General features: G+C 47.7%; 2 protein-coding genes, 2 long non-coding RNA genes and 1 pseudogene across 4 annotated transcripts; all 5 read right to left on the bottom strand.

Moving 5' to 3' along the window:
* Positions 1-7,771: 7,771 nt before the first annotated feature.
* LOC121844415 lies at positions 7,772-13,454 on the bottom strand. Its single transcript, XR_006081979.1, has 3 exons — positions 13,215-13,454; positions 9,627-9,682; positions 7,772-7,850 (listed from the first exon to the last, which is right to left on the bottom strand). It is a non-coding gene; the product is annotated as an uncharacterized LOC121844415 (long non-coding RNA).
* Positions 13,455-16,839: 3,385 nt separating this feature from the next.
* On the bottom strand, positions 16,840-21,478 carry LOC121844412 (myelin regulatory factor-like protein). The gene is made up of 5 exons (XM_042314442.1): positions 21,469-21,478; positions 21,295-21,369; positions 20,528-20,639; positions 20,304-20,378; positions 16,840-17,463 (listed from the first exon to the last, which is right to left on the bottom strand). The coding sequence occupies exons 2-5, from the start codon at positions 21,315-21,317 to the stop codon at positions 17,377-17,379; spliced, it is 297 nt and encodes a 98-aa protein (XP_042170376.1). The 5' UTR covers positions 21,318-21,369; positions 21,469-21,478; the 3' UTR covers positions 16,840-17,376.
* Positions 21,479-30,777: 9,299 nt separating this feature from the next.
* On the bottom strand, positions 30,778-46,003 carry LOC121844411 (annotated as a pseudogene).
* Positions 45,783-49,490, bottom strand: LOC121844410 (bromodomain-containing protein 4-like). Its single transcript, XM_042314441.1, has 4 exons — positions 49,471-49,490; positions 47,933-47,994; positions 47,288-47,759; positions 45,783-46,649 (listed from the first exon to the last, which is right to left on the bottom strand). Exons 1-4 carry the CDS (start codon positions 49,482-49,484, stop codon positions 46,409-46,411), a joined length of 789 nt encoding a protein of 262 aa, XP_042170375.1. The 5' UTR covers positions 49,485-49,490; the 3' UTR covers positions 45,783-46,408.
* Positions 49,491-52,387: 2,897 nt separating this feature from the next.
* On the bottom strand, positions 52,388-61,044 carry LOC121844413. Its single transcript, XR_006081978.1, has 3 exons — positions 60,470-61,044; positions 55,653-55,740; positions 52,388-52,516 (listed from the first exon to the last, which is right to left on the bottom strand). It is a non-coding gene; the product is annotated as an uncharacterized LOC121844413 (long non-coding RNA).
* Between the last annotated feature and the right edge of the window lie 10,789 nt (positions 61,045-71,833).

Genomic DNA, 71,833 nt, shown 5'->3' with positions numbered 1-71,833 from the left:
AGAGGGAGGGAAATGGAGAGAGGGAGGGAGGGAGGAATGGAGAGAGGGAGGGAGGGAGGAATGGAGAGAGGGAGGGAGGGAGGAATGGAGAGAGGGAGGGAGGGAGGGAGGAATGGAGAGAGGGAGGGAGGGAGGGAGGAATGGAGAGAGGGGAGGGAGGGAGGAATGGAGAGAGGGAGGGAGGGAGGAATGGAGAGAGGGAGGGAGGGAGGAATGGAGAGAGGAGGGAGGGAGGAATGGAGGAGCGAGAGAGAGAGAATGGAGAGGGAGGAATGGAGAGAGGGAGGGAGGAATGGAGAGAGGGAGGGAGGGAGGAATGGAGAGAGGGAGGGAGGGAGGAATGGAGAGAGGAGGAGGGAGGAATGGAGATAATGGAGAGAGGAGGGAGGGGAGGAATGGAGAGAGCGAGAGAGAGAGAGGGAGGAGGGAGGAATGGAGAGAGGGAGGGAGGGAGGAATGGAGAGAGGGAGGGAGGGAGGAATGGAGAGAGGGAGGGAGGGAGGAATGGAGAGAGCGAGAGAGAGAGAGAGGAATGGAGAGGGGAGGGAGGAATGGAGAGAGGGAGGGAGGGAGGAATGGAGAGAGGGAGGGAGGGAGGAATGGAGAGAGGAGGGAGGGAGGAATGGGTGGGTGTTGGGTGGAAGGTAGAGCAGCCGAGCTATCTGTCTGATTAGCGAACTGTCAGTCACAAGCTTGCCCTGTGCCATGTTTCCAAACCTATCACATTGAACGCAGCTTAGAGAGAGACAGCAACCAATGTGAGAAAATAAACCCACGCTAATTGTCTTGAAGTTAAGATGAGGTGCAGCAAATTCATCCATAATGGAGGAAATGTAGTTGACACAAGACTACGAGCTTGGGGTTTTCTTTAAAAATCTACTTTTCTTTGGTTCTGTATAAGAGCCAGTTTATAAGGTAATGGGTCCCAAAACAGGGACATTTGTCACAACAAACACTTTACAAAAAGATAAAACTGTATCAGACCCTTTGACTTCTTCCACATTTTGTTAGGTTACAGCCTTATTTTAAAATTGATTAAATAGTTTATCCCCCTAATCAATCTACACACATTACCCCATATTTACAAAGCAAAAAAAAAAAAAAAAAATGTTTTTTGCAAATTTCTTTAAATTAAAAAGAAGAAAGAAACGGAAACACTCCATTTTATTAAAAAAAATCAAACCTGAAATATTTCATTTCCGTAAGTGTTCAGACCCTTTACTCAGTACTTTGTTGAAAAACCTTTGGCAGCAATTGCAGCCTCAAGTCTTCTTGGGTATGACGCTACAAGCTTGGTACACCTGTATTTGGGGAGTTCTTCCCATTCTTCTCTGCAGATCCTCTCAAGCTCTGTCAGGTTGGATGGGGAGCGTCGCTGCACAGCTATTTTCAGGTCTCTCCAGAGATGTTCAATCGGGTTCAAGTCTGGGCTCTGGCTGGGCCATTCAAGGACATTCAGAGACTTGTCCCAAAGCCACTCCTGCGCTGTCTTGGCTGTGGGCTTAGGGTCGTTGTCCTGTTGGAAGGTGAACCTTCGCCCCAGTCTGAGGTCCTGGGCGCTTTGGAGCAGGTTTTCATCAAGGATCTCTCTGTACTTTGCTCCGTTCATCTTTGCCTCGATCCTGACTAGTCTCTCAGTCCCTGCCGCAGAAAAACATCCCCACAGCGTGATGCTGCCACCACCATGCTTCACCGTAGGGATGGTGCCAGGTTTCCTCCTGACGTGACGCTTGGCATTCAGGCCAAAGAGTTCAATCTTGGTTTCATCAGACCAGAGAATCTTATTTATTTTACAGAGGAGTGCCTTCTGTCTGGCCTCTCTACCATAAAGGCCTGATTGGTGGAGTGCTGCAGAGATGGTTGTCCTTCTGGAAGGTTCTCCCATCTCCACAGAGGAACTCTAGATCTCTGTCAGAGTGACCATCGGGTCCTTGGTCACCTCCTTGACCAAGGCCCTTCTCCCCCATTTGCGGCCAGCTTTAGGAAGAGTCTAGGTGGTTCCAAACGTCCTCCATTTAAGAATGATGGAGGCCACTGTGTTCTCTGGGACCTTCAATGCTGCAGAAATGTTTTGGTACCCTTCCCCAGATCTGTGCCTACGACACAATCCTGTCTCAGAGCTCTACGGACAATTCCATCAAATCAAATCGATCTCATTGCTTTTTTTCTCTGACATGCACTGTCAACTGTGGGACCTTATATAGACAGGTGTGTACCTTTCCAAATCAAGTCCAATCAGTTGAATTTACCACAGGTGGACTCCAATCGAGTTGTAGAAACATCTCAAGGATGATCAATGGAAACAGGATGCACCTGAGCTCAATTTAGAGTCTCATAGCAAAGAGTCTGAATACATATGTAAATAAGGTGTTTTATTTATTTTTATACATTTGCAACAAACAAAAAAATAACAACCTGTTTTCTCTATGTCATTATGGTGTATTGTGATGTCATTATGGTGTATTGTGATGTCATTATGGTGTATTGTGATGTCATTATGGTGTATTGTGATGTCATTATGGTGTATTGTGATGTCATTAGGGTGTATTGTGATGTCATTATGGTGTATTGTGATGTCATTATGGTGTATTGTGATGTCATTATGGTGTATTGTGATGTCATTATGGTGTATTGTGATGTCATTAGGGTGTATTGTGATGTCATTAGGGTGTATTGTGATGTCATTATGGTGTATTGTGATGTCATTATGGTGTATTGTGATGTCATTAGGGTGTATTGTGATGTCATTATGGTGTATTGTGATGTCATTATGGTGTATTGTGATGTCATTATGGTGTATTGTGTGTACATTACTGAGGATGTTTTATTTTATTTAATCCATTTTAGAATAAGACTGTAACGTAACAAAATGTGGAAAAAGGGAAGGGGTCTGAATGCTTTCCGAAGGCAGTGTATATCAGTATAGTGGCAAAGTAAGAAATACCGGAGAGAGCATATAGATATCCAAAATATTCTTTGTGACTTTCTTTTTTTTTCCAATGCAGTAGAATGTTAAAAGAAGCAGCGTTCAGCAGGACTTGTGAGTTACATAGTCCTGTGTCCCACAGTGGTACATGGAAGTGGAACCGATGAACTGTCCCACGCATCCTCCCAGACTGCACTCCTATTCTACTTCCTCTTCTTCTCATCTCTGCCACTTCTTCTTATTCTTCTTCTTCCTGTTGCCTTTTCCAACAGTCTGAATAGGGAGACAGTAGATGTGCATCGGGATGTTCTTGTAATAGCTGGTTACAACGGGCCTGGCAAAACAGAGAGAGTCAGCATGGTGTAAATACAGAGACACAGCATCTGTAGAATAAACTGTACTACCAGGCATCAACCGGTTATCTCCTTTGGGAGGAGACTGTACTACCAGGTATCAACAGGTTACCAGTAGGTTATCTCCTTTGGGAGGATAAATGTAGTATACAGTGCCTTGCGAAAGTATTCGGCCCCCTTGAACTTTGCGACCTTTTGCCACATTTCAGGCTTCAAACATAAAGATATAAAACTGTATTTTTTTGTGAAGAATCAACAACAAGTGGGACACAATCATGAAGTGGAACGACATTTATTGGATATTTCAAACTTTTTTAACAAATCAAAAACGGAAAAATTGGGCGTGCAAAATTATTCAGCCCCCTTAAGTTAATACTTTGTAGCGCCACCTTTTGCTGCGATTACAGCTGTAAGTCGCTTGGGGTATGTCTATATCAGTTTTGCACATCGTGAGACTGACATTTTTTCCCATTCCTCCTTGCAAAACAGCTCGAGCTCAGTGAGGTTGGATGGAGAGCATTTGTGAACAGCAGTTTTCAGTTCTTTCCACAGATTCTCGATTGGATTCAGGTCTGGACTTTGACTTGGCCATTCTAACACCTGGATATGTTTATTTTTGAACCATTCCATTGTAGATTTTGCTTTATGTTTTGGATCATTGTCTTGTTGGAAGACAAATCTCCGTCCTAGTCTCAGGTCTTTTGCAGACTCCATCAGGTTTTCTTCCAGAATGGTCCTGTAAAAAGTTCAATTTTGGTTTCATCTGACCAGAGCACCTTCTTCCGCATGTTTGGTGTGTCTCCCAGGTGGCTTGTGGCAAACTTTAAACAACACTTTTTATGGATATCTTTAAGAAATGGCTTTCTTCTTGCCACTCTTCCATAAAGGCCAGATTTGTGCAATATACGACTGATGGTTGTCCTATGGACAGAGTCTCCCACCTCAGCTGTAGATCTCTGCAGTTCATCCAGAGTGATCATGGGCCTCTTGGCTGCATCTCTGATCAGTCTTCTCCTTGTATGAGCTGAAAGTTTAGAGGGACGGCCAGGGCTTGGTAGATTTGCAGTGGTCTGATACTCCTTCCATTTCAATAGTATCGCTTGCACAGTGCTCCTTGGGATGTTTAAAGCTTGGGAAATCTTTTTGTATCCAAATCCTGCTTTAAACTTCTTCACAACAGTATCTCGGACCTGCCTGGTGTGTTCCTTGTTCTTCATGATGCTCTCTGCGCTTGTAACGGACCTCTGAGACTATCACAGTGCAGGCGCATTTATACAGAGACTTGATTACACACAGGTGGATTGTATTTATCATCATTAGTCATTTAGGTCAACATTGGATCATTCAGAGATCCTCACTGAACTTCTGGAGAGAGTTTGCTGCACTGAAAGTAAAGGGGCTGAATCATTTTACACGCCCAATTTTTCAGTTTTTGATTTGTTAAAAAAGTTTGAAATATCCTATAAATGTCGTTCCACTTCATGATTGTGTCCCACTTGTTGTTGATTCTTCACAAAAAAATACAGTTTTATATCTTTATGTTTGAAGCCTGAAATGTGGCAAAAGGTCGCAAAGTTCAAGGGGGCCGAATACTTTCGCAAGGCACTGTATGTCCTTGATAGTGAAAGGCTATCTCATAAATTCATACTACAGTATCATATGTGGAGAAAAAAAAATGATATTGTAAAGTCTGTGGTACGTACTTTTTGAGGCGCTGGTTGAGCTGGAGGAAGCACAGTGTCCTCCAGCGTAGCCTGTTGTCCTCCTGTCGCAGAACGTTCAGCTCTCTCTGTCTCGCCACCTCCCTGCGAACACGGTCTATCAGCTCCTCCTCCATACGCGCCAGCTGCACAGCAGAAAGCCCAGGGAGACTTGTTTTAGTATCCACATCACTGCTTTAGTTAACCACAGGGAGTTGTAGCTGTGGCTCTTCTGTGTGTTGACTGCAAGGTGACTCTGCATAGATAAATCGACCAAGACGGATTTTGCCAAAAGGGTACATTACAAACTGAATGGACTTGTACCATTCAGAAGCACTATCCTCACGTATCCCACCCAAACACACAGAAGCACTATCCTCATTATCCCACCCAAACACACAGAAGCACATATCCCACCCAAACACACAGAAGCACTATCCTCACCCACCCAAACACACAGTATCCCACCCAAACACACAGAAGCACTATCCTCATATCCCACCCAAACACACAAGAAGCACTATCCTCACGTATCCCACCCAAACACACCAGAAGAAGCACTGTCCTCACATATCCCACCCAAACACACAAGAAGCACTATCCTCACGTATCCCACCCAAACACACAAGAAGCACTATCCTCACGTATCCCACCCAAACACACCAGAAGCACTATCCTCATGTATCCCACCCAAACACACAGAAGCACTATCCTCACGTATCCCACCCAAACACACCAGAAGCACTATCCTCATGTATCCCACCCAAACACACAGGTGACAACCCTCGCTGCTCACTCACACAAAAAGCCATCTGTTCCAGCTTGAGGACGACTTATCAACACCGTAAAGGACTCATTATCCATCTCCGGTGGGCTGCGGTCCAGACACCATTTCAGACAGAACATCTTAATGGGATTCTGGCTCAGGCCTTGAGTTTCCAATCTGCTTCATTCTCACCTAACAACCCTCCAACTGGGCAACAACATCATGGTCATTTCAGCCAGCAGAGAGCCCATCATTTCAGCCAGCACAGAGCCCATCATTTCAGCCAGCAAAAAGCTGGGGCGGCAGGGTAGCCTAGTTGTTAGAGCGTTGGACTAGTAACCGAAAGGTTGCAAGTTCGAATCCCCGAGCTGACAAGGTACAAATCTGTCGTTCTGCCCCTGAACAGGCAGTTAACCCACTGTTCCTAGGCCCTCATTGAAAATAAGAATTTGTTCTTAACTGACTTGCCTGGTTAAATAAAGGTAAAATAAAAAAAAATTAATTAAAAAAAGCCCATCATTTCAGCCAGCACGAAGCCCATCATTTCAGCCAGCACGAAGCCCAGAGGCTTTATGACTGCAGTTGTGAATGAACAGAGACAAACTCTCTGAAACAAGACGTTATGATTATCTTCTAACACAAACAATACTGTATGTTGGAGACATCGTATTGCATTGGTAAAGGATTCCCAACCACGGTCCAATGAGGCAGATTGAATCTAATGATGTATTTTAGTGTATTTATTTACCTCTTCTCTCTGTCGCTATCAACCAGATAACAACCCTGTAAGATGGCTGAGATAAGATATGATGATGACAGTCAGCACAGCCTCTATAGCGTTATCCCCTCTCAGTCAGTACAACCTCTATAGCGTTATCCCCCCTCACAGTCAGTACAGCCTCTATAGAGTTATCCTCTCTCACAGTCAGTACAGCCTCTATAGCGATATCCCCTCTCACAGTCAGTACAGTCTCTATAGCGTTATCCCCTCTCACAGTCAGTACATCCTCTATAGCGTTATCTCCTCTCTCACAGTCAGTACAGCCTCTATAGCGTTATCTCCTCTCTCACAGTCAGTACAGCCTCTATAGCGTTATCTCCTCTCACAGTCAGTACATCCTCTATAGCGTTATCTCCTCTCTCACAGTCAGTACAGCCTCTATTGCGTTATCTCCTCTCACAGTCAGTACAGCCTCTATAGCGTTATCTCCTCTCACAGTCAGTACAGCATCTATAGCGTTATCTCCTCTCTCATAGTCACACTCTGCTGTGAAGATGTCACCACCGCTGTCAAGACAGCTAACCGACTGCTGATCCCATCTCATCTCTCTCACACACACACACACACACACACAGCCTGCTGATCCCATCTCATCTCTCACACACACACACACTGCTGGCCCCATCTCATCTCTCTTTGTCACACACACACTGCTGGCCCCATCTCATCTCTCTATCTCTCTCACACACACACACACCGCTGATCTCATCTCTCTCTCACACACACACACTCTGCTGGACCCATCTCATCTCTCTCTCTCTCTCTCTCTCTCACACACACACTGCTGGCCCCATCTCATCTCTCTATCTCTCTCTCTCTCACACACACTGCTGGCCCCATCTCATCTCTCTCTCTCACACAGACTCACACACACTGCTGATCCCATCTCATCTCTATCTCTCTCACACACACACACACACACACACACACTGCTGGCCCCATCTCATCTCACACATCAGTCAACTGTGTGATATTCACTATGAGTGTCTCTCTCTCTCCACCCACCGGGGGGCAAGCAGCTTCTGAGGTAGACTCCTTGACTACCTTTCCCACAAGTCCTAGAGGCAAAATAGAAGACGTTGTAGTTCCTACCACATGTACCGTACCTCCTCAAGTAGATGCTTGTTGTCCTCCACTTTCCTCTGGTGCTCCTGGAGGGGAGCTCCTGGATGGGGAGCTCCTGGAGGGGGAGCTCCTGGAGGGCTCCCGGAGGGGGAGCTCCTGGAGGGGAGCTCCCGGAGGGGGCTCCCGGAGGGGGAGCTTGGCTGGGTCTCCCCTCTCTTTGCTTTGAGTAGCAGGGTTGATGGGAGGGAAAATACATGGCCTGTAAAAGGAGAACGGGGGGGACACACATTAGATGATGCTCCTTTTTCTAACACATTCTTAAATATATTACTTTATTTTCAAACACATTTCCAGAACATTTAAACCTCCAGACATGGTTTTCATAAGCGTTTCTTTCCACTGACAGCAGGTTTTCTAAGTGAGCAAACGGCACGTTGACAAAGGGATTGATGGCGCAGCAGCAGTCCACATACAGTGTAACCTTGAAGTCTCCCATTTACCCATGTCTTCCTCTCTCGTTGCTTCCTTCCCTGCCTGCTGTTAACCAATCAGATGTCTTTACTGTACATTGAGCCTTGCCACTGTAACGTATCCCTGCTCCTGAAAGAGAGGTTGTGTTTCGGTCCTGCATCGCCGTGGAAAATCTGAGTAATCATCATTATTCAGGTCAGTAGCCAAGAGCCCTTCAGTTAAGAGAGGAGAGGCCTGATGAGGTGTTGGCTTGCCTGGGTCTGTATCACAGCAAATACACACACACACACACACACACACACACACATACACACACACAGAGCGCAGGGAGAAGTGAGCTCACGTTGAGGTTGTCTTCAAATTATTTTACAGGTTTGCCTCAATGTGATCATGATGGAACACTAAGTGTTGGGTTACTGGATGGAAACGACACCAAGACATGAGATCGATAGCACCTTGACGTGGCCCACCCCTGTCTCTCTCTCACTAGAGCCCACCCTGTCTCTCTCTCTCACTAGAGCCCACCCTGTCTCTCTCTCTCTCACTAGAGCCCACCCTCTCTCTCTCTCTCTCTCTCTCTCTCTCTCTCACTGAGCCCACCCTGTCTCTCTCTCACTAGAGCCCACCCTGTCTCTCTCTCTCACTAGAGCCCACCCTGTCACTCTCTCTCTCACTAGAGCCCACCCTGTCTCTCTCTCACTAGAGCCCACCCTGTCTCTCTCTCTCACTAGAGCCCACCCTGTCTCTCTCTCTCACTAGAGCCCACCCTGTCTCTCTCTCTCTCACTAGAGCCCACCCTGTCTCTCTCTCTCACTAGAGCCCACCCTGTCTCTCTCTCTCACTAGAGCCCACCCTCTCTCTCTCTCTCTCTCTCTCTCTCTCTCTGATCTCTCTCTCACTAGAGCCCACCCTGTCTCTCTCTCACTAGAGCCCACCCTGTCTCTCTCTCTCACTAGAGCCCACCCTGTCTCTCTCTCTCACTAGAGCCCACCCTGTCTCTCTCTCTCACTAGAGCCCACCCTGTCTCTCTCTCTCTCACTAGAGCCCACCCTGTCTCTCTCTCTCACTAGAGCCCACCCTGTCTCTCTCTCTCACTAGAGCCCACCCTGTCTCTCTCTCTCACTAGAGCCCACCCTGTCTCTCTCTCACTAGAGCCCACCCTGTCTCTCTCTCTCACTAGAGCCCACCCTGTCTCTCTCTCTCACTAGAGCCCACCCTGTCTCTCTCTCTCTCTCACTAGAGCCCACCCTGTCTCTCTCTCTCACAAGAGCCCACCCTGTCTCTCTCTCTCACTAGAGCCCACCCTGTCTCTCTCTCTCACTAGAGCCCACCCTGTCTCTCTCTCTCTCACTAGAGCCCTCCCAGAGAGAGCGACAGAGAGAGAGAAAGAGAGCGAGAGAAGGAATAAAAGAGAGCCAGAGAGAATGAGCGAGAGCAAGAGAGAGAGAGCGAAAGAAAGAAAGAGCGCGAGAGAAGGAAAAGAGAGAGGGAGATAATGAGAGAGAGAGAATGAGAGAGAGAGGGAAAAAGAAAGAGTGAGAGAGGAGTCACCTGAAACCCTCACCTTTCTGCTGCTGAATGTGAGAGGTAAAGACGTCTTAATGTCCGGTCCACTAGCGCCTGTCAAATAAAAGACAGAAGGGGATTATCCCTAAGTAACATCACAGTTTACTGCAGCAGAACAAGAGCCAGACACCTAAAAGCAATACTTCATTATTACTTTCACGCTTTCATTGAGTGAGGTGTCTTTACAGTTTGAGCTGAGTGAGAGGTGGGACCGTGGGAGCTAGGGATGGACGGACTTGTTTTACGACTCTGGTCAACATTGCTGTAATCAAATCGTGTCTCTGTTCATTATACCTATGTGAGACAATGTGTGTATGTCTGTGTGTGTGTGTGTGTGTGTGTGTGTGTGTGTGTGTGTGTGTGTTGTCACTAAGGAACCGGACACCTCTCCCACTGCAGCTGAGTTGAGTTTATTTACCTCAGTAGAACTGAACTAGGTAGAGTGGACTGACATCTGAGCCCTCAGTAGAACTGAACTAGGTAGAGTGGACTAACATCTGAGCCCTCAGTAGAACTGAACTAGGTAGAGTGGACTAACATCTGAGCCCTCAGTAGAACTGAACTAGGTAGAGTGGACTAACATCTGAGCCCTCAGTAGAACTGAACTAGGTAGAGTGGACTAACATCTGAGCCCTCAGTAGAACTGAACTAGGTAGAGTGGACTAACATCTGAGCCCTCAGTAGAACTGAACTAGGTAGAGTGGACTAACATCTGAGCCCTCAGTAGAACTGAACTAGGTAGAGTGGACTAACATCTGAGCCCTCAGTAGAACTGAACTAGGTAGAGTGGACTAACATCTGAGCCCTCAGTAGAACTGAACTAGGTAGAGTGGACTAACATCTGAGCCCTCAGTAGAACTGAACTAGGTAGAGTGGACTAACATCTGAGCCCTCAGTAGAACTGAACTAGGTAGAGTGGACTAACATCTGAGCCCTCAGTAGAACTGAACTAGGTAGAGTGGACTAATGTCTGAGCCCTCAGTAGAACTGAACTAGGTAGAGTGGACTGACATCTGAGCCCTCAGTAGAACTGAACTAGGTAGAGTGGACTGACATCTGCCATGGAAGACATTCAATAGTATCATACTGTTTGTTTCATGTGGGTACATTCATGAGTTACAAATCCCACATTTCTGTAGACATCTGAGTCAAGTTCTTTGCAAATTGTCCAATACTAATCCTCCATTAAAACGTTGAGAGAACATCACAAAAACGGCTTTTTAAAACACATCCAACAGCCTGTCACTTGGTCATTGTTATGTAGTTCATGTCACTGCAGAAGGCAGGGTTGATGACTTCATTCACTATGCACTGTTATTACTGAGTGGACAAAACATTAAGAACACCTGCTCTTTCCAATAACAGACTGACCAGGTGAAATCTATGATCCCTTATTGATGTCACTGTTAAATTCACTTCAATCATTGTAGATGAAGGGGAGGAGACAGGTTAAAGATGAAGGGGAGGAGACAGGTTAAAGATGAAGGGGAGGAGACAGGTTAAAGATGAAGGGGGAGGAGACATGTTAAAGATGAAGGGGAGGAGACAGGTTAAAGATGAAGGGGAGGAGACAGGTTAAAGATGAAGGGGGAGGAGACATGTTAAAGATGAAGAGGAGGAGACATGTTAAAGATGAAGGGGAGGAGACAGGTTAAAGATGAAGGGGAGGAGACAGGTTAAAGATGAAGGAGAGGAGTCAGGTTAAAGATGAAGGGGAGGAGTCAGGTTAAAGATGAAGGGAAGGAGTCAGGTTAAAGATGAAGGGGAGGAGACAGGTTAAAGATGAAGGAGAGGAGACAGGTTAAAGATGAAGGGGAGGAGACAGGTTAAAGATGAAGGGGAGGAGTCAGGTTAAAGATGAAGGGGAGGAGACAGGTTAAAGATGAAGGGGAGGAGACAGGTTAAAGATGAAGGGGAGGAGACAGGTTAAAGATGAAGGGGGAGGAGACAGGTTAAAGATGAAGGGGGAGGAGACAGGTTAAAGATGAAGGGGAGGAGACAGGTTAAAGATGAAGGGGGAGGAGACATGTTAAAGATGAAGGGGAGGAGACAGGTTAAAGATGAAGGGGGAGGAGACATGTTAAAGATGAAGGGGAGGAGACATGTTAAAGATGAAGGGGAGGAGACATGTTAAAGATGAAGGGGAGGAGACAGGTTAAAGATGAAGGGGAGGAGACAGGTTAAAGATGAAGGGGAGGAGACAGGTTAAAGATGAAGGGGGAGGAGACAGGTTAAAGATGAAGGGGAGGGAGACAGGTTAAAGATGAAGGGGAGGAGACAGGTTAAAGATGAAGGGGAGGAGTCAGGTTAAAGATGAAGGGGAGGAGTCAGGTTAAAGATGAAGGGGAGGAGTCAGGTTAAAGATGAAGGGGAGGAGACAGGTTAAAGATGAAGGGGAGGAGACAGGTTAAAGATGAAGGGAAGGAGACAGGTTAAAGATGAAGGGGAGGAGTCAGGTTAAAGATGAAGGGGAGGAGACAGGTTAAAGGAGGAGTTCTCAGCCTTGAGACCATTGAGACATGGATTGTGTTTGTGTCAGAGGGTGAACGGCCAAGACAGAATATTGAAGTGTCTTTGAACAGAGTCTGGTAGTATTCAACCTTTACTTAACTAGGCAAGTCAGTTAATTAAGAACTAATTATTATTTACAATGACGACCTACACCGGCCAAATGACGCTGGGCAAATTGTGCGCCACCCTATGGGAGTCCCAATCACGGCCGGTTGTGATACAACCTGGATTCGAACCAGGGACTGTAGTGACGCCTCTTGCACTGAGATGCAGTGTCTTAGACCGCTGCCCCACTCGGGAGCCAAGAAGGTGCCAGGCTCACAGGTTTGTGTTAAGAACTGCAACGCTGCTGGGTTTTTCTCACTCAACAGTTTCCTGTGTGTATCAAGAATGGTCCACCACCCAAAGGACACCCAGACAACTTGACACAACTGTGGGAAGCATTGGAGTCAACATGGACCAGCATCTCTGTGGAATACTTTCAACACCTTGTAGAGTCCCATGACCTGACGAGTTGAGGCTGTTCTGAGGGCAATAGAAGCATTGGAGTCAACATGGACCAGCATCTCTGTGGAATACTTTCAACACCTTGTAGAGTCCCATGACCTGACGAGTTGAGGCTGTTCTGAGGGCAATAGGGGGGTGGAGTGAATTAGTACGAATGTTTTGTCCACTCAGTGTAGAGTCCCTTTCTCTTCTGAACTTCTCTCTTCTATAATAAATAAATCCACGTAGCCTATGCACACAAATTCAATGAAAATGTCTAAACATAATTTGCTATACATCTTTCATCGATTTGACATCACGCGAATGTTATTAATACTCAAGTGTTAGCAGGCTGTGTAGCCCAACTCACACGTACATACCTATAACATGCATTATGTTCACCCAGTGATTAAACAGGCTGTTTGTGCTTTAGTGCTTACATTGTAGACACAGAAGAACATATTAAAAGTAACTGAATCAATACTTTGTGTACTAATAAATAATACATTCTACAGAGCCTCTGTGTACTAATAAATAATACATTCTACATGCAGATATTTATAAAATGTTTTCTGTGGCAGTAACTCACCTCTACGTCCATCTCTGTTGCAGAGGCTTGTGGGAATGCTGCTGATGTGTGGTCTGGGCTGTGTGCCTCTGTTCCCTCCACCCCCTGTCCCAGCCTAGTCTACCCTCTCTGACCCTCTCTGCCTCCACCCCTGTCAGCCACAGCCTAGTCTACCCTCTCTGACTCTCTCTGCCTCCACCCCTGTCAGCCACAGCCTATTCCTCACCGCCTGTCACAGCCTAGTCTACCCTCTCTGACTCTCTCTGCTTCCACCCCTGTCAGCCACAGCCTATTCCTCACCGCCTGTCACAGCCTAGTCTACCCTCTCTGACTCTCTCTGCCTCCACCCCTGTCAGCCACAGCCTAGTCTACCCTCTCCGACTCTCTCTGCCTCCACCCCTGTCAGCCACAGCCTAGTCTACCCTCTCCGACTCTCTCTGCCTCCACCCCTGTCAGCCACAGCCTAGTCTACCCTCTCTGACTCTCTCTGCCTCCACCCGTCAGCCACAGCCTAGTCTACCCTCTCTGACTCTCTCTGCCTCCACCCCTGTCAGCCACAGTCTACTCCTCACCGCCTGCCACAGCCTAGTCTACCCTCTCTGCCTCCACCCCTGTCAGCCACAGCCTAGTCTACCCTCTCTGACTCTCTCTGCCTCCACCCCTGTCAGCCACAGTCTACTCCTCACCGCCTGCCACAGCCTAGTCTACCCTCTCTGCCTCCACCCCTGTCAGCCACAGCCTAGTCTACCCTCTCCGACTCTCTCTGCCTCCACCCCTGTCAGCCACAGCCTAGTCTACCCTCTCCGACTCTCTCTGCCTCCACCCCTGTCAGCCACAGCCTAGTCTACCCTCTCTGACTCTCTCTGCCTCCACCCCTGTCAGCCACAGCCTAGTCTACCCTCTCCGACTCTCTCTGCCTCCACCCCTGTCAGCCACAGCCTAGTCTACCCTCTCTGACTCTCTCTGCCTCCACCCCTGTCAGCCACAGCCTAGTCTACCCTCTCTGACTCTCTCTGCCTCCACCCCTGTCAGCCACAGCCTAGTCTACCCTCTCCGACTCTCTCTGCCTCCACCCTGTCAGCCACAGCCTAGTCTACCCTCTCTGACTCTCTCTGCCTCCACCCCTGTCAGCCACAGCCTAGTCTACCCTCTCTGACTCTCTCTGCCTCCACCCCTGTCAGCCACAGTCTACTCCTCACCGCCTGCCACAGCCAGGTCTACTCTCTCTGCCTCCACCCCTGTCAGCCACAGCCTAGTCTACTCTCTCTGCCTCCACCCGTCAGCCACAGCCTAGTCTACCTTCTCTGCCTCTCTCTGACTACACCCCTGTCACAGCCTACTCCTCACCGCCTGGCTAACCAGTGTCTTCACTGTTCGTCAATAATGCAGCAGAATCTTCTCCAGTTTCTCCCATCCCTCCAGGTAGAGCAGAAGGATGTGTCTTCTGACTCTTCCAGCCGTCATTCTCCACGCCGTCTACTGCCACCTAATTAGTCTTTCAGAGTGCTGCTTGGGTTGCGCTTGAATAAGTCATAAAACACACAGAGATGGGTTGTGTGTCAACGTGTTCCTCTGTGTTTCTGGTTGTAAGGACCACGTCATGTCTGTTGACGGATATTTTGTTCTTTAGTTTTAATGAAGGAATTAGTTGATGACTAAATGAGTGACGGTGTGGTCCTGTGACGGTGTGGTCCTGTGACGGTGGGGTCCTGTGACGGTGTGGCCCTGTGACGGTGTGGTCCTGTGACGGTGTGGTCCTGTGAGGGTGGGGTCCTGTGACGGTGGGGTCCTGTGAGGGTGGGGTCCTGTGACGGTGGGGTCCTGTGAGGGTGGGGTCCTGTGAGGGTGGGGTCCTGTGACGGTGGGGTCCTGTGGGGTCCTGTGACGGTGGGGTCCTGTGGGGTCCTGTGACGGTGTGGTCCTGTGACGGTGGGGTCCTGTGACGGTGGGGTCCTGTGAGGGTGGGGTCCTGTGGCGGTGGGGTCCTGTGAGGGTGGGGTCCTGTGACGGTGGGGTCCTGTGAGGGTGGGGTCCTGTGACGGTGGGGTCCTGTGACGGTGGGGTCCTGTGGGGTCCTGTGACGGTGGGGTCCTGTGGGGTCCTGTGGGGTCCTGTGACGGTGGGGTCCTGTGACGGTGGGGTCCTGTGCTTGATCAGGATAATATTGGGAGCATCCTTCTCCGTAACACACAGCTAATTCATTCAGACCTACAGCGTCCACTTACCATCTGTCCTAACATCTCTAATCCACTCCAACCAACTTTTATCCCTCTACCCCTCTCTCTCCCTCCATCCATCACCCCCATTTCTCCCTCCATTCCCCATCCATCCCTCCATCCCCATTTATCCCTCCATCCCCATTTATCCCTCCATTCCCCATCTATCCCCAATCTATTCCCCCATCCCTCCCTCCATCTCCCCACTCCATTCCCCATCTCTCCCTCTATGCCTCCCTCCACCCCCATCTCCCCATCTATCCCTCCATCCCCCTCCATCCCCCACTCCATTTCTTTCTCCATCCCCCATTTCTCCCTCTATCCCTCCCTCCACCCCCCCCATCTCCCCATCTATCCCTCCATCCCCCTCCGTCCCTCACTCCATCCCCCACTCCCCCATTTCTTCCTCCATCCCCCATTTCTTCCTCCATCCCCCATTTCTCCCTCATCTCTCCCTAAATACCCACTCCTCCCTCCATCCCCCAACTCTCCCTCCATCCATCCCCCATTTCTTCCTCCATCCCACTTCTCTCCCCCATCCCCCATCTCTTCCCCAATCCCTCCCTCCATCCCCCAATCCCCCATTTCTCCCTCATCTCTCTCCCCATCCCCCATTTCTCCCTCCATCCCCCTTTCTCCCTCCATCCCCCTTTCTCCCTCCATCCTATTTCTCCCTCCATCCCCCATTTCTTCCTCATCTCTCCCTCCATCCCCCACTTTTCCCCCTCCATCCCCCATTTCTTCCTCATCTCTCCCCGTCTCTTCCTCCACCCCCCTTCCATCAGACAGACACATACACACTGCACTCATATAGGTCATAGACTGCACAAAGATATCTCTTGTCTCCTGTTGGAATGGATTTCAGATTAATTAAAATGTGAATGATTTATACGGATGTCAGAACAGATTATGGGCCGTTGGTTGTGTTCTTTACATTCTAGTGTGTGTGTGTGTGTGTGTGTGTGTGTGTGTGTGTGTGTGTGTGTGTGTGTGTGTGTGTGTGTTACTTTCTATTCCAGATTCCTCCAATCCCTCTCTCATGGTGTGTGGATGATGTCAAAGGTTTAAAGAGGAGAGAGAGAAGGAGACATCTCTATTGGTTAGAATAGAGGAGACATCTACATTGGTTAGAATAGAGAGGAGAGGAGACATTTCCATTGGCCAGAATAGAGGAGAAGGAGACATTTCTATTGGTTAGAATAGAGGACAGGAGACATCTCTATTGGTTAGAATAGAGGGGAGGACACAGAGACATATCTATTGGTTAGAATAGAGGAGAGGATCCCTTGTAGCCGTTGGTTTAAAAGTTGTGTTGGCGGTGGTGTGTGTTGTTGGCAACTGACGTCATTCTAAATTTGCGTCTGAATGATAAAGTTGACCCTGGATGGGAAGTAGCTGCTTCAGAACAGAGAATTTAGTACTTTATTTTACAGTTTCCAATGGTATCTACCTGGTAATTACAGGGAATGATGCAGTAACACAGAATTCAACACAAGTACTTTCTGAAATAAATGTAATAGCTACCTACACAGTCAAGTATGAGATAGAAGTACTATTTTACTTTGGGACTCATCCTGTCCTCCTGTGTTCCAACAGTGTGACATGATCAATGTATAGTTTAATGAACAATCAATAACCTGTTATACTGCATTTACATTCCACTGAAAACAAAATGATCCTGTTCAGGTCTGTTCCAATTCAATCTCTTTTCACATAGTGCAAGAACTGTCACAAGGCAAAGTGACTCATATGACTCTTATCTACTGTAATTCTGTATCAATAAATATTCTCTTATTACAGTCCTTGTAAAAGAGATTATATACAACGATCTCATCAACAATCAGGACATTTCATAGAAAAACAATACAAAGTGGATGAATTATTCCGGTTGCCATACATCACGAAGAGAAGCATCGACACCCATGTCATTGGCCTGCCAGAGGAACTACAGTACGAGGTCTTCTTCCTCACTCACACCTCCGGTAGAAGTTGAAGTGGTAGTCTGTGAACAGCGCCCCCATGAAGCCACGGTCGGTATTGCAGTCTGCCTGTCCCTGGATGGAGATAGACCAAGATTGTCTATTACATTGACAAGTGATGCCTCTAACAGTGGAGATACTGTACAAGTCCTCAAAGATGGAAGGCAAGCGTGAGGAGGCGAGATCAGGTGGAACCATTCTAGCCAATGACAGGGTAGATAGGCGTGTGCACAACAGGCCTTAGAGATAGAGTTCTCATCTTTGTTTCTGTGCATTACGGGAGACGAGAGCATTACGGGGAGACGAGAGCATTACGGAGAGCATTACGGGGAGCATTACGGTGAGACGAGAGCATTACGGGGAGCATTACGGGGAGCATTACGGGGAGCATTACGGGAGACGAGAGCATTACGGGAGACGAGAGCATTACGGGGAGATGGGGAGACGAGAGCATTACGATGAGATGGGGAGACGAGAGCATTACGGGAAGACGAGAGCATTACGGGAGACGAGAGCATTACGGAGAGCATTACGGGGGCATTACGGGGGGCATTACGGTGAGACGAGAGCATTACGGGGAGCATTACGGGGAGCATTACGGGAGCATTGCGGGAGACGAGAGAATTACGGGAGACGAGAGCATTACGGGGAGATGGGGAGACGAGAGCATTACGGGAGATGGGGAGACGAGAGCATTACGGGAAGACGAGAGCATTACGGGGGGACGAGAGCATTACGGGGAGAGAGAGCATTACGGGGAGACGAGAGCATTACGGGAGACGAGAGCATTACGGGAGACGAGCATTACGGGGAGACGAGAGCATTACGGGAGACGAGAGCATTGCGGGGAGACGAGAGCATTACGGGGAGATGGGGAGACGAGAGCATTACGGGGAGATGGGGAGACGAGAGCACTACGGGGAGACGAGAGCATTACGGGAGACGAGAGCATTACGATGAGATGGGGAGACGAGAGCATTACGGGAGACGAGAGCATTGCGGGAGACGAAAGCATTACGGGGAGATGAGAGCATTACGATGAGATGAGAGCATTACGATGAGATGAGAGCATTACGATGAGATGAGAGCATTACGATGAGATGAGAGCATTACGATGAGATGGGGAGACGAGAGCATTACGGGAGACGAGAGCATTACGGGAGACGAGCATTACGGGGAGACGAGAGCATTACGGGGAGACGAGGCATTACGGGGAGACGAGGCATTACGGGAGACGAGGCATTACGGGAGACGAGAGCATTACGGGAGACGGGAGACGAGAGCATTACGGGGAGACGGCGAGCACTGGGGAGACGAGAGCATTACGGGAGACGAGGCATTACGGGAGACGAGAGCATTACGATGAGATGGGGAGACGAGAGCATTACGGGAGACGAGAGCATTACGGGAGACGAGAGCATTACGGGAGACGAGAGCATTACGGGAGACGGGAGCATTACGATGAGATGAGAGCATTACGATGAGATGAGAGCATTACGATGAGATGGGGAGACGAGAGCATTACGGGGAGACGAGAGCATTACGACGAGAGCATTACGATGAGATGGGAGACGAGAGCATTACGGGAGACGAGAGCATTACGGGAGACGAGAGCATTACGGGGAGACGAGAGCATTACGGGAGACGAGAGCATTGCGGGAGACTAGAGCATTACGGGAGACGAGAGCATTACGGGGGCATTACGGGAGACGAGAGCATTACGGGGAGCATTACGGGAGACGAGAGCATTACGGGGAGCATTACGGTGAGACGAGAGCATTACGGTGAGACGAGAGCATTACGGTGAGACGAGAGCATTACGGTGAGACGAGAGCATTACGGGAGACGAGAGCATTACGGGGAGGCGAGAGCATTACGGGAGACGAGAGCATTACGGGGAGACGAGAGCATTACGATGAGATGGGGAGACGAGAGCATTACGGGAAGACGAGAGCATTACGGGAGACGAGAGCATTACGATGAGATGGGGAGACGAGAGCATTACGGGAAGACGAGAGCATTACGGGGAGACGAGAGCATTACGATGAGATGGGGAGACGAGAGCATTACGGGGAGAGCATTACGGGAGACGAGAGCATTACGATGAGACGAGAGCATTACGATGAGACGAGAGCATGACGATGAGACGAGCATGACGATGAGACGAGAGCATTACGATGAGACGAGAGCATTACGGGAGACGAGAGCATTACGGGGAGACGAGAGCATTACGATGAGACGAGAGCATTACGATGAGACGAGAGCATTACGATGAGACGAGAGCATTACGATGAGACGAGAGCATTACGATGAGACGAGAGCATTACGATGAGACGAGAGCATTACGATGAGACGAGAGCATTACGATGAGACGAGAGCATTACGATGAGACGAGAGCATTACGGGAGACGGGGAGACGAGAGCATTACGATGAGACGAGAGCATTACGGGAGACGAGAGCATTACGGGGAGACGAGAGCATTACGGGAGACGAGAGCATTATGGGGAGACGAGAGCATTACGGGAGACGAGAGCATTACGGGGAGACGAGAGCATTACGGGGAGCGAGAGCATTACGGGGAGCGAGAGCATTACGGGAGCGAGAGCATTACGATGAGACGAGAGCATTACGGGAGACGAGAGAGCATTACGGGAGATGGGGAGACGAGGCATTACGGGAGACGAGAGCATTACGGGAGACGAGAGCATTACGGTGGGTTGAGTAAAGGGAGGGGTGGTTATCATACTAATGTTATCATACTAATGTTTAACAACTCTGTTAGATTGTGGTTATCAGATCGGGTCGTTTTCCCCCACAACATACAACACGTAGTAGTTGTGAGGCTACCGGAACAGTGTCGTTTGACATTGATATTTTAGGAAAGGACACATTGGAGAAATCTTTTAGTTCTTACAGCCACTGCTGAGCGGAAGTGGTAGGAGCTCCTGTAGAATCGAGACACTGGCAGAGGCCATTCATGGACGTAGCCCTGGAGAGAACAAGAGAAACACTTTCAACCTTTATACTCTCTTTCTTTTCTTACCTTCTTTGTCCACTTTTTATCATACAAAGACCAGAGAGTTTGTAATTATCAAACAGAGAGCAACCACAGTATAGTGTTGTCTGTGGATGCCATACCTGTGTATTCATGAAATTGTATTCTTCGTTGGTTTGATCATGGTCCATCAAGGCAGAGCATTTAAACGTCTCATCATTATGACACAGGTGGACAACCAGCAGCTCTGTAGTACTGCGTCAGAGGAGAGGAGACACCTAGTGGTCATTTATGGTACTTACAACAAACCCACGGTGCCAAGTACCAAGTACCCTGTGACCATTTGTAATTAGTGTGAACAACAATGAGAGAATGTGCCTCATGCAGCTCTGTCTTAGAGGCCTTCATCTCCTCGTACAGAACAGGAAGTCCTGCCAGACTGGGGTCCAATGTCTGATTCAGACAAAGCTTCAAGTCTCGATTCAATCCGTAGTGCTGAAGATCTGAGGTAGTATAGTGTGATTGACATTTAAAGGTAATTTCCCATTGAGACGACATACGCAGCAACTACGTGACTGCAGTCTCTGCAAATGCCCGGAAACATTGCCTTTAAATTCCAAATCGCACCCTACTGCACTAAGGATTAAATGGAGCCCTTTGACTCACAAGCTCCCACAAGTTCCCCCGTGCTCCCCGTGCTCCCCTGTGCATGGACTCAATGTCTGGGAGGATTCAGACCATCATCAGCCCCGGAGGTAAAACAACCTCTTAGAAACTATCCCCTGCTCCTTCCAGAGTCCACAGTCGATGCCAACCTGTCACCACCGCAGTGGGAAGACAAGTCCTATTGAATTATTCAAATGGAAAACTAAGTGGAGACCAGAGGAAGTCTCATGTCCTGGTCACTCACTTCATCTGGACAGTGACACGCATGTTGGTGGGGACGAACTTGCTGATAGGGATTTGGAAGGAGTAGTTTCCTGACCTAAATGGAAACAGATCAACATAGAGATGAAGTATACCATCGGTTTGGCAGTCTGAATCTACATCTATCAAATGAGTTCAAACTGACTGAATGACGTACCCGCAGCTTTCCCTCTCACAGTACCGAGAGTCAATGATCTGTTCGTTTTCTTTGATGACAAAAGACTTTATTGTTGTGTTTGTCCCTGAAAATAGAACAACAATCTGATGTCATACTCTAAAGTATTGTGAAATAAAGTCAGAAAATAACACATTTGGATGAGCATTAAAATGTGTGTTCAAACGTGTGTGATAGAATTTGACTTACAATCTCCGGCACCTCTGATTTCTTCATTAAATTTGTCTTTCCCTTTATCTGAGAAGGCAGAATTGGAACCAAAAGAAAAGTGGGATTACCGCCTGTCACAAGCAGAATGCCAACACTTTATAGAGCATCAGAATGACGTCTCATTCAAGGTCAGCAACATGTCGGTTTTACGGCAAGATAAGCTAGCATGAAGAAAGAGATACAGTGGAGAATGCTGTTGATAAATGAAGACAGGGAGTAGTCAGCTCACCTGCTAGAGAGGGCCAGGTAGTGGGAGATACAGGGAGTAGCCAGCTCACCTGCTAGAGAGGGCCCGGTAGTGGGAGATACAGGGAGTAGCCAGCTCACCTGCTAGAGAGGTCCAGGTAGTGGGAGATACAGGGAGTAGCCAGCTCACCTGCTAGAGAGGGCCCGGTAGTGGGAGATACAGGGAGTAGTCAGCTCACCTGCTAGAGAGGGCCCGGTAGTGGGAGGACAACTCACCTGCTAGAGAGGGCCCGGTAGTGGGAGGACAACTCACCTGCTAGAGAGGGCCCGGTAGTGGGAGGACAACTCACCTGCTAGAGAGGGCCAGGTAGTGGGAGATACAGGGAGTAGCCAGCTCACCTGCTAGAGAGGGCCAGGTAGTGGGAGATACAGGGAGTAGCCAGCTCACCTGCTAGAGAGGGCCAGGTAGTGGGAGGTACAGGGAGTAGTCAGCTCACCTGCTAGAGAGGGCCAGGTAGTGGGAGATACAGGGAGTAGTCAGCTCACCTGCTAGAGAGGGCCAGGTAGTGGGAGGACAACTCACCTGCTAGAGAGGGCCAGGTAGTGGGAGGTACAGGGAGTAGCCAGCTCACCTGCTAGAGAGGGCCAGGTAGTGGGAGATACAGGGAGTAGTCAGCTCACCTGCTAGAGAGGGCCAGGTAGTGGGAGATACAGGGAGTAGTCAGCTCACCTGCTAGAGAGGGCCAGGTAGTGGGAGATACAGGGAGTAGTCAGCTCACCTGCTAGAGAGGGCCAGGTAGTGGGAGATACAGGGAGTAGTCAGCTCACCTGCTAGAGAGGTCCAGGTAGTGGGAGATACAGGGAGTAGTCAGCTGACCTGCTAGAGAGGGCCAGGTAGTGGGAGGACAACTCACCTGCTAGAGAGGGCCCGGTAGTGGGAGGACAACTCACCTGCTAGAGAGGGCCCGGTAGTGGGAGGACAACTCACCTGCTAGAGAGGGCCCGGTAGTGGGAGATACAGGGAGTAGCCAGCTCACCTGCTAGAGAGGGCCAGGTAGTGGGAGATACAGGGAGTAGTCAGCTCACCTGCTAGAGAGGGCCAGGTAGTGGGAGGACAACTCACCTGCTAGAGAGGGCCAGGTAGTGGGAGATACAGGGAGTAGTCAGCTCACCTGCTAGAGAGGGCCAGGTAGTGGGAGGACAACTCACCTGCTAGAGAGGGCCCGGTAGTGGGAGGACAACTCACCTGCTAGAGAGGGCCCGGTAGTGGGAGGACAACTCACCTGCTAGAGAGGGCCCGGTAGTGGAAGGACAACTCACCTGCTAGAGAGGGCCAGGTAGTGGGAGGACAACTCACCTGCTAGAGAGGGCCAGGTAGTGGGAGGACAACTCACCTGCTAGAGAGGGCCAGGTAGTGGGAGGACAACTCACCTGCTAGAGAGGGCCCGGTAGTGGGAGGACAACTCACCTGCTAGAGAGGGCCAGGTAGTGGGAGGACAACTCACCTGCTAGAGAGGGCCAGGTAGTGGGAGATACAGGGAGTAGCCAGCTCACCTGCTAGAGAGGGCCAGGTAGTGGGAGGACAGCTCACCTGCTAGAGAGGGCCAGGTAGTGGGAGGACAACTCACCTGCTAGAGAGGGCCAGGTAGTGGGAGGACAACTCACCTGCTAGAGAGGGCCAGGTAGTGGGAGGACAACTCACCTGCTAGAGAGGGCCAGGTAGTGGGAGGACAACTCACCTGCTAGAGAGGGCCAGGTAGTGGGAGGACAACTCACCTGCTAGAGAGGGCCAGGTAGTGGGAGATACAGGGAGTAGCCAGCTCACCTGCTAGAGAGGGCCAGGTAGTGGGAGGACAACTCACCTGCTAGAGAGGGCCAGGTAGTGGGAGATACAGGGAGTAGCCAGCTCACCTGCTAGAGAGGGCCAGGTAGTGGGAGGACAACTCACCTGCTAGAGAGGGCCAGGTAGTGGGAGATACAGGGAGTAGCCAGCTCACCTGCTAGAGAGGGCCAGGTAGTGGGAGGACAACTCACCTGCTAGAGAGGGCCAGGTAGTGGGAGGACAACTCACCTGCTAGAGAGGGCCAGGTAGTGGGAGATACAGGGAGTAGTCAGCTCACCTGCTAGAGAGGGCCAGGTAGTGGGAGATACAGGGAGTAGCCAGCTCACCTGCTAGAGAGGGCCAGGTAGTGGGAGGACAACTCACCTGCTAGAGAGGGCCAGGTAGTGGGAGATACAGGGAGTAGCCAGCTCACCTGCTAGAGAGGGCCAGGTAGTGGGAGGACAACTCACCTGCTAGAGAGGGCCAGGTAGTGGGAGGACAACTCACCTGCTAGAGAGGGCCAGGTAGTGGGAGGACAACTCACCTGCTAGAGAGGGCCAGGTAGTGGGAGGACAGCTCACCTGCTAGAGAGGGCCAGGTAGTGGGAGGACAACTCACCTGCTAGAGAGGGCCAGGTAGTGGGAGATACAGGGAGTAGCCAGCTCACCTGCTAGAGAGGGCCAGGTAGTGGGAGATACAGGGAGTAGCCAGCTCACCTGCTAGAGAGGGCCCGGTAGTGGGAGATACAGGGAGTAGTCAGCTCACCTGCTAGAGAGGGCCAGGTAGTGGGAGGACAACTCACCTGCTAGAGAGGGCCAGGTAGTGGGAGGACAACTCACCTGCTAGAGAGGGCCCAGTAGTGGGAGGACAACTCACCTGCTAGAGAGGGCCCGGTAGTGGGAGGACAACTCACCTGCTAGAGAGGGCCCGGTAGTGGGAGGACAACTCACCTGCTAGAGAGGGCCCGGTAGTGGGAGGACAACTCACCTGCTAGAGAGGGCCAGGTAGTGGGAGGACAACTCACCTGCTAGAGAGGGCCAGGTAGTGGGAGGACAACTCACCTGCTAGAGAGGGCCAGGTAGTGGGAGATACAGGGAGTAGCCAGCTCACCTGCTAGAGAGGGCCAGGTAGTGGGAGATACAGGGAGTAGTCAGCTCACCTGCTAGAGAGGGCCAGGTAGTGGGAGGACAACTCACCTGCTAGAGAGGGCCAGGTAGTGGGAGGACAACTCACCTGCTAGAGAGGGCCAGGTAGTGGGAGGACAACTCACCTGCTAGAGAGGGCCAGGTAGTGGGAGGACAACTCACCTGCTAGAGAGGGCCAGGTAGTGGGAGGACAACTCACCTGCTAGAGAGGGCCAGGTAGTGGGAGGACAACTCACCTGCTAGAGAGGGCCAGGTAGTGGGAGGACAACTCACCTGCTAGAGAGGGCCAGGTAGTGGGAGGACAACTCACCTGCTAGAGGGCCAGGTAGTGGGAGGACAACTCACCTGCTAGAGAGGGCCAGGTAGTGGGAGGACAACTCACCTGCTAGAGAGGGCCCGGTAGTGGGAGGACAACTCACCTGCTAGAGAGGGCCAGGTAGTGGGAGGACAACTCACCTGCTAGAGAGGGCCAGGTAGTGGGAGATACAGGGAGTAGCCAGCTCACCTGCTAGAGAGGGCCAGGTAGTGGGAGGACAGCTCACCTGCTAGAGAGGGCCAGGTAGTGGGAGGACAACTCACCTGCTAGAGAGGGCCAGGTAGTGGGAGGACAACTCACCTGCTAGAGAGGGCCAGGTAGTGGGAGGACAACTCACCTGCTAGAGAGGGCCAGGTAGTGGGAGGACAACTCACCTGCTAGAGAGGGCCAGGTAGTGGGAGGACAACTCACCTGCTAGAGAGGGCCAGGTAGTGGGAGATACAGGGAGTAGCCAGCTCACCTGCTAGAGAGGGCCAGGTAGTGGGAGGACAACTCACCTGCTAGAGAGGGCCAGGTAGTGGGAGATACAGGGAGTAGCCAGCTCACCTGCTAGAGAGGGCCAGGTAGTGGGAGGACAACTCACCTGCTAGAGAGGGCCAGGTAGTGGGAGATACAGGGAGTAGCCAGCTCACCTGCTAGAGAGGGCCAGGTAGTGGGAGGACAACTCACCTGCTAGAGAGGGCCAGGTAGTGGGAGGACAACTCACCTGCTAGAGAGGGCCAGGTAGTGGGAGATACAGGGAGTAGTCAGCTCACCTGCTAGAGAGGGCCAGGTAGTGGGAGATACAGGGAGTAGCCAGCTCACCTGCTAGAGAGGGCCAGGTAGTGGGAGGACAACTCACCTGCTAGAGAGGGCCAGGTAGTGGGAGATACAGGGAGTAGCCAGCTCACCTGCTAGAGAGGGCCAGGTAGTGGGAGGACAACTCACCTGCTAGAGAGGGCCAGGTAGTGGGAGGACAACTCACCTGCTAGAGAGGGCCAGGTAGTGGGAGGACAACTCACCTGCTAGAGAGGGCCAGGTAGTGGGAGGACAGCTCACCTGCTAGAGAGGGCCAGGTAGTGGGAGGACAACTCACCTGCTAGAGAGGGCCAGGTAGTGGGAGATACAGGGAGTAGCCAGCTCACCTGCTAGAGAGGGCCAGGTAGTGGGAGATACAGGGAGTAGCCAGCTCACCTGCTAGAGAGGGCCCGGTAGTGGGAGATACAGGGAGTAGTCAGCTCACCTGCTAGAGAGGGCCAGGTAGTGGGAGGACAACTCACCTGCTAGAGAGGGCCAGGTAGTGGGAGGACAACTCACCTGCTAGAGAGGGCCCAGTAGTGGGAGGACAACTCACCTGCTAGAGAGGGCCCGGTAGTGGGAGGACAACTCACCTGCTAGAGAGGGCCCGGTAGTGGGAGGACAACTCACCTGCTAGAGAGGGCCCGGTAGTGGGAGGACAACTCACCTGCTAGAGAGGGCCAGGTAGTGGGAGGACAACTCACCTGCTAGAGAGGGCCAGGTAGTGGGAGGACAACTCACCTGCTAGAGAGGGCCAGGTAGTGGGAGATACAGGGAGTAGCCAGCTCACCTGCTAGAGAGGGCCAGGTAGTGGGAGATACAGGGAGTAGTCAGCTCACCTGCTAGAGAGGGCCAGGTAGTGGGAGGACAACTCACCTGCTAGAGAGGGCCAGGTAGTGGGAGGACAACTCACCTGCTAGAGAGGGCCAGGTAGTGGGAGGACAACTCACCTGCTAGAGAGGGCCAGGTAGTGGGAGGACAACTCACCTGCTAGAGAGGGCCAGGTAGTGGGAGGACAACTCACCTGCTAGAGAGGGCCAGGTAGTGGGAGGACAACTCACCTGCTAGAGAGGGCCAGGTAGTGGGAGGACAACTCACCTGCTAGAGAGGGCCAGGTAGTGGGAGGACAACTCACCTGCTAGAGAGGGCCAGGTAGTGGGAGGACAACTCACCTGCTAGAGAGGGCCAGGTAGTGGGAGGACAACTCACCTGCTAGAGAGGGCCAGGTAGTGGGAGATACAGGGAGTAGCCAGCTCACCTGCTAGAGAGGGCCAGGTAGTGGGAGGACAACTCACCTGCTAGAGAGGGCCAGGTAGTGGGAGGACAACTCACCTGCTAGAGAGGGCCAGGTAGTGGGAGATACAGGGAGTAGCCAGCTCACCTGCTAGAGAGGGCCAGGTAGTGGGAGGACAACTCACCTGCTAGAGAGGGCCCGGTAGTGGGAGGACAACTCACCTGCTAGAGAGGGCCAGGTAGTGGGAGATACAGGGAGTAGCCAGCTCACCTGCTAGAGAGGGCCAGGTAGTGGGAGGACAACTCACCTGCTAGAGAGGGCCAGGTAGTGGGAGGACAACTCACCTGCTAGAGAGGGCCAGGTAGTGGGAGGACAACTCACCTGCTAGAGAGGGCCCGGTAGTGGGAGGACAACTCACCTGCTAGAGAGGGCCCGGTAGTGGGAGGACAACTCACCTGCTAGAGAGGGCCCGGTAGTGGGAGGACAACTCACCTGCTAGAGAGGGCCCGGTAGTGGGAGGACAACTCACCTGCTAGAGAGGGCCCGGTAGTGGGAGGACAACTCACCTGCTAGAGAGGGCCCGGTAGTGGGAGGACAACTCACCTGCTAGAGAGGGCCAGGTAGTGGGAGATACAGGGAGTAGCCAGCTCACCTGCTAGAGAGGGCCAGGTAGTGGGAGATACAGGGAGTAGCCAGCTCACCTGCTAGAGAGGGCCCGGTAGTGGGAGATACAGGGAGTAGTCAGCTCACCTGCTAGAGAGGGCCAGGTAGTGGGAGGACAACTCACCTGCTAGAGAGGGCCAGGTAGTGGGAGGACAACTCACCTGCTAGAGAGGGCCCAGTAGTGGGAGGACAACTCACCTGCTAGAGAGGGCCCGGTAGTGGGAGGACAACTCACCTGCTAGAGAGGGCCCGGTAGTGGGAGGACAACTCACCTGCTAGAGAGGGCCCGGTAGTGGGAGGACAACTCACCTGCTAGAGAGGGCCAGGTAGTGGGAGGACAACTCACCTGCTAGAGAGGGCCAGGTAGTGGGAGGACAACTCACCTGCTAGAGAGGGCCAGGTAGTGGGAGATACAGGGAGTAGCCAGCTCACCTGCTAGAGAGGGCCAGGTAGTGGGAGATACAGGGAGTAGTCAGCTCACCTGCTAGAGAGGGCCAGGTAGTGGGAGGACAACTCACCTGCTAGAGAGGGCCAGGTAGTGGGAGGACAACTCACCTGCTAGAGAGGGCCAGGTAGTGGGAGGACAACTCACCTGCTAGAGAGGGCCAGGTAGTGGGAGGACAACTCACCTGCTAGAGAGGGCCAGGTAGTGGGAGGACAACTCACCTGCTAGAGAGGGCCAGGTAGTGGGAGGACAACTCACCTGCTAGAGAGGGCCAGGTAGTGGGAGGACAACTCACCTGCTAGAGAGGGCCAGGTAGTGGGAGATACAGGGAGTAGCCAGCTCACCTGCTAGAGAGGGCCAGGTAGTGGGAGGACAACTCACCTGCTAGAGAGGGCCAGGTAGTGGGAGGACAACTCACCTGCTAGAGAGGGCCAGGTAGTGGGAGATACAGGGAGTAGCCAGCTCACCTGCTAGAGAGGGCCAGGTAGTGGGAGGACAACTCACCTGCTAGAGAGGGCCCGGTAGTGGGAGGACAACTCACCTGCTAGAGAGGGCCAGGTAGTGGGAGATACAGGGAGTAGCCAGCTCACCTGCTAGAGAGGGCCAGGTAGTGGGAGGACAACTCACCTGCTAGAGAGGGCCAGGTAGTGGGAGGACAACTCACCTGCTAGAGAGGGCCAGGTAGTGGGAGGACAACTCACCTGCTAGAGAGGGCCCGGTAGTGGGAGGACAACTCACCTGCTAGAGAGGGCCCGGTAGTGGGAGGACAACTCACCTGCTAGAGAGGGCCCGGTAGTGGGAGGACAACTCACCTGCTAGAGAGGGCCCGGTAGTGGGAGGACAACTCACCTGCTAGAGAGGGCCCGGTAGTGGGAGGACAACTCACCTGCTAGAGAGGGCCCGGTAGTGGGAGGACAACTCACCTGCTAGAGAGGGCCCGGTAGTGGGAGGACAACTCACCTGCTAGAGAGGGCCCGGTAGTGGGAGGACAAATCACCTGCTAGAGAGGGCCAGGTAGTGGGAGGACAACTCACCTGCTAGAGAGGGCCCGGTAGTGGGAGGACAACTCACCTGCTAGAGAGGGCCAGGTAGTGGGAGGACAACTCACCTGCTAGAGAGGGCCCGGTAGTGGGAGGACAACTCACCTGCTAGAGAGGGCCCGGTAGTGGGAGGACAACTCACCTGCTAGAGAGGGCCAGGTAGTGGGAGGACAACTCACCTGCTAGAGAGGGCCAGGTAGTGGGAGGACAACTCACCTGCTAGAGAGGGCCCGGTAGTGGGAGGACAACTCACCTGCTAGAGAGGGCCCGGTAGTGGGAGGACAACTCACCTGCTAGAGAGGGCCAGGTAGTGGGAGGACAACTCACCTGCTAGAGAGGGCCAGGTAGTGGGAGGACAACTCACCTGCTAGAGAGGGCCAGGTAGTGGGAGGACAACTCACCTGCTAGAGAGGGCCCGGTAGTGGGAGATACAGGGAGTAGTCAGCTCACCTGCTAGAGAGGGCCAGGTAGTGGGAGGACAACTCACCTGCTAGAGAGGGCCAGGTAGTGGGAGATACAGGGAGTAGTCAGCTCACCTGCTAGAGAGGGCCCGGTAGTGGGAGATACAGGGAGTAGCCAGCTCACCTGCTAGAGAGGGCCCGGTAGTGGGAGATACAGGGAGTAGTCAGCTCACCTGCTAGAGAGGGCCCGGTAGTGGGAGATACAGGGAGTAGCCAGCTCACCTGCTAGAGAGGGCCCGGTAGTGGGAGATACAGGGAGTAGCCAGCTCACCTGCTAGAGAGGGCCAGGTAGTGGGAGGACAACTCACCTGCTAGAGAGGGCCCGGTAGTGGGAGATACAGGGAGTAGTCAGCTCACCTGCTAGAGAGGGCCAGGTAGTGGGAGATACAGGGAGTAGTCAGCTCACCTGCTAGAGAGGGCCCGGTAGTGGGAGATACAGGGAGTAGTCAGCTCACCTGCTAGAGAGGGCCAGGTAGTGGGAGGACAACTCACCTGCTAGAGAGGGCCCGGTAGTGGGAGATACAGGGAGTAGTCAGCTCACCTGCTAGAGAGGGCCAGGTAGTGGGAGGACAACTCACCTGCTAGAGAGGGCCCGGTAGTGGGAGATACAGGGAGTAGTCAGCTCACCTGCTAGATAGGGCCAGGTAGTGGGAGGACAACTCACCTGCTAGAGAGGGCCCGGTAGTGGGAGATACAGGGAGTAGTCAGCTCACCTGCTAGAGAGGGCCCGGTAGTGGGAGATACAGGGAGTAGTCAGCTCACCTGCTAGAGAGGGCCCGGTAGTGGGAGATACAGGGAGTAGACAGCTCACCTGCTAGAGAGGGCCCGGTAGTGGGAGATACAGGGAGTAGACAGCTCACCTGCTAGAGAGGGCCCGGTAGTGGGAGATACAGGGAGTAGACAGCTCACCTGCTAGAGAGGGCCCGGTAGTGGGAGCTCCAGGGAGTAGACAGCTCACCTGCTAGAGAGGGCCCGGTAGTGGGAGATACAGTGAAGGAGAGGAGGGCAGGAGAGATGGTGCTGGTATTATCCATGGAGGCTGTAGTGGGACAGCAGAACACTTCTTCACAGTAGATCAGGCTACAGAAGTCCACATCAGGGGTCCACGGGACAGGGGTGGTTGTTGGGTTGACTAATAAACAAACAAACAAACGTCAATTTCCACATAAAGGACTACTCATGACAGACAGCAACACTTTTACCACCTCTTTGTACAATAGAATTGAATGAGACACCACAACGTTACCACGATGAGACACCACAACGTTACCACGATGAGACACCACAACGTTACCACGATGAGACACCACAACGTTACCACGATGAGACACCACAACGTTACCACGATGAGACACCACAACGTTACCACGATGAGACACCACAACGTTACCACGATGAGACACCACAACATTACTACGATGAGACACCACAACGTTACCACGATGAGACACCACAACGTTACCACAATGAGACACCACAACGTTACTACTATGAGACATCACAACGTTACCACGATGAGACATCACAACGTTACTACGATGAGACACCACAACGTTACTACGATGAGACACCACAACGTTACTACGATGAGACACCACAACGTTACTACGATGAGACACCACAACGTTACTACGATGAGACACCACAACGTTACTACGATGAGACACCACAACGTTACTACGATGAGACACCACAACGTTACTACGATGAGACACCACAACGTTACTACGATGAGACATCACAACGTTACTACGATGAGACACCACAACGTTACTACGATGAGACACCACAACGTTACTACGATGAGACACCACAACGTTACTACGATGAGACACCACAACGTTACTACGATGAGACACCACAACATTACTACGATGGGACACCACAACGTTACTACGATGAGACACCACAGCGTTACTACGATGAGACACCACAGCGTTACTACGATGGGACACCACAGCGTTACTACGATGGGACACCACAGCGTTACTACGATGGGACACCACAACGTTACTACGATGGGACACCACAACGTTACTACGATGGGACACCACAACGTTACTACGATGAGCACAACGTTACTATGATGTGACATCACAACGTTACTGTGATGAAAGTAGAACTATATAAAGAGCATTTATGGGTTGTCTACCTAAGGTAGTACTGACTGTTGTGGTGTAGAGAGGTTGTTTACCTAAGGTAGTACTGACTGTTGTGGTGTAGAGAGGTTGTTTACCTAAGGTAGTCCTGACTGTTGTGGTGTAGAGGTTGTTTACCTAAGGTAGTCCTGACTGTTGTGGTGTAGAGAGGTTGTTTACCTAAGGTAGTCCTGACTGTTGTGGTGTAGAGAGGATGCACAGTAGTCTCGTTGCTGCAAATAAAAAAACATATGACCTTTGAAATGAATTTCACATTCCATTCTGGATAGCATTTGGCACAGATGATAAAGTTTGAGTCTCAGTAGTATTCTTGGCAAAGTAGACTTGGCAGATAAACGCTGGCGGCATCTGTAGTTTGTGAAGCCAGTTCAGTGGTGTGTCTTACGTGTTTCCAGGAAGCAGCATGCCGGCGTCGTCTCTCAGAGTCAGCATGTAGAGACCTGTGATGGCAATAGAACTGTGGAAGAGACATAGGGATGTCATAACACTTCATAACACATTCATAACACATTACATAAGAAAAGAAAACAACATTGTCAGGCCCAGACCAGGGACTTACAATGCAGGTACATCAACAACAAAACAATTCAAGAGTCGATTTATGAAAAGGAATAGTAAACTTCTATATTCTAACCTCTCCAATGCTTTTATACAGTCACGTCCCACCCCATCCCATCTGATAGTCTACCTTTTCTCACATTTTCATTTCTCTGATACAGTTATCAGAATAGATCAAGCTTTATGCATTCAATATTATATTATATTCAGGTAGAGGTAACTGCCAAAATAATGGAAACACTTGAGTAAATGAGGGATGCAAAGTATATGGAAAGCAGTCGCTTCCACACAGTTGTGGTTCCTGAGTTAATTAAGCAAGTAACATCCTGGCATGCTTAAGGGTTATTATTTATATTATCATGCTTAAGGGTTATTATTTATATTATCACGCTTAAGGGCTATTATTTATATTACCATGCTTAAGGGTTATTATTTATATTATCACGCTTAAGGGTTATTATTTATATTATCACGCTTAAGGGTTATTATTTATATTATCATATTTAAGGGTTATTATTTATATTACCATGCTTAAGGGTTATTATTTATATTACCATGCTTAAGGGTTATTATTTATATTATCATGCTTAAGGGTTATTATTTATATTATATTATCACGCTTAAGGGTTATTATTTATATTATCATGCTAAAGGGTTATTATTTATATTATCATGCTTAAGGGTTATTATTTATATTACCATGCTAAAGGGTTATTATTTATATTATCATGCTTAAGGGTTATTATTTATATTACCATGCTTAAGGGTTATTATTTATATTATCATGCTTAAGGGTTATTATTTATATTATCGTGCTTAAGGGTTATTATTTATATTATCACGCTTAAGGGTTATTATTTATATTATCATGCTAAAGAGTTATTATTTATATTACCATGCTTAAGGGTTATTATTTATATTATCATGCTAAAGGGTTATTATTTATATTATCATGCTTAGGTACATTATTTTGGCCATTATTTAGGTTACCATGGCTATACCCCGTTGATGACAATGCCCAGATCCACAGGGGTCGAGTGGTCACAGAATGGTTTGATGTGCATGAAAACGATGTAAACCATATGCCATGGCCGTCTCAGTCACCAGATCTCAACCCAATTGAACATTTATAGATTCTGAAGCGGCGCCTGAAACCACCATCAACAAAACACCAAATTATGAATTGTCTGGTGGAATAATGGGGTCACATCCCTCCAATAGGGTTCCAGACACTTGTAGAATCGATGTCAAGGTGCATTGATGCTGTTCTGGCTGGTGGAGCCCCAACGCCCTAGTAAGACACTTGTAGAATCGATGTCAAGGTGCATTGATGCTGTTCTGGCTGGTGGAGACCCAACGCCCTAGTAAGACACTTGTAGAATCGATGTCAAGGTGCATTGATGCTGTTCTGGCTGGTGGAGACCCAACGCCCTAGTAAGACACTTCATGTTTCCTTTACTTTGGCAGTTACCTGTATATTGCAGTGCTTCAATATCCAGAGGTATTTTCTAACAAAGCAGTCATACTTTTTGTTTCAATATGAAAGTAACATGAACATCTGCTCCTCAGTTGTAACAGGAAGTCTTACCAGAAAGCCATTGTTGCTACCAGAATGATCATGCTGACTTGGACAAACTTGTGTTTTAAGCAGTGGTGGAACTTCACCTACAAGAGAATAAATATGAATATTAATGGTTTTAGTTTCGTTTGATTCAGACTTGCTGTACACCTGTTCTTATACAAGTATACAGTCTTTCTGCAGTTCTACCTCACCTTGACAGATTTGAGAGGTGTTGGCTTCTGTGGTGGTGGAACACTGCTGTGTCTGTTTATTTCCCTGTGTGACACAACACATATATTATCAACACAACACATTAAATAATGACAGTTGAAACACAACATGTTAAATAATGACAGTTGAAACACGTTAAATAATGACAGTTGAAACACGTTAAATAATGACAGTTGAAACACGTTAAATAATGACAGTTGAAACACGTTAAATAATGACAGTTGAAAATGACAGTTGAAACACGTTAAATAATGACAGTTGAAACACGTTAAATAATGACAGTTGAAACACGTTAAATAATGACAGTTGAAACACGTTAAATAATGACAGTTGAAACACGTTAAATAATGACAGTTGAAACACGTTAAATAATGACAGTTGAAACACGTTAAATAATGACAGTTGAAACACGTTAAATAATGACAGTTGAAACATGTTAAATAATGACAGTTGAAACACATGTTAAATAATGACAGTTGAAACACGTTAAATAATGACAGTTGAAACACGTTAAATAATGACAGTTGAAACACATGTTAAATAATGACAGTTGAAACACATGTTAAATAATGACAGTTGAAACACATGTTAAATAATGACAGTTGAAACACATGTTAAATAATGACAGTTGAAACAAATAATGAGTTGAAACACAATACATTAAATAATGACAGTTGAAACACATGTTAAATAATGACAGTTGAAACACGTTAAATAATGACAGTTGAAACACGTTAAATAATGACAGTTGAAACACGTTAAATAATGAGTTGAAACACAATACGTTAAATAATGACAGTTGAAACACGTGTTAAATAATGACAGTTGAAACACGTGTTAAATAATGACAGTTGAAACACGTTAAATAATGACAGTTGAAACACGTTAAATAATGAGTTGAAACACAATACGTTAAATAATGACAGTTGAAACACATGTTAAATAATGACAGTTGAAACACGTGTTAAATAATGACAGTTGAAACACGTGTTAAATAATGACAGTTGAAACACGTTAAATAATGACAGTTGAAACACACGTTAAATAATGACAGTTGAAACACGTTAAATAATGACAGTTGAAACACGTTAAATAATGACAGTTGAAACACGTTAAATAATGACAGTTGAAACACGTTAAATAATGACAGTTGAAACACGTGTTAAATAATGACAGTTGAAACGTGTTAAATAATGACAGTTGAAACACGTGTTAAATAATGACAGTTGAAACACGTTAAATAATGACAGTTGAAACACGTTAAATAATGACAGTTGAAACACGTTAAATAATGACAGTTGAAACACGTTAAATAATGACAGTTGAAACACGTTAAATAATGACAGTTGAAACACGTTAAATAATGACAGTTGAAACACATGTTAAATAATGACAGTTGAAACACGTTAAATAATGACAGTTGAAACACGTTAAATAATGACAGTTGAAACACATGTTAAATAATGACAGTTGAAACACATGTTAAATAATGACAGTTGAAACACATGTTAAATAATGACAGTTGAAACACGTTAAATAATGACAGTTGAAACACAATACATTAAATAATGACAGTTGAAACACATGTTAAATAATGACAGTTGAAACACGTTAAATAATGACAGTTGAAACACGTTAAATAATGACAGTTGAAACACGTTAAATAATGAGTTGAAACACGTGTTAAATAATGACAGTTGAAACACGTTAAATAATGACAGTTGAAACACGTTAAATAATGACAGTTGAAACACGTTAAATAATGAGTTGAAACACAATACGTTAAATAATGACAGTTGAAACACAATACGTTAAATAATGACAGTTGAAACACGTTTAAATAATGACAGTTGAAACACGTTTAAATAATGACAGTTGAAACACGTTAAATAATGACAGTTGAAACACGTTAAATAATGACAGTTGAAACACGTTAAATAATGACAGTTGAAACACGTTAAATAATGACAGTTGAAACACATGTTAAATAATGACAGTTGAAACACGTTAAATAATGACAGTTGAAACACGTTAAATAATGACAGTTGAAACACGTTAAATAATGACAGTTGAAACACGTTAAATAATGACAGTTGAAACACGTGTTAAATAATGACAGTTGAAACACATGTTAAATAATGACAGTTGAAACACGTGTTAAATAATGACAGTTGAAACACATGTTAAATAATGACAGTTGAAACACATGTTAAATAATGACAGTTGAAACAAATAATGACAGTTGTTAAATAATGACAGTTGAAACACATGTTAAATAATGACAGTTGAAACACGTTAAATAATGACAGTTGAAACACGTTAAATAATGACAGTTGAAACACGTTAAATAATGACAGTTGAAACACGTTAAATAATGACAGTTGAAACACAAATAATGACAGTTGAAATTAAATAATGACAGTTGAAACACAAATGTTAAATAATGACAGTTGAAACACGTTAAATAATGACAGTTGAAACACGTTAAATAATGACAGTTGAAACACGTTAAATAATGACAGTTGAAACACGTTAAATAATGACAGTTGAAACACACATGAAACGTTAAATAATGACAGTTGAAACACGTTAAATAATGACAGTTGAAACACGTTAAATAATGACAGTTGAAACACGTTAAATAATGACAGTTGAAACACGTTAAATAATGACAGTTGAAACACAAATAATGACATTAAATAATGACAGTTGAAACACATGTTAAATAATGACAGTTGAAACACGTTTAAATAATGACAGTTGAAACACATGTTAAATAATGACAGTTGAAACACATGTTAAATAATGACAGTTGAAACACATGTTAAATAATGACAGTTGAAACACAGTTGAAACACGTTAAATAATGACAGTTGAAACACATGTTAAATAATGACAGTTGAAACACGTGTTAAATAATGACAGTTGAAACACGTTAAATAATGACAGTTGAAACACGTTAAATAATGACATAAATAATGACAGTTGAAACAGTTAAATAATGACAGTTGAAACACGTTAAATAATGACAGTTGAAACACGTTAAATAATGACAGTTGAAACACGTTAAATAATGACAGTTGAAACACGTTAAATAATGACAGTTGAAACAGTTGAAACGTTAAATAATGACAGTTGAAACACGTTAAATAATGACAGTTGAAACACGTTAAATAATGACAGTTGAAACACGTTGAAACACGTTAAATAATGACAGTTGAAACACGTTAAATAATGACAGTTGAAACACGTTAAATAATGACAGTTGAAACACGTGTTAAATAATGACAGTTGAAACACGTTAAATAATGACAGTTGAAACACATGTTAAATAATGACAGTTGAAACACATAAATAATGACAGTTGAAACACAAATAATGACAGTTAAATAATGACAGTTGAAACACGTTAAATAATGACAGTTGAAACACGTTAAATAATGACAGTTGAAACACATGTTAAATAATGACAGTTGAAACACGTTAAATAATGACAGTTGAAACACGTTAAATAATGACAGTTGAAACACGTTAAATAATGACAGTTGAAACACGTTAAATAATGACAGTTGAAACACGTTAAATAATGACAGTTGAAACACATGTTAAATAATGACAGTTGAAAATGTATTAGAAACCAAAGAACGCTGAGCATTCAGTCCATTACAAGTACAAACTCAGTCCTTCCAAAAGGCGAGATTCCTAAGCTACAATAAAGTGGAGATATTTGACAGTACAGGAGGCGTAATGCAGAAGGCTGTTGTGGTTGAGCTGAGGAAGTGTTGATGGTCCCCATGAGAGTGACCCTGGTCATAAAGACAGACACACAACAAATCCAGAGGTCAACCATCCTCAGTACAACCCCACTGTCTTATACACACCAGTCTGTATCACAACCGGCCGTGATTGGGAGTCCCATAGGGCGGTGCACACTTGGCCCAGCGTCGTCTGGGTTTGGCCGGTGTCGGCTGTCATTGTAAAAAGAATTTGTTCTTAACTGACTTGCCTAGTTATATAAAGGTTAAATAAAATGTGAAAATGGTTGAAACACAGCAGGGATCTGAAAAGAGTCCCTGAGTACCTGACTAAACCGACTGACTGAATGTACTAAAACAAATGTTTTTATGTTGGGTGAAAATCTCTCAGTGTCTCCAAATTATTTTGAAAACTGAAAGAGAACTTGTAGGCAATAGGCCATAGAGAAATAGCACCCCCTGGTGGCACTGTGACATTACCCTTTAGTGCTGCTGTTAGCAGGGTTGCTGCTGTTAGCAGGGCTGCCCATGTCCTTTAGCTTGGCTGACCGTGTGTTCCACACCTCCAGCTCCTGAATCCTGTTCTCCAGGTTGTCAGTCACCTTGCACAGCTGCTTCACAGCCCCTACATTCTCCATGAAGATCTGCTCCTATGGGGGACAAATAGCATAGAAATGGTACAGAGTTTTGTTCTTCAAAGTAAAACTTGATTTTATTCTTTATTTTACCTTTATTTAACTTGGCAAGTCAGTTAAGAAAACATTCTTATTCACAATGAGAGCCTACCCGGGAACAGTGGGTTAACTGCCTTGTTCAGGGGCACAGTGGGTTAACTGCCTTGTTCAGGGGCACAGTGGGTTAACTGCCTTGCTCAGGGGAACAGTGGGTTAACTGCCTTGTTCAGGGGAACAGTGGGTTAAGTGCCTTGTTCAGGGGCACAGTGGGTTAACTGCCTTGTTCAGGGGTGGGTTAACTGCCTTGTTCACAGTGGGTTAACTGCCTTGTTCAGGGGCACAGTGGGTTAACTGCCTTGTTCAGGGGAACAGTGGGTTAACTGCCTTGTTCAGGGGCAACAGTGGGTTAACTGCCTTGTTCAGGGGGGTTAACAGTGGGTTAACTGCCTTGTTCAGGGGCAACAGTGGGTTAACTGCCTTGTTAACTGCCTTGTTCAGGGGGGTTAACAGTGGGTTAACTGCCTTGTTCAGGGGCACAGTGGGTTAACTGCCTTGCTCAGGGGCAGTGGGTTAACTGCCTTGTTCAGGGGCACAGTGGGTTAACTGCCTTGTTCAGGGGCACAGTGGGTTAACTGCCTTGTTCAGGGGAACAGTGGGTTAACTGGTTAACCTTGTTCCTTGCCTTGTTCAGGGGCACAGTGGGTTAACCAGGGGAACAGTGGGTTAACTGCCTTGTTCAGGGGCACAGTGGGTTAACCACAGGGGAACAGTGGGTTAACTGCCTGCCTTGTTCAGGGGAACAGTGGGTTAACTGCCTTGTTCAGGGGCACAGTGGGTTAACTGCCTTGTTCAGGGGCACAGTGGGTTAACTGCCTTGCTCAGGGGAACAGGGGTTAACACAGGGGCACAGTGGGTTAACTGCCTTGTTCAGGGGCACAGTGGGTTAACTGCCTTGCTCACAGTGGGTTAACTGCCTTGCTAACAGTGGGTTAACTGCCTTGCTCAGTTCAGGGGAACAGTGGGTTAACTGCCTTGTTCAGGGGCACAGTGGGTTAACTGCCTTGTTCAGGGGTTAACACAGTGGGCTTTAACTGCCTTGTTCAGGGGACAGTGGGTTAACTGCCTTGCTCAGGGGAACAGTGGGTTAACTGCCTTGTTCAGGGGAACAGTGGGTTAACTGCCTTGCTCAGGGGAACAGTGGGTTAACTGCCTTGTTCAGGGGAACAGTGGGTTAACTGCCTTGCTAGGGGAACAGTGGGTTAACTGCCTTGTTCAGTGCCTAAGGGGCCAGTGGGTTAACTGCCTTGTTCAGGGGAACAGTGGGTTAACTGCCTTGTTCAGGGCACAGTGGGTTAACTGGTTTGTTCAGGGGAACAGTGGGTTAACTGCCTTGTTCAGGGGAACAGTGGGTTAACTGCCTTGTTCAGGGGAACAGTGGGTTAACTGCCTTGTTCAGGGGAACAGTGGGTTAACTGCCTTGTTCAGGGGCTAACTGCCTTGTTCAGGGAACAGTGGGTTAACTGCCTTGTTCAGGGGGAACAGTGGGTTAACTGCCTTGTTCAGGGGAACTGGGTTAACTGCCTTGTTCAGGGGAACAGTGGGTTAACTGCCTTGTTCAGGGGCACAGTGGGTTAACTGCCTTGTTCAGGGGAACAGTGGGTTAACTGCCTTGTTCAGCCTCCTTGTTCAGGGGCACAGGGAACTGGGTTAACTGCCTTGTTCAGGGGAACAGTGGGTTAACTGCCTTGTTCAGGGGACCACTGCCTTGTTCAGGGGCACAGTGGGTTAACTGCCTCAGGGGAACAGTGGGTTAACTGCCTTGTTCAGGGAACAGTGGGTTAACTGCCTTGTTCAGGGGCAACAGTGGGTTAACTGCCTTGTTCAGGGAACTGGGGTTAACTGCCTTGTTCAGGGGAACCTGCCTTGTTCACACAGTGGGTTAACTGCCTTGTTCAGGGGAACCCCTGCCTTGTTCAGGGACCACTGGGCTGCCTTGTTCCAGTGGGTTAACCACTTCAGGGCCTCTAACCACTAGGCTGCCCCGCCTCTAACCACTAGGCTGCCCCGCCTCTAACCACTGGCTGCCCCCGCCTCTAACCACTAGGCTGCCCCGCCTCTAACCACTAGGCTGCCCCGCCTCTAACCACTAGGCTGCCCCGCCTCTAACCACTAGGCTGCCCCGCCTCTAACCACTGGCTGCTGCCCCGCCTCTAACCACTAGGCTGCCCCGCCTCTAACCACTAGTGCTCAGGGGACCTGCCTCTAACCACTAGGCTGCCCCGCCTAACCACTGCCTCTAACCACTAGGCTGCCCCGCCTCTAACCACTAGGCTGCCCCGCCTCTAACCACTAGGCTGCCCCGCCTCTAACCACTAGGCTGCCCCGCCTCTAACCACTAGGCTGCCCCGCCTCTAACCACTAGGCTGCCCCGCCTCTAACCACTAGGCTGCCCCGCCTCTAACCACTAGGCTGCCCCTTGCCTCTAACCACTAGGCTGCCCCGCCTCTAACCACTAGGCTGCCCCGCCTCTAACCACTAGGCTGCCCCGCCTCTAACCACTAGGCTGCCCCGCCTCTAACCACTAGGCTGCCCCGCCTCTAACCACTAGGCTGCCCCGCCTCTAACCACTAGGCTGCCCCGCCTCTAACCACTAGGCTGCCCCGCCTCTAACCACTAGGCTGCCCCGCCTCTAACCACTAGGCTGCCCCGCCTCTAACCACTAGGCTGCCCCGCCTCTAACCACTAGGCTCTAACCACTAGGCTGCCCCGCCTCTAACCACTAGGCTGCCCCGCCTCTAACCACTAGGCTGCCCCGCCCCCGCCTCTAACCACTAGGCTGCCCCGCCTCTAACCACTAGGCTGCCCCGCCTCTAACCACTAGGCTGCCCCGCCTCTAACCACTAGGCTGCCCCGCCTCTAACCACTAGGCTGCCCCGCCTCTAACCACTAGGCTGCCCCGCCTCTAACCACTAGGCTGCCCCCTCTAACCACTAGGCTGCTGCCCCTGCCTTGCCTCTAACCACTAGGCTGCCCCGCCTCTAACCACTAGGCTGCCCCGGCCTCTAACCACTAGGCTGCCCCGCCTAACCACTAGGCTGCCCCGCCTCTAACCACTAGGCTGCCCCGCCTCTAACCACTAGGCTGCCCCGCCTCTAACCACTAGGCTGCCCCGCCTCTAACCACTAGGCTGCCCCGCCTCTAACCACTAGGCTGCCCCGCCTCTAACCACTAGGCTGCCCCGCCTCTAACCACTAGGCTGCCCCGCCTCTAACCACTAGGCTGCCCCGCCTCTAACCACTAGGCTGCCCCGCCTCTAACCACTAGGCTGCCCCGCCTCTAACCACTAGGCTGCCCCGCCTCTAACCACTAGGCTGCCCCGCCTCTAACCACTAGGCTAACCCCGCCTCTAACCACTAGGCTACCCCGCCTCTAACCACTAGGCTACCCCGCCTCTAACCACTAGGCTACGCCCCGCCTCTAACCACTAGGCTACCCTAGGCCGCCCCGCCTCTAACCACGCCTCTAACCACTAGGCTACCCCGCCTCTAACCACTAGGCTACCCCGCCTCTAACCACTAGGCTACCCCGCCTCTAACCACTAGGCCACCCTGCCTCTAACCACTAGGCCACCCTGCCTCTAACCACTAGGCCACCCTGCCTCTAACCACTAGGCCACCCTGCCTCTAACCACTAGGCCACCCTGCCTCTAACCACTAGGCCACCCTGCCTCTAACCACTAGGCCACCCTGCCTCTAACCACTAGGCCACCCTGCCTCTAACCACTAGGCCACCCTGCCTCTAACCACTAGGCCACCCTGCCTCTAACCACTAGGCCACCCTGCCTCTAACCACTAGGCTACATTGCCTCTAACCACTAGGCTACCCTGCCTCTAACCACTAGGCTACCCTGCCTCTAACCACTAGGCTATCCCGCCTCTAACCACTAGGCTATCCCGCCTCTAACCACTAGGCTACCCCGCCTCTAACCACTAGGCTACCCTGCCTCTAACCACTAGGCTACCCTGTCTCTAACCACTAGGCTACCCTGCCGCCCCAAAGTGGGACCATATGTTATCAGGCCTTAAATCTCATGCGGACGGACACGTACTTTGTCCACCATGAGGAAGTTGTGGATCCTCTCTCCGTCGCTGCAGGTGATGTCCCCCACCACTTTGACAGCAGTGGGCAGCAGCTCCTTCACCTCCTGGGCTAGGACGCCCGTTTCATGTATGTGATCGATCCCCATCTCTGAGGCGAACTCAGGCTTGTAGTCATACTCCACAATCCTCATCTGAGATATTCTCTTCAACTGTTCTGTTGAATCCACCTACACAGTTGAAATATTGTCCCGTCAGGTAAGATATCATTCCCTGGGCCACTGTGGAGGCATTTTCTGTGTTCCTTCCCGTTATTTCACACCAAAACCATTCATTTGATAGCTATTATATAAGAGCATGTGCTGCTTCCTACCTCTTGTATGTTGTGTTTTTGCGCGGCGGTCGGAGGGATGCATAACCTGCCCCATGATCTTAGCGTTGCCACAGACCACCAGGGCTTCATCGGGGTGTCTGTGTTGATGCCCACCCTCCCCTGGCACACCACCGCGTCCGGAGCCTGTCCTCGTTGCCACAACACCTCACTGTCGTTCTCAAACTGGCCCGGGTTTGACGCCTGTAGTGGAGGAACACGGAAGAGTTTAGAGTTCTGGTTACGGTTGGTTCCATTTAGATCACGGTGCATTCCAGAACTAATTGTCCAATGGAAACATAGTAGGAACTACATTTGATTAAATTTGTATATATTCTTTAGTTAATCTTAAATTTTAGCAAGGAGTCCCATGCTTTAGTATGCTTTAGTACTTAGTGCTTGAGTCTCATGCTTTTAAATACTTTAGTACAGGGTTCCCCAACTGGTGTCCTCCGCGCCAAATTTGGCCCCCGGGGTGGTCTCATTTGGCCCCCAAGTTTTCAGAGAGAAAAAAAAGAATACATCTGCTCAGCAGTTGATGATCCCTGCTTTAGTACTTCTGGTTCAGTACTGACCCTGACTACGATCCTCTCTGACATGAACGCTATCAGCAGGTAACTCTCTTCCCTCACTGTGGCGTACAGACCCACCACCATCAGGAAGTACCTGGTCATAACACAAGGACACATGGAACGACATGTTGAAACTGCTTTCAATGCCGATATTAGTAACACGGCAGTAACATGGCAAATGGCAATAACACGGCAGTAACACGGCAGTGACACGGCGGCAATGACACGGCAGTAACACGGCAGTGACACGGCAATGAGTAACACGGCAGTGACACGGCAATGACACGGCAACACGGCAGTAACACGGCAGTAACACGGCAGTAACACGGCAGTAACACGGCAGTAACCAACCTCTGGTCAGGGTTGGGTTTACCCTTCTTCCTCATGTTGTTGGCAGTGGTCTCACTGAAGTGCAGTCTTCCCAGAGTAACTCTAGTGATCTTGTCCCCTGGTAGACTCACTCTGAGGGACGAGATGTTATTCAGAAATTTAGGCCCGAGATTCGATCCAAATCGCCCCTTTTTTGGCTATGCACCGTATACCTTTTAAATCACAATTGTGTCATTGTTCAGATATGACAGATTACACTCCCAACGTTGAACACGGCAGTCTACAATACAGAGTATAGTGACATGGAGGACGGGACACTCACTTGACTGGCAGGAATGGTTTCTTGCTGCGATCCGGCTGGGACTGCTCTATGGTGACTTTGTGAGTCTGTGCCTCAAGCTGCAGCAGGGTTGGGGAGAACAAACGGTCAAAGTATAGATAACTAGCAGGGTTGGGGAGAACAAACGGTCAAAGTATAGATAACTAGCAGGGTTGGGGAGAACAAACGGTCAAAGTATAGATAACTAGCAGGGTTGGGGAGAACAAACGGTCAAAGTATAGATAACTAGCAGGGTTGGGATAACTAGCAGAGAACAAATCAAAGGTCAAAGTATAGATAACTAGCAGGGTTGATGAGAACAAACGGTCGGATAACAAAGTAAAGTAGATAACTAGCAGGGTTGATGAGAACAAAGAACAAATGGTCAAAGTATAGATAACTAGCAGGGTTGATGAGAACAAACGGTCAAAGTATAGATAACTAGCAGGGTTGATGAGAACAAACGGTCAAAGTATAGATAACTAGCAGGGTTGATGAGAACAAATGGTCAAAGTATAGATAACTAGCAGGGTTGGGGAGAACAAACGGTCAAAGTATAGATAACTAGCAGGGTTGGGGAGAACAAACGGTCAAAGTATAGATAACTAGCAGGGTTGATGAGAACAAACGGTCAAAGTATAGATAACTAGCAGGGTTGGGAACAAACGGTCAAAGTATAGATAACTAGCAGGGTTGGGAGAACAAAGTACTAGCAGGGGGACATTTAGAGGGTTGGGGAGTACAGTAATCTACCCAACTCTGCTAACTTACATACTAACAAAAACTCTAAGTGCTTTTAATGTCCTCGGCATCATCTGAAGTAGTCTGCCGAGGTCAAACGCTGATGTTCCAGGGAAGTTCGTGTTGCATATTGGGACGGCGTTAAACGAACCTTCACGCCAAACACCTTGATGTGGAAGCTCTCTATCGGCGCAGGGCCGTTGGGTGTTTTGACGTACAGGGGTCTCCGGCCATCCCTACGTGAACTGTGACCTGAAAGTGGTTCTTTTTCTGACACACAAAGGACTCATCAGCTGTGGAGTAGTTGAAACCTTTATCGGTGTCCACATGGTAAGCGGGGAAGGGCTGTGGAGAGACGATAGAGCGAGCTACACTGAGTGACAAAACATTAGGACATAGACTGAACACCCAGGTGCTCTTTCCATGACATAGACTGACCAGGTGAATCCATGACATAGACTGACCAGGTGAATCCATGACATAGACTGACCAGGTGAATCCATGACATAGACTGACCAGGTGAATCCATGACATAGACTGACCAGGTGAATCAAGGTGAAAGAAGATATGATCCCTTATTGATGTCACCTGTTAAATCCACTTCAAATCAGTGTAGATGAAGGTGGAGGAGACATGTTAAAGAAGGAGTTTAAAGCCTTGAGACAACGGAGACATGGATGATGTGTGTGTCAGAGGGTGGAGGGGCAAGACATAATATTAAAGAGCCTTTGAACAGGGTAGCCCTTAACTGTGGTATATTGTCAACGTACCACAAACCTATGAGATGCCTTTTTGCTATTTTAAACTGGTTACCAACGTAATTAGAATAGTAAAAATACATGTTGTGTCATACGGTCTGAAATACCACAGCTTTCAGCCAATCAGCATTCAGGGCTCAAACCACCCAGTTTATAATTATGAATGACCAAGTACGATAAGAATAACATACAGTAGGAGTCAATTGTGTCCATTTAAGTCTATAATTGAACCAAATGGGGTTTGTTTACAATGACTCATGACTAAAACCATTTTACTGCTGGCTAACAAATGACAAAGATGTTACTGATGAGTTATGACATTGTCAGACATAGAAAGTGAAAAATATTTGCTCCCCCTGCGTTTAACTTGAACAAAAACCAGTCCCTTAAAAGAATGTAGCGTTAGTTGAATAGCCTTTGAGTTTAGAGACTAAGACAGGCAGTTTAGAATGCATGAGCCTTGGTGAAGAGTGAGGGAACGTCAAGGCAGAAGGACACTCACAGGATGTCATAGTTACTGTTGTAGAGCGGTGTCCACAGGCCAGGCTGGTAGCGATCCCAGGTGAGGAGCTGATAGGTCTCCATCCCAGAGCGGCTCTCTGTGGCCCCGTCACTGTCATAGGACGGGACGTCACCGCCTCCCCTCTCAGAGCCCCCTGTTATAGGAACAGCCACTAAATGGTTCTGTACCTCAAGGGGTTCTGTTAGTCTTCTCTTCCTACAGTCAGGTAATATAAGCCTGTGGAGGAAGAGGAGGAGGAAGGAAAGAGGATAACTGTTAAAACATTCATATCCCGTCAGGTACAATAAAAAGTAAAGTAGTTTATGTACTGTACTGTAGTTTAGTAGTTTATGTACTGTACGGTAGTTTAGTAGTTTATGTGCTGTATGGTAGTTTAGTAGTTTATGTACCCATATGTACTGTAAGGTAGTTTAGTAGTTTATGTACTGTATGGTAGTTTAGTAGTTTATGTACCCATATGTACTGTATGGTAGTTTAGTGGTTTATGTACTGTAAGGTAGTTTAGTAGTTTATGAGCTGTCCGGTAGTTTAGTAGTTTATGTACCCATATGTACTGTGCGGTAGTTTATGTACTGTAAGGTAGTTTAGTAGTTTATGTACCCATATGTACTGTAAGGTAGTTTAGTAGTTGATGTACTGTATGGTAGTTTAGTAGTTTATGTACCCATATGTACTGTATGGTAGTTTAGTAGTTTATGTACTGTACGGTAGTTCAGTAATTTATGTGCTGTACGGTAGTTTAGTAGTTTGTGCTGTACTGTAGTTTAGTAGTTTATGTGCTGTACAGTAGTTTAGTAGTTTATGTGCTGTATGGTAGTTTATGTACTGTACAGTAGTTTAGTTGTAGTTCTCACCCTGTGTGTTGACCAGCTGTGGGAGGCAGGTATGAATATCCTGGTTCTGAAGGGCATCCAGGCACAGGTAGTAGGCAGGATGAGGGCAGCCTGAGGCCTGGGGCTAGGTATGGGGCTTGGCCTGGAGGTAGTTCTGAGACCGGGGGTGCGTTGGCCCTGGGGTAGCTGTCTGCCAGGCCCTGGCGTGGAGGAGGCTGATGCTGCTGGAGAGCCTTGTGGTGGACGGGTGGTGTGGTGGCAGTGTTAGCCTGTATATAGCTCTCCCTGGGCTCAGGTAGTGGGGGTGGTGGAGGGGGGTTGTGGGGCAGTGAGCCTGGAGATGTGCCTGCCTTGGTGTAAGAGTTAGTCAGCCCCTGGTGGTATGGCAGTCCTGGTTGTGGTGGGGGTTGTGGTGCCAGCTCTTTATATCGGCACGATGAGGCTGGAGGACGTGTTACTGTCTGGAAGACTTCCTGGTAGCCGTAGCTCACGTCTAGGTTAGGAACGGGGCAAAGGCAGTCATATCATTCATTAAAATAGGAACATTTTATTATTATGATCTGGTTGTACTGTTTGTAACACTTGGCATTAAAAGAGATTCCTATCAACCGTTGTTGATAAAGTATTGCCAATAAAGGAAGAGGTTTCATTTTCACAGTGGCTCACCTGGTATTAGCGGAGGTGAACACGGTTCTGAACCAGAATCTGGTGGTGACTCTGGTAACATGCTAGGAAGACAAAGACACAGTCAGACATGGCCCTCCAAAGGCAGTCAGACATGGCCCTCCAAAGGCAGTCAGACATGGCCCTCCAAAGGCAGTCAGACATGGCCCTCCAAAGGCACAGTCAGACATGGCCCTCCAAAGACACAGTCAGACATGTCAGACCCCTCCAAAGACACAGTCAGACATGGCCCTCCAAAGACACAGTCAGACAGGCCCTCCAAAGACACAGTCAGACATGGCCCTCCCAGTCAGACAAAAGACAAAGTCAGTCAAAGACAGACACGGCCCTCCAAAGACACAGTCAGACATGGCCCTCAAAGTCAGTCAGACACCCTCCAAAGACACAGTCCAAAAGACACAGTCAGACATGGCCCTCCAAAGACACAGTCAGACATGGCCCTCCAAAGACACAGTCAGACATGGACACAGTCACAGTCAGACATGGCCCTCCAAAGACACAGTCAGACATGGCCCTCCAAAGACACAGTCAGACATGGCCCTCCAAAGGCACAGTCAGACATGGCCCTCAAAGACTCCAAAGACACAGTCACAGTCAGCCCTCAAAGGCAGTCCATGGCCCTCCAAAGACACAGTCAGACATGGCCCTCCAAAGACACAGTCAGACATGGCCCTCCAAAGACACAGTGGCCCCCCAAAGACACAGTCAGAGACATGGCCCCCAAAGACACAGTCACAATCAGACATGGCCCTCCAAAGACACAGTCAACATGAAAGACACAGTCAGACATGTCCCTCCAAAGACACAGTCACAGTCAGACATGTCCCTCCAAAGACACAGTCAGACATGGCCCTCCAAAGACACAGTCAGACATGAAAGACACAGTCAGACATGTCCCTCAAAGACACAGTCAGACATGTCCCTCCAAAGACACAGTCAGACATGTCCCTCAAAGCACCAGACATGTCCCTCAAAGACACAGTCAGACATGTCCCTCCAAAGACACAGTCAGTCATGTCCCTCCAAAGACACAGTCCCCTCCAAAGACACAGTCAGTCATGTCCCTCCAAAGACACAGTCAGACACGGCCCTCCAAAGACACAGTCAGACACGGCCCTCCAAAGACACAGTCAGACACGGCCCTCCAAAGACAAGGTTTCTAGAACTAGCCTTTCTCTCTGCTTACCTAACGTGTCATTGTCTTGACTAGCTAACAACAAAGCCTACAGCTGTAGCTGTTGGTGCCATGGTGGAGAGCTGCCCCACCTGCAGCAGCTACAGTGTAGGGCAGGAACAAAAGCCTGCAGAACCAGTAGGTCTCCAGGAGGAGGGTTGGACACCCCAGCTCTAGGATTGTGCCGTTGTGTTGTCAACACTTATGTGTGTCGTCCATTCCAATTAACACAGCTGCTGTGTTTATGGGTGGTAGATGGACTAAGAACATGGATGCTTACCAGGTATAAGATGGTCCTGGAAACAGATTTACCCTCAGGTACAATAAAGTAAACATGGATGCTTACAATGTTGGGTCCATGTCGTTGTTGAGTACTGTTCCAGTGTGCTGGTGTCCACCACCGCACTCTCAGGACCCCACTCATATCCTGGCATCCTGGAAACACACACACTTTTCATTACATTTCACAAGTGCCTCATTCTGGTTCACAGTCTCTCTCTAAATCTTGCTCCCTCTCCCAATCTTGCTCTCTTTAGCTCTAAAAATCTCGCTCTCTTTATCTGTAAAAATCTTGCTCTCTTTATCTCTAAAAATCTTGCTCCCTCCCTTGGCAAATCTTTCTCCCTCCCTCGGCAAATCTTGCTCCCTCTCTCGCTAAATCTTGCTCCCTCTCTCTCTCGCTAAATCTTGCTCCCTCTCTCTCTCTCTAAATCTTGCTCCCTCTCTCTCTCTAAATCTTGCTCCCTCTCTCTCTCTAAATCTTGCTCCCTCTCTCTCTCTAAATCTTGCTCCCTCTCTCTCTAAATCTTGCTCCCTCTCTCTCTCTCTAAATCTTGCTCCCTCTCTCTCTCTAAATCTTGCTCCCTCTCTCTCTCTCTAAATCTTGCTCCCTCTCGCTCTCACCTACAGAACATGAATCTGACAAGGTTATAGGTCACCAGGTGAAACTAACCCCTCGTTAATATCAGTATGTAACTTGCTTACAGCGTATCAGAGTGTGGTCCATCACCTACAGGCTTGCTGTAGCTTGCCCTATACATGGCTCCCTGTAATGTAGGAGACAGTACAGTAATCACTGTTATCAGCCAGGACACAGCTCTCAGAGGCTCCCTGTACTGTAGGAGACACTTATCAGCCAAGACACAGCTCTCAGAGGCTCCCTGTACTGTAGGAGACACTTATCAGCCAGGACACAGCTCTCATAGAGGCTCCCTGTACTGTAGGAGATAGCAGTAATCACTGCTATCAGCCAGAAAAGAGGCAGGTCGTTAGAAGAAATGACCGCTCAGTGTGTGCTGTGGTTGATGTCCCAGTCCTGCTGTGTATCTGCGGCGGCAGGGTAGCCTAGTGGTTAGAGCATTGGACTAGTAACCGAAAGGTTGCAAGTTCAAACCCCCTAGCTGACAAGTCGTTCTGCCCCTGAACAGGCAGTTAACCCACTGTTCCTAGGCCGTCATTGAAAATAAGAATTTGTTCTTAACTGACTTGCCTAGTTAAATAAAGGTAAAATAAAAAAATACTGTGTGTACACTCCCCTACGTATTACATTTAGGCAGAAGCTTAGTATCTGGTCCCATATATACACCAGAAGTGAATTTGTCCAAATACTTATGACCCCTTCAAGTACATACCTAGCATACCAAATACATACTTAGCATGTACCCGAGTTAAATGCAAGGAGACATTTTACAGTCACAAACACTTATGCAACAAGCAAAGACCTGAACTTAAAAACCAGTTTTCTAAGTTCTTTAAAGAATGTCCTACTAGCTTGTCCCTGAGAGTGATGTGTTTGGCCTTGATCTAATTACTGTGTGACTGATTGGGGACAGGTGGCCTTGAGCTGCCCATGACGTCAGAGCTCTGCTGCACCTGTGTAGATACGGGGCTGGGAAGTGTCTCTGGTCTGCTAACTTTATGACCGTATTTCAATTGTCATAAGCATCTTATCTGTCCTCGTATGCTGTCCATTTTTAGCCTACAAAACGTGAAATAACTGTCTCCTTTGAACTTTAACTCCAGATATGGAATGTGTGAGTAGGGAAGAGGACCAAGCTTTCGTAGAACTATCAACACAGAACCGGGATCTTTTATTTCAGCTCTTGTGACCAACACTTTACATTTATATTTGTTTTCAGTACACATGGTCAGTCACCGGCTTCATTAGGAAATGTGTTGATGTTGGACCCACAATAACAATCCGGACATACCCCCAACCAAAAACCCTGGATGAACGGAGATTTCCGTACAATGTAGAGAGCCCGTACTGCTGCATTCAATGTCAGCAGAACGGATCCCGATGACTCTGTGGGGGCGCAGCGCGGTTAGCAGGTACGAGCTCTGCAAATCCATTAGGGATGCAAAAACACAACACAGCCTCAAACTTGAATTGATGTTCCACAACTCAGACTCACAACGCATGTGGCAAGGACCACAGACTATCACAGACTACAAAAGGCAAATCCATCTGTGTGATGCCCACCGAAGCTCCCAGCTGAGTTTAACACATTCTGTTCTTGCTTTGAGGGAGACAATAGCGAGACAATCCGGGAATACTCTCGCTCCTCCAGACAACCAGGAAGTCTCTCGCTCCTCCAGACAACCAGGAAGTCTCTCGCTGCTCCAGACAACCAGGAAGTCTCTCGCTGCTCCAGACAACCAGGAAGTCTCTCGCTCCTCCAGACAACCAGGAAGTCTCTCGCTGCTCCAGACAACCAGGAAGTCTCTCGCTGCTCCAGACAACCAGGAAGTCTCAGACAACCAGGAAGTCTCTCGCTCCTCCAGACAACCAGGAAGTCTCTCGCTGCTCCAGACAACAACCAGGAAGTCTCTCGCTCCTCCAGACAGACCAGGAAGTCTCTCGCTGCTCCAGACAACCAGGAAGTCTCTCGCTCTCAGACAACCAGGAAGTCTCTCGCTGCTCCAGACAACCAGGAAGTCTCTCGCTGACTCCAGACAACCAGGAAGTCTCTCGCTGCTCCAGACAACCAGGAAGTCTCTCGACAACCAGGAAGTCTCTTGCTCCAGACAACCAGGAAGTCTCTCGCTGCTCCAGACAACCAGGAAGTCTCTCGCTCCTCCAGACAACCAGGTGCTTTCACTCTCTGAGGCTGATGTGAGGAAAACTCAAAAAGAGTGAATACTGCCCGTCTTCAGAGTGTGAGCTGACCAGCTAGTCTTCACTGACATCTTCAACCCGCCCCTGTCCCAGGCTGTAGTCCCCACCTGCTTTAAGGAGACCACCATCGTCCCAGTGCCCAAGGAAAATAAAGTGGCATGCCCAAATGTCTATCGCCCCGTCGCGCTCACCTCAGTCCTCATGAAGTGCCCGGAGAGGCTGGTCATGGCCCACATCAAGGCCAGCATGTCAGGCCCACTGGACCCACTTACATCTGGAAAGAGGAACACCTATGTGAGAATGCTGTTCATTGACTACAGTTCAGCATTCAACACTACTGTTCCCTCCAAGTTTGTTACCAAACTCAGAGCCCTGGGTTAGGACACCAAGCTCTGCAACTGGATTCTGGATTTCCTGACGGGCAGACCACAGGCTGTGAGGATTGGCAACAATACCTTCTCCACACTGACTCAACACAGGGCCCCCAGGGGTGTGTCCTCAGTCCTCTGCTGTACTTCCTGTTCATCCACGACTGTGTAGCTTTGCACCACACCAACTCCATCATCTAGTCTCCATGACGACACCACGGTTGTAGGCCTGATAACCTACCAAGAACAACGAATCAGCCTATAGGGAGGTGGTAAGCAGAGGAGGGAACATGCCCCGATCCACATCAGTGGGACTGTGGTAGAGAGAGTCACAAGTTTTAAGTTCCTCGGCATCCACACCACAGAGTACTTACCATGGACAAACAACACCACCACTCTTGTCAAAAGGGCACAACAGTGTCTCTACTTCCTAAGGCAGCTGAAGAAATTCGGCATGCTAACTAACCCGGGTCCTCTCCAAATATAACCACTGCACCATCGAGAGCATCACGGCCAAGTATGGGAATTGCTCCGTCCACGACTGCAAGGCCCTCCAGGCCGTGCTCCCACCCATCCAGGACATCTACTCTAATTAAGGTGCCACCAACCTCCTGTGATATACATTCATTCTACACACATCACAACTGCTGCTACCTGACTGTTACTACACTGCTCGGTTTATACACTGCCCCTCCCATCCCCCCTTCTCCAATACACCTGGAAATATAGATCTACAAATTGTGCCTTCCTTTATTATACTTAATAAGCAACAAAAAATATATATATTCTACTGAGACATTTATTTTCAAATTCTTATTTTATATTATTTCTTATTGTTGTTGCATTGTTCCAGAAGGAACCTACAAGTAAGCATTTCATTGGACGATGCATATACGTGTTATGCGTGGTATACGACTAATAAAAAACTTGAAACTTGACAGTGGACCAATTTAGCCAAACGACTATCTATTTCTCAATTGAAACCGCCTCACAACATGACCTATTAACTCATCTAACTGTAGTCACTCACAACGTGACCTATTAACTCATCTAACTGTAGTCACTCACAACGTGACCTATTAACTCATCTAACTGTAGTCACTCACAACATGACCTATTAACTCATCTAACTGTAGTAACTCACAACATGACCTATTAACTCATCTAACTGTAGTCACTCACAACATGACCTATTAACTCATCTAACTGTAGTCACTCACAACATGACCTATTAACTCATCTAACTGTAGTAACTCACAACATGACCTATTAACTCATCTAACTGTAGTCACTCACAACATTACCTATTAACTCATCTAACTGTAGTAACTCACAACATGACCTATTAACTCATCTAACTGTAGTAACTCACAACGTGACCTATTAACTCATCTAACTGTAGTCACTCACAACATGACCTATTAACTCATCTAACTGTAGTAACTCACAACGTGACCTATTAACTCATCTAACTGTAGTCACTCACAACATGACCTATTAACTCATCTAACTGTAGTAACTCACAACATGACCTATTAACTCATCTAACTGTAGTAACTCACAACATGACCTATTAACTCATCTAACTGTAGTAACTCACAACGTGACCTATTAACTCATCTAACTGTAGTAACTCACAACATTACCTATTAACTCATCTAACTGTAGTAACTCACAACATGACCTATTAACTCATCTAACTGTAGTAACTCACAACATTACCTATTAACTCATCTAACTGTAGTAACTCACAACGTGACCTATTAACTCATCTAACTGTAGTAACTCACAACATTACCTATTAACTCATCTAACTGTAGTAACTCACAACATTACCTATTAACTCATCTAACTGTAGTCACTCACAACATGACCTATTAACTCATCTAACTGTAGTCACTCACAACATGACCTATTAACTCATCTAACTGTAGTAACTCACAACATTACCTATTAACTCATCTAACTGTAGTCACTCACAACATGACCTATTAACTCATCTAACTGTAGTCACTCACAACATGACCTATTAACTCATCTAACTGTAGTCACTCACAACATGACCTATTAACTCATCTAACTGTAGTAACTCACAACATTACCTATCGACTCATCTAACTGTAGTAACTTTGGGAAGATGAATCACTCTTTGAATATATTTCTAACCTGACGGGTGATATTTACACCTCTGACGGGCGATCGTCACACGCCTGACGGGCGATCGTCACACGCCTGACGGGCGATCGTCACACGCCTGACGGGCGATCGTCACATGCCTGACGGGCGATCGTCACACACCTGACGGGCGATCGTTACAAGTGATGGGTGATCATTAGACTGTTCTGAGAGGTTAGAGACATCGAATCAGAGCCTCTCTCTCCCCCTCTCTTTCTCCCCCCCTCTCTCGCTCTCTCCCCCAGAACCCCCTCTCCTCCACCCCACCCTCTCTCTTCTCCCCCTCTCCTCCACCCTCTCTCTCCCCCCTCTCCTCCACCCCACCCTCTCTCTTCCCCCCCCTCTCCCACCCCCCTCCTCACCCTCCACCCCCTCCTCTCCTCCTCCCCCCCTCCTCTTCTCCCCCTCTCTCACTCTCATATTGATAATTCTGTCCAAACCCTGAGAGCTTTAGCCACTTCATATTTCTGTGAAAAGGCCTTTGACATTAATGTTCTGGGATCAGCTAAGACACCTCAGGAACAACACTACTTCCCTAAGGATTACGTGTTGAAAAACACACACTCATAATTCCATACACACTCACTCACGCACCAGAGGCGGCTGGTGGGAGGTGGTTTAGGAGGATGGGCTCATTGTAATGGCTGGAATGGAATTAGTGCAACGGAGTCAAACATGTGGTTTCTATGTGTTTGATGTGTTTGATACCATTCCATTTATTCCATTCCAGCCTTTACAATGATCCCATCCTCCTAAAGTACCTCCCACCAGCTTCCTCTGACTCGCACAACCCTCTCTCTCACACACACACACACACACACTAGGGAATAGGGTGCTGTTTTGGGACACAACTATAGAATGTCTTACCGTCAAAGAACTGCTGCAATGCTTCATTCTCTCCCAGAACATCAACGGGCACTGGGAGTCCTCCGGGGGCTCCATGGTGATCAGCTGCCTGAGATACACAACTCTTATTGGGGTGAAACAGTAGGCAAGGCCTAGGCTTGAGCACTGTGTAGGCCCAAGCATGTTCATGAGGAGGTAAACACACAGACTGTACAAAATGGAAGAAACCCCTTCACCAATGCCAACCTATTCTTTTTCAGGCTTGCATGGTAGGCTTTGAATGTAACTCCAGACTCTTAGAAAATTGGAGGCTCTGCTATCTGTCAGGAAAACATACTGGCCGAGCTAAAACTATTTCTGTCAGGTAAACATACTGCCCTAGGTCAAACTATTTCTGTCAGGTAAACATACTGGCCGAGCTAAAACTATTTCTGTCAGGTAAACATACTGCCCTAGGTCAAACTATTTCTGTCAGGTAAAACATACTGCCCTAGGTCAAACATTTCTGTCAGGAAAACATACTGCCCTAGGTCAAACTATTTCTGTCAGGTAAACATACTGCCCTAGGTCAAACTATTTCTGTCAGGAAAACATACTGCCCTAGGTCAAAATATTTCTGTCAGGAAAACATACTGGCCTAGGTCAAAATATTTCTGTCAGGTAAACATACTGCCCTAGGTCAAACTATTTCTGTCAGGAAAACATACTGGCCTAGGTAAAACTATTTCTGTCAGGAAAACATACTGCCCTAGGTCAAACTATTTCTGTCAGGAAAACATAGTGGCCAAACTGAAGGTCAACCTGCCATGGAGTAAACTAACTGTCTGTATCCCCTGGTAACAGTTTCATAAAGCTGTTCTTCACCTGACATGGAGTAAACTAACTGTCCGTATCCCCTGGTAACAGTTTCATAAAGCTGCTCTTCACCTGACATGGAGTAAACTAACTGTCTGTATCCCAGTTTCTAAAGCTGTTCTTCACCTGACATGGAGTAAACTAACTGTCTGTATCCCCTGGTAACAGTTTCATAAAGCTGCTCTTCACCTGACATGGAGTAAACTAACTGTCCGTATCCCCTGGTAACAGTTTCATAAAGCTGTTCTTCACCTGACATGGAGTAAACTAACTGTCCGTATCCCCTGGTAACAGTTTCATAAAGCTGTTCTTCACCTGACATGGAGTAAACTAACTGTCCGTATCCCCTGGTAACAGTTTCATAAAGCTGCTCTGACATGGAGTAAACTAACTGTCCGTATCCCCTGGTAACAGTTTCATAAAGCTGCTCTTCACCTGACATGGAGTAAACTAACTGTCCGTATCCCCTGGTAACAGTTTCATAAAGCTGTTCTTCACCTGACATGGAGTAAACTAACTGTCTGTATCCCCTGGTAACAGTTTCATAAAGCTGTTCTTCACCTGACATGGAGTAAACTAACTGTCCGTATCCCCTGGTAACAGTTTCATAAAGCTGTTCTTCACCTGACATGGAGTAAACTAACTGTCTGTATCCCCTGGTAACAGTTTCATAAAGCTGTTCTTCACCTGACATGGAGTAAACTAACTGTCCGTATCCCCTGGTAACAGTTTCATAAAGCTGCTCTTCACCTGACATGGACTAAATGATGTGTAAACTGGGAAGACGACTTCTGTATTTGGACTCCAGGTGTTCAGGAGTAAGACACGTTTCGACAGGTCTGACTGGTTTGTGCTTCATAACAAGACCCAGTCTTCCTGCTCTTCACCTTGTGTTGCTCTTCCAGGAAGGACTTTCTCTATTGAGCAAACGGTCCATCCGTCTTCCGTTGGCCTCAGTGTTTTTCACTGGGAATCAGTTCAACTGTAGTAGTCTCTCTCTCTCTCTCTCTCTCTCTCTCTGCAATCAGCCGACGCACTCAAGCTTTATTAAAGAAAACCACTGACTCTTCACGCTTCATAACGTTCCTGACTGCTGTTATGTCATTATATATGGAGTGTAATAATAATTCATAATAATTATTGCCTGCTTGCTGACAGGGGTTGTGTGTGTGTGTGTAATATACTGTACATTATAGCTAATCCATGATTAATCATCATCATTACTATTGTCTCTAGTCTCTCTCAGCTCATTTAGGGAATGTGTAATGGCTTTGGCTGGTCTGTTACCAGGGGATATGGACAGTTAGTCTCTCTCAGCTCAGCTCATTTAGGGAAATGTGTAATGGCTTTGGCTGGTCTGTTACCAGGGGATATGGACAGTTAGTCTCTCTCAGCTCAGCTCATTTAGGAAATGTGTAATGGCTTTGGCTGGTCTGTTACCAGGGGATATGGACAGTTAGTCTCTCTCAGCTCAGCTCATTTAGGGAAATGTGTAATGGCTTTGGCTGGTCTGTTACCAGGGGATATGGACAGTTAGTCTCTCTCAGCTCAGCTCATTTAGGGAAATGTGTAATGGCTTTGGCTGGTCTGTTACCAGGGGATATGGACAGTTAGTCTCTCTCAGCTCAGCTCATTTAGGGAAATGTGTAATGGCTTTGGCTGGTCTGTTACCAGGGGATATGGACAGTTAGTCTCTCTCAGCTCAGCTCATTTAGGGAAATGTGTAATGGCTTTGGCTGGTCTGTTACCAGGGGATATGGACAGTTAGTCTCTCTCAGCTCAGCTCATTTAGGGAAATGTGTAATGGCTTTGGCTGGTCTGTTACCAGGGGATATGGACAGTTAGTCTCTCTCAGCTCAGCTCATTTAGGGAAATGTGTAATGGCTTTGGCTGGTCTGTTACCAGGGGATATGGACAGTTAGTCTCTCTCAGCTCAGCTCATTTAGGGAAATGTGTAATGGCTTTGGCTGGTCTGTTACCAGGGGATATGGACAGTTAGTCTCTCTCAGCTCAGCTCATTTAGGGAAATGTGTAATGGCTTTGGCTGGTCTGTTACCAGGGGATATGGACAGTTAGTCTCTCTCAGCTCAGCTCATTTAGGGAAATGTGTAATGGCTTTGGCTGGTCTGTTACCAGGGGATATGGACAGTTAGTCTCTCTCAGCTCAGCTCATTTAGGGAATGTGTAATGGCTTTGGCTGGTCTGTTACCAGGGGATATGGACAGTTAGTCTCTCTCAGCTCATTTAGGGAAATGTGTAATGGCTTTGGCTTTACACAAGAGGCTTTCTGTAATAATATACACGATGCTTCCCAAATGACACCCTGTTCCCTTTGTAGTACACAGCTTTAGACCAGGGCCCATAGGGACTATTTTGGGGAATAGTCTGTCATTTGGGACAAAGATACAGTGACTAAACTGCTGTGAATAACGAGGCTATTTTCTCCTAGATATTGGCTTAATAACATTGTCAGTTTTGTTCTATGAATTTATGACACACTAAAGTCAGCCAATACGTTATGAGAAACGGTCAGCCTTGTGATAATGAAGAAGGATGTTCAAAATGATTTGGTAAAAAACCATCTCAGTCAGTCCCAGATAAAGATCTGGATGTTTATGTACCACTAACAATTCAAGTGGCTTTTAAAAAGACAAAAAAAAAACGGAAATATAAATCTTAAAGATTTACAAACACAGAGCTTTGACTAAAACATCCGGAACAAAGCTGAGAGACAGTAATCAAATGGGAGTGTTGTAAATACTAAAAACCATTAGCTTCCTTCTAACAGTCAGTAGAGAAGAGAAACCATTAGCTTCCTTCTAACAGTCTGTAGAGACGGAAAACCATTAGCTTCCTTCTAACAGTCAGTAGAGAAGAGAAACCATTAGCTTCCTTCTAACAGTCAGTAGAGAAGAGAAACCATTAGCTTCCTTCTAACAGTCAGTAGAGAAGAGAAACCATTAGCTTCCTTCTAACAGTCAGTAGAGAAGAGAAACCATTAGCTTCCTTCTAACAGTCAGTAGAGAAGAGAAACCATTAGCTTCTAACAGTCAGTAGAGAAGAGAAACCATTAGCTTCTAACAGTCAGTAGAGACGGACAACCATTAGCTTCCTTCTAACTGTCAGTAGAGAAGAGAAACCATTAGCTTCTAACAGTCAGTAGAGACGGAAAACCATTAGCTTCCTTCTAACTGTCAGTAGAGAAGAGAAACCATTAGCTTCCTGGTTGTCCATCTCTACTGACTGTTAGAAGGAAGCTAATGGTTTTCCGTCTCTACTGACTGTTAGAAGGAAGCTAATGGTTGTCCGTCTCTACTGACTGTTAGAAGGAAGCTAATGGTTTTCCGTCTCTACTGACTGTTAGAAGGAAGCTAATGGTTTTCCGTCTCTACAGACTGTTAGAAGGAAGCTAATGGTTTTCCGTCTCTACAGACTGTTAGAAGGAAGCTAATGGTTTTCCGTCTCTACAGACTGTTAGAAGGAAGCTAATGGTTTTCCGTCTCTACTGACGGTTAGGAGGAAGCTAATGGACGGTTAGGAGGAAGCTAATGGTTTTCCGTCTCTACAGACTGTTAGAAGGAAGCTAATGGTTTTCCGTCTCTACTGACTGTTAGAAGGAAGCTAATGGTTTTCCGTCTCTACTGACTGTTAGAAGGAAGCTAATGGTTTTCCGTCTCTACAGACTGTTAGAAGGAAGCTAATGGTTGTCCGTCTCTACTGACTGTTAGAAGGAAGCTAATGGTTTTCCGTCTCTACTGACGGTTAGAAGGAAGCTAATGGTTTTCCGTCTCTACTGACTGTTAGAAGGAAGCTAATGGTTTTCCGTCTCTACTGACGGTTAGGAGGAAGCTAATGGTTTTCCGTCTCTACTGACGGTTAGGAGGAAGCTAATGGTTTTCCGTCTCTACTGACTGTTAGAAGGAAGCTAATGGTTTCTCTTCTCTACTGACTGTTAGAAGGGAAAGGCTGAATGTGAACCTTACCGTTTCTCCAAAATGGAGTCCTGGCTGGTAGTTCCGTTGACAACCTTTTCTCCTAAATGGAGTCCTGGCTGGTAGTTCCGTTGACAACCTTTTCTCCAAAATGGAGTCCTGGCTGGTAGTTCCGTTGACAACCTTCTCTCCTAAATGGAGTCCTGGCTGGTAGTTCCGTTGACAACCTTTTCTCCAAAATGGAGTCCTGGCTGGTAGTTCCGTTGACAACCTTTTCTCCAAAATGGAGTCCTGGCTGGTAGTTCCGTTGACAACCTTTTCTCCAAAATGGAGTCCTGGCTGGTAGTTCCGTTGACAACCTTCTCTCCGACTTCAGGTACAATCCATTTGGCAAACAGTATCCATTAAATCCTCAGAGCCCAGTTCCTCCACGTTTGTTCACCCACCCAGGTAGTTGTTTCGCTAGATTTAGGCCCTTTGGTGTTGACAATAATATTCACAGAATTGTGTATCCAAAATAATGTATGTCACAGGTGTCTCTCCTGTGTACTTTGTTCTCTAGTCTGAAAGGTAAAAACCATTGACATACCCCGCGCAGGCGTTCTGCCTGTGTGTGCCAGGTGTCCTTGCCCTGGACCATAAAGCAGGTATTCATTACAGGGTGACACAGAGGGGTAGTACACTAAAAAGCAGTCTTATCTCTGGCTTAGACACTCTGCAAATAGAACACTGTCCTTACAGATATACAGTACAGTACACACAGATATACAGTACAGTACAGTCCACACAGATATACAGTACAGTACAGTCCACACAGATATACAGTACAGTACAGTCCACACAGATATACAGTACAGTACTGTCCACACAGATATACAGTACAGTACAGTCCACACAGATATACAGTACAGTACAGTCCACACAGATATACAGTACAGTACAGTCCACACAGATATACAGTACAGTCCACACAGATATACAGTACAGTACTGTCCACACAGATATACAGTACAGTACAGTCCACACAGATATACAGTACAGTCCACACAAATATACATTACAGTCCACACAGATACACAGTACATTAACACAGATATACAGTACTGTCCACACAGATATACAGTACTGTACTGTCCACACAGATATACAGTACAGTACTGTCCACACAGATACACAGTACAGTCCACACAGATATACAGTACAGTCCACACAGATACACAGTACAGTCCACACAGATACACAGTACAGTACACAGATATACAGTACAGTACTGTCCACACAGATATACAGTACAGTACTGTCCACACAGATATACAGTACAGTACTGTCCTTTCAGATAAATCAAATCCAATTTTATTTGTCACATTCACATGGTTAGCAGATGTTAATGCGAGTGTAGCGAAATGCTTGTGCTTCTAGTTCCGACAATGCAGTAATAACCAACGAGTAATCTAACTAACAATTCCAAAACTACTACCTTATAGACACAAGTGTAAAGGGATAAAGAATATGTACATAAAGATATATGAATGAGTGATGGTACAGAGCAGCATAGGCAAGATGCAGTAGATGGTATCGAGTACAGTATATACATATGAGATGAGTATGTAAACAAAGTGGCATAGTTAAAGTGGCTAGTGATACATGTATTACATAAAGATGCAGTAAATGATATAGAGTACAGTATATACGTATGAGATGAATAATGTAGGGTATGTAAACATTATATTAGGTAGCATTGTTTAAAGTGGCTAGTGATATATTTTACATCAATTCCCATCAATTCCCCTTATTAAAGTGGCTGGAGTTGAGTCAGTGTGATCGGCAGCAGCCACTCAATGTTAGTGGTGGCTGTTTAACAGTCTGATGGCCTTGAGATAGAGACTGAAAAACAGCTTCTCGGTCCCAGCTTTGATGCACCTGTACTGACCTCGCCTTCTGGATGATAGCGGGGTGAACAGGCAGTGGCTCGAGTCGTTGTTGTCCTTGATGATCTTTATGGCCTTCCTGTGACATCGGGTGGTGTAGGTGTCCTGGAGGGCAGGTAGTTTGCCCCCGGTGATGCGTTGTGCAGACCTCACTACCCTCTGGAGAGCCTTACGGTTGTGGGCCTAGCAGTTTCCGTACCAGGCGGTGATACAGCCCGACAGGATGCTCTCGATTGTGCATCTGTAGAAGTTTGTGAGTGCTTTTGGTGACAAGCCGAATTTCTTCAGCATCCTGAGGTTGAAGAGGCGCTGCTGCGCCTTCTTCACGATGCTGTCTGTGTGAGTGGACCAATTCAGTTTGTCTGTGATGTGTACGCCGAGGAACTTAAAACTTACTACCCTCTCCACTACTGTTCCATCGATGTGGATAGGGGGGTGTTCCCTCTGCTGTTTCCTGAAGTCCACAATCATCTCCTTAGTTTTGTTGACGTTGAGTGTGAGGTTATTTTCCTGACACCACACTCCGAGGGCCCTCACCTCCTCCCTGTAGGCCGTCTCGTCGTTGTTGGTAATCAAGCCTACCACTGTTGTGTCGTCCGATGATTGAGTTGGAGGCGTGTGTGGCCACGCAGTCGAGTACAGGAGGGCTCAGAACGCACCCTTGTGAGTACTGTCCACACAGATATACAGTAAAGTGTCATTACAGATATACAGTACAGTGTCATTACAGATATACAGTACAGTGTCATACAGATATACAGTACTGTCCATACAGATATACAGTACAGTGTCATTACAGATATACAGTACTGTCCATACAGATATACAGTACAGTGTCATTACAGATATACAGTAAAGTGTCATTACAGATATACAGTAAAGTGTCATTACAGATATACAGTACAGTGTCATTACAGATATACAGTACTGTCCACACAGATATACAGTACTGTCCACACAGATATACAGTACTGTCCACACAGATGTCAGTCCATACAGATATACAGTAGTGTCATTACAGATATACAGTACACTGTCTATCCATGACCCAGAATGCATTAAAGGTCCTCTCTACCTGGAAAGGTGTGCCATTTGATGCGTTTCTTCTGATATCAGGTGTTTTGATATTCCAAAATGGCAGATGTGCTATTTTGTGTATCTATAAGGATTCTCTTTATCTTTCTACATGAGTAGATAAGAGTTTATAATTGTTAGTTGAGACAACATAAATCTTGCCATTACTTTGATGTTGCAATATACTACAAATGTAGGATCTTAATTTTGATCAATTTTTTTGTTCCTGAGAATTTTCTTGCAAAGCAAACTTGTAGTGTATTTTCATTTGAAAAAGGCTTCTAAAGGTGTGTAATTTACATGTTGAAATGTCAAGATTTTTGCCCTAACTGAGACTGTATCAACCCCTACAAAAATGTCCATTAAATATAATCCATTATAATAATTCACTTTTCCTGATGCTGCAGGATACTTTTCCAGCTGTAACAAACTGGCTCAAATTAAGATCCTACATCTGTACAGCAAGTGTTCCACAGGAGAAGTAGGAGCTCCAGCTGATCTGCCAAATCAAAGTGTATTTGTCACGTGCTCCGAATACAACGTAGACCTTACAGTGAAATGCTTTCTTACAAGCCCTTAACCAACTGTGCATGTTTTATTAGGTGAGAAATAGATAAGTAAAAAATAAAAATAACAGTAAAAAGACAGTGAAAAATAACAGTAGAGAGGCTCTGTACGGTCGCGAGGCTCTGTACGGTCGCGAGGCTCTGTACGGTCGCGAGGCTCTGTACGGTCGCGAGGCTACGTACGGTCTCTGTACGGTCGCGAGGCTCGTACGGTCGCGAGGCTCTGTACGGTCGCGAGGCTCGTACGGTCGCGAGGCTACGTACGGTCGCGAGGCTCGTACGGTCGCGAGGCTACGTACGGTCGCGAGGCTCGGTCGCGAGGCTACGTACGGTCGCGGGCTCGCGGTCGCGAGGCTCGCTACGGTCGCGGGCTCGTACGGTCGCGAGGCTCGTGCGGTCGCGAGGCTCTGTACGGTCGCGAGGCTCTGTACGGTCGCGAGGCTACGTACGGTCGCGAGGCTACGTACGGTCGCGAGGCTACGCACGGTCGCGAGGCTACGTCCCGGTCGCGAGGCTTTGTAAAAATCGGCTACGGGTCGCGAGGCTACGTACGGTCGCGAGGCTACGTGACTTGGTCGCGAGGCTACGTTACGGTCGCGAGGCTACGTACGGTCGCGAGGCTACGTACGGTCGCGAGGCTACGTACGGTCGCGAGGCTACGTACGGTCGCGAGGCTACGTACGGTCGCGAGGCTACGTACGGTCGCGAGGCTACGTACAGGCACCAGTTAGTCGGGCTTATTGAGGTAATAAGTACATGAATGTATAGTTAAAGTGACTATGCATATAAACTCAGCAAAAAAAGAAACATCCCTTTTTCAGGACTGTCTTTGTAAAAATCCAAATAACTTCACAGATCTTTATTGTAAAGGATTTTAACACTGTTTCCCATGCTTGTTCAGCGTAGCCTAGTGGTTAGAGTGTTGGACTAGTAACCGGAAGGTTGCAAGATCAAATCCCCGAGCTGACAAGGTACAAATCTGTCATTCTGCCCCTGAACAAGGCAGCTAACCCACTGTTCCTAGACCAGTTAACCCACTGTTCCTAGACCAGTTAACCCACTGTTCCTAGACCAGTTAACCCACTGTTCCTAGACCAGTTAACCCACTATTCCTAGCCTGTCATTGAAAATAAGACTTTGTTCTGAACTGACTTGCCTTGTTAAATAAAGGTTAAATAAATAAAAATAAAAAAAACACCAAAAGATGCCCAGGGTCCCTGCTCATCTGCGTGAACATGCCTTAGGCATGCTGCAAGGAGACATGAGGACTGCGGATAAATTGCAATAAATTGCAATGTCCATACTGTGAGTTGCCTAAGGGAGCTATAGGGAGACAGGACGGACAGCTGATCGTCCTCGAAGTGGCAGACCACGTGTAACAACACCTGCACAGAATCGGTACATCCGATTGCGGGAAAGGTACAGGATGGCAACAACACTGCCCGGGTTACACCAGGAACGTACAATCACTGCCCAGGTTACACCAGGAATGCACAATCCCTCCATCACTGCTCAGGCTCTACACCAGGAGGCTGGAATCACTGCTTGCAGGCCTGCAATAGGCTGAGAGAGGCTGGACACGTGGGCTTGCAGGCCTGTTGTCAGGCAGGTCCTCACCAGACATCACCGGCAACAACGTCACCTATAGGCACAAACTCATCGCCGCTGGACCAGACAGGACTGGCAAAAAGTGCTCTTCACTGACGAGTCGCGGTTTTGTCTCACCAGGGGTGATGGTCAGATTTGTTTATCATCGAAGGAATGAGGGATACACTGAGGCCTGTACTTTGGAGGCTGATTGATTTGGAGGTGGAGGGTTCGTCATGGACTGGGGCGGTGTGTCACAGCTTCATCGGACTGAGCTTGTTGCCATTGCAGGGAATCTCAACGCTGTGCGTTACAGGGAAGACATCCTTCTCCCTCATGTGGTACTCTTCCTGCAGGCTCATCCTGACATGACAATACCACCAGCCATACTGCTCGCTCTGTGCGTGATTTCCTGCAAGACAGGAATGTCAGTGTTCTGTCATGGCCAGCGAAGAGCCCAGATTTCAATCCCATTGAGCACTCCTGTGACCTATTGTATCGGAGGGTGAGGGCTAGGCCCATACGCCGCAAAAATGTCCGGGAACTTGCAAGTGCCTTGGTGGAAGAGTGGGGTAACATCTCACAACAAGAACTGGCAAATCTGGTGCAGTCCACGAGGAGGAGATGCACTGCAGTACTTAATGCAGCTGGTGGCCACACCAGATACTTACTGTTACTTTTGATTTTAACCCCCCCCCCCTCTCTTTGTTCAGGGACACATTATTACATTTGTTAGTCACATGTCTGTGGAACTTGTTCAGTTTATGTCTCAGTTGAATCTTATGTTCATACAAATATTTACACATGTTAAGTTTGCTGAATGTAAACACAGTTGACATGACAACGTCCAGAGGACGTTTCTTTTGCTGAGTTGATGATAGAGAGTAGCAGCAGCGTAAAAGAGGGGTTGGTGGGTGGGCACAATGCAAATAGTCCGGGTAGGCATTTGATTACATGTTCAGGACTCTTATGGCACGGGGGTAAAAACTGTTGAGAAGCCTTTTTGTCCTAGACTTGGCACTCCGGTACCGCTTGCCATGCGATAGTAGAGAGAACAGTCTATGACTGGGGTGGCTGGGGTCTTTGACAATTTTTAGGGCCTTCCTCTGACACCGCCTATTATATCGGTCCTGGATGGCAGGCAGCTTAGCCCCAGTGATGTACTGGGCCATACGCACTACACTCACTAGTGCCTTGCGGTCGGAGGCCGAGCAGTTGCCGTACCAGGCAATTATGCAACCCGTCAGGATGCTCTTGATGTTGCAGTTGTAGAACCTTGAAGATCTGAGGACCCATTCCAAATCTTTTTAGTTTCCTGAGGGGGAATAGGCTTTGTCGTGTCCTCTTCAAGACTGTCTTGGTGTGTTTGGACCATGTTAGTTTGTTGGTGAAGGAACTTGAAGCTCTCAACCTGCTCCACTACAGCCCCGTCGATGAGAACGGGGGCGTGCTCGGTCCTCCTTTTCCTGTTGCCCACAATCATCTTCTCTGTCTTGATTGCGTTGAAGGATAGATTGTTATTCTGGCACCATCCAGCCAGGTCTCTGACCTCCTCCCTATAGGCTGTCTCGTCGTTGTTCAGACCATTGTTGTCGTCTGCAAACTTAATGAAGGTGTTGGAGTCGTGCCTGGCCACGAGGTCGTGGGTGAACAGGGAGTACAGGAAGGGACTGAGCACACACCCCTGAGGGGCTCCAGTGTTGAGGATCATCAGCATAGTGGATGTGTTCCTGGCGTGTTCCTGATGTGTTCCTGTACTTCCTGACGGCGGCCCGTCAGGAAGTACAGGATCCAGTTGCAGAGGGAGGTGTTAAGTCCCAGGATCCTTAGCTTAGTGATGAGCTTTGAGGGCACAGTGTTGAACACTGAGCTGTAGTCAATGAATAGCATTCTCACATAGGTGTTCCTTTTGTCTGGGTGGGAAAGGGCAGTGTGGCGTGCAAAAGAGACTGCATCATCTGTGGATCTGTTGGGGCGGTATGCAAAGTGAAGTGGGCCTAGAGTTTCTGGGATAACGGTGTTAAGGTGAGCCATTACCAGCCTTTCAAAGCACTTCATGGCTACGGACGTAAGTGCTACCGGTCTGTAGTCATTTAGGCAGGTTGCCTTTGGGGACTATGGCGATCTGCCTTGACTCATTTTGGGTCTTGTTTCTAGTAAACCAACGTAGTAGGTGTAGAAAGACACCTGAACGGCGTCCCTACCTCTTCAGGGGGACCAGAAGTTAGGTTGAAGGGGAGCAGATGGACAGCTGTCTATGCCAAGACTTTCCACTCGTTTCCACTAGGGAACACTGGGACGACAATACAGTCACATCTCAGTACACCGTCTACGTCAGAGCCCAGAGATAGTCATATTTCAGTACAGTGGTTCCTATTCCCTAGACCAGTGGTTCCTATTCCATTGACCAGTGGTTCCTATTCCCTAGACCAGTGGTTTCTATTCCCTAGACCAGTGGTTCCTATTCCCTAGACCAGTGGTTCCTATTCCCTAGACCAGTGGTTCCTATTCCCTAGACCAGTGGTTCCTATTCCCTAGACCAGTGGTTCCTATTCCCTAGACCAGTGGTTCCTATTCCCATAGACCAGTGGTTCCTATTCCCTAGACCAGTGGTTCCTATTCCCTAGACCAGTGGTTCCTATTCCCTAGACCAGTGGTTCCTATTCCCTAGACCAGTGGTTCCTATTCCCTAGACCAGTGGTTCCTATTCCCTAGACCAGTGGTTCCCATCCAGGGCTACTAGGATCCCTAGGGGGAACTTGTACCCCCTGTGGATAGGCCATGAGAAGACTCACAAGACCATAGGGTTACTGCTAAAAAGCACACGAGTGGGTACTACAGGTGTACTCTGGGAAGAGCAAAATTCCATTGGTGGTACAGTAACCGAAAAAGGTTGGGAACCACTGCCCTATAGAGTGCACTACTGTTGACCAGAGCCCTACATGTATGTACCCTAGTCAAAAGTAGTGTACTATATAGGGAATAGGGCTCTGGTCTAAAGTAGTGCACTATATAGGGAATAGGTTACCGTTTGGGACGCACAACATGGGTATTGAACCAGGAAGTATTTTATATGCAGTATAATTGTGTTCAGTCCATGATAATAAAGTTTATAGTGTTGAATCTATACTGCAGAGGAGGCTGGTGGGAGGAGATATAGGAATGTTGAATCTATACTGCAGAGGAGGCTGGTGGGAGGAGATATAGGAGTGTTGAATCTATACTGCAGAGGAGGCTGGTGGGAGGAGATATAGGAGTGTTGAATCTATACTGCAGAGGAGGCTGGTGGGAGGAGATATAGGAGTGTTGAATCTATACTGCAGAGGAGGCTGGTGGGAGGAGATATAGGAGTGTTGAATATATACTGCAGAGGAGGCTGGTGGGAGGAGATATAGGAGTGTTGAATCTATACTGATGAACTCTGTGATTGAAAGACGACAACAAATTGACATTTTTAAATGCAGTAGAATTGCAAACATATTGAAACAGTAACATACTACTGTATAAAAGGACATCATTTCACCAAGATTTACAATCCAGTTGAAAGCCCAGAGACGTGGCAGGAAGGAGAACCATTAACAGGAAGATAAGTTGCCCTACTTTTATAAGACAACGCATGGGCAACGTGCAGAATGTACTGAACAATGTACATATCTATTTTTATTATGCAGTAGAATTGTGTCCTGACAATTTTACCCTGAAATGTGTCATCATATCTACACTGACTGAGTGTGTTCGGGACAACAGATTTCATGTTCACAAACAGACACGTTGGTTCCAGAGGTATACCATTTTTTATTCACTGTGTTCCAGAAAGGCACTAAAATAAATTGAGGAAAGCTTGGAGTTGGAATGTTAACAGAGGGACATGGAGGGATGGAAAACCAGGAAAAGGTATATAGATTGGAACGTTCACAGACCACACACACCACACGTACACACACACACACCACGACGACACAGCTACATACTTCTAACTAAGGATTGGTAAAGAACTAAAAAGCCAGAGAGAATGTTCTTCATCATCATCATCATCATCGATGTGTTTTCTAAAACCTTCAAAACCTTTGTCCAGATTCTTCTAAAGTCCTTGTATTGGACAGAACCCAACAGAATCCTCCTCCTCATGTTCTGCTCCCAAATGGCACCTAATTCTCTACATCACGGGTCCCAAACATACGGGGCGCCGAAGTGTCACGGGAGGGCACGGGACCTTCCGATCTAAAACGAAGCGTCACTCCGCAATGCATTAGGCTAGAAACAAGTAGTAAAATGACAAAGAGGAAGACTCTGATGCACATGGGGAATGTATTTGCTTTGTCTCTATGACATTGAGAAGCTGAGCTTACGACCTTCTAAAGTCGAGGAGTCAAAAGAAATTGGACTTCGCTTGCGGAGTAATGTTATCCAATGTGTGACTCCGTCGCTATCAATTGATCGAATCACTTCCTGTAAAATAGAATATGCATAATTAAATTGACGGTTCATATAAATTATTGTTATAAAACATTTGGTAGCGGAAAACATTTTGGGAAATCAGGTCTAGACTATTTATTTCTATTATTATAGTTATCATCATCATCATCATCGGGGCTCCTGAGTAGCGCAGCTGTTTAAGGCACTGCATCTCAGTGCTAGAGGAGTCACTACAGACCATGGTTCGAATCCAGGCTGTATCGCAACCAGACGTGATTGGGAGTCCCATAGGGTGGAGCACAATTGACCCCGCGTCGTCAGGCGTCGTCAGGGTTAGGGGGTTTGGCCTTGGTAGGCCGTCATTGTAAATTAGAATGTGTTCTTAACTGACTTGTCTAGTTAAATAAAAAGGTTAAATAAAAAACACAAAATAAAATAAATAAATTGCCTAAAATAAGTCATGAGTCATTTTCCTAGGTCCCTCAAATGAAACAAAATGAAGCTGCTGTTGTATTTAACAAAGGCAGTCTCAATAAACAAAATGATGCAACCGGTTTGGGAACCCCTGCTGTGCATACTGCACCACTACAGCAGTTAACTATATAGGGAATAGGGTGCCATTTGTGACTCAGCCTTGTAGTGTGGACAGAAGAACTCATTCAGCGTTTCTTACATATAATAACGGAGTCAAGTTACATACAGCAGCGTGGTCGTCACCATAGTTACGGTCCTCTGGTTTTAAATACGGACTGGGAGATAGATGGATAGAATAACCACAGATGGCTGGATGGACGGAGCGCCTCGATTTACACTTGTCCTGTGTCCCAAATGGCACCCTATTCCATATTTAGTGCACTACTTTTGACCAGGGCTCATAGGGGCCACAAGTCGTGCACTACAGTGAACAGGGTGCCATTTTGAAAGCAGCCGTTGGGTTTAGAGCACTTCCTCTCTGTTTCAATATGCATTTTAGCAGACCAATCAGAATGACAAGCAATGGTCATGTTCCAGACAGACTGACTGAACTACCAATCCCCTTCCTGAATAACTACTCACTGTTATTGGTAGATCAGTCAGTCTGAACTACCAATCCCCTTACATCCTGATTAACTACTCACTGTTATTGGTAGATCAGTCAGACTGAACTACCAATCCCCTTCCTGAATAACTACTCACTGTTATTGGTAGATCAGTCAGTCTGAACTACCAATCCCCTTACATCCTGATTAACTACTCACTGTTATTGGTAGATCAGTCAGACTGAACTACCAATCCCCTTCCTGAATAACTACTCACTGTTATTGGTAGATCAGTCAGTCTGAACTACCAATCCCCTTACATCCTGATTAACTACTCACTGTTATTGGTAGATCAGACAGTCTGAACTACCAATCCCCTTACATCCTGAATAACTACTCACTGTTATTGGTAGACCAGTCAGGATGTAAGGGGCATGCATTTTAAGTCATATACTTGTAGGTATTGAAGACACAGGATGGGAGGACTCTAAATGACACGTGATTGGATGAGAGATTGGAAGGGGTAGCGATGAGGAGCGGTCCTTCTTCCTTCTGAGAGCCAGGAGGGTAGGATGATTGGAGAGCTATCCTGTCTGTCACGGGAGTGCATCTGATGATAGGTTGAGATTCAGACACGCATCCCTCTGTTCTGTATTGTGATTGGTTGGTCACAGTTCCTCCTTGTAGTAGCCCAGCTTAGCAAAACTCATCTCTTTCCTCAACTGCATCACTTCCCAGAACATCTGTTCTGCTAGAGAACAGGAACAGAGATGGAGGAAGGAAAGGAGATGGAGGGAGGAAAGGAGATGGAGGGAGGAAAGGAGA

Source organism: Oncorhynchus tshawytscha, unplaced genomic scaffold (genome assembly GCF_018296145.1).
Source record: "Oncorhynchus tshawytscha isolate Ot180627B unplaced genomic scaffold, Otsh_v2.0 Un_contig_6045_pilon_pilon, whole genome shotgun sequence".
Lineage (NCBI taxonomy): Eukaryota > Metazoa > Chordata > Actinopteri > Salmoniformes > Salmonidae > Oncorhynchus > Oncorhynchus tshawytscha.
The sequence above is the reverse complement of the archived record's forward strand: the minus strand, read 5'-3'. Positions and strand labels throughout refer to the sequence as shown.

Excerpts from the sequence above, each read along its gene's own strand:
- LOC121844412 (XM_042314442.1), bottom strand. The coding sequence starts at position 21,317 with ATGCGTGTCACTGTCCAGATGAA. Across the intron at positions 20,379-20,527 it reads ACAATTTCATGAATACACAG|GGCTACGTCCATGAATGGCC; the intron begins GTATGGCATCCA and ends TGTTCTCTCCAG. Across the intron at positions 17,464-20,303 it reads ACTTCCGCTCAGCAGTGGCT|GGACAGGCAGACTGCAATAC; the intron begins GTAAGAACTAAA and ends ATCTCCATCCAG.
- LOC121844410 (XM_042314441.1), bottom strand. Across the intron at positions 47,760-47,932 it reads TTCACCTCCGCTAATACCAG|ACGTGAGCTACGGCTACCAG; the intron begins GTGAGCCACTGT and ends TTCCTAACCTAG. Across the intron at positions 46,650-47,287 it reads ACAGCTGGTCAACACACAGG|GCTTATATTACCTGACTGTA; the intron begins GTGAGAACTACA and ends CTTCCTCCACAG.